A 68,050-nucleotide genomic window follows, 5' to 3' on the forward strand; every position below is an offset into this window, starting at 1 on the left:
GCATCGCAGGTCCCTGCGGGTCCCTGTGCAGCCTGGACCCATCCTCCTCCCCTTGCTCTGGGTGCGCTGGGCGGGATGCTGAGCTGGAGGGGAGAGGACGGTGGTGGCAGAGCACCAGAGCATCCCAGTGCCCTGGCTGGGGAGATGATGGAGGGCTGCGGGGCTGCTGCTAATGACTGGAGGTGCCCATCCTGCGGCATCGATCGCGGCAGCAGGATGGGGCACAGACCTACTTTCCCAGCAGGTTCGCTGGGTAATGAGCCAGGGCACTGGGGAAGCCACCTGTCCCGGCAGCCGAGGGGGTATTTGGGGCAGGGATGGCCACGGGGACATGGAGCCACCTCTGAAACACCCAGAGCTGGGCTGCTCACCCCCCTGCCCCAGCAAGGGGCACCCAGGCCCCGGGGGCGGGGGTGTGTTTTCTCCCACGGCCTTGTGTAGCCCATCCAGGGGAGGGGGTGGCCATATCCTGACCCCAGCCCCATGGGCTGAAGGGTGTGCGGGCTCACCCCAGGGGAGTCTGCGCAGAGGGATCTGCAGGGACCTGCCAGTGCCCCCCAAACCCCAACTCACCACCCCCCAGGAGTCCTCACCCCTCAGCCAGGAGCACCTAGCCCCATCAAGCCAGCTGGGGGCAGGGGGGTATCTCCAAAAACCCTCCAGCAGCAGCAGGGTCACAGCATATCCTGGGGCTCAGTGGGGTGCTGAGGGTTTGGGGTGATATTTCCCCCCCCCCCGCCCCACAGATCCGAGGGGATGGATAGGGGGAGGAGGAGGAGGATGGGGCTACCTGCGGCCCCTGCACCACAGAGGGAGGGTCCAGACCCCCGTGGTTGGATCCTGCCTTGTTCTGAGGTGCAAGAGGGATGCCCGCCCCCGGGGAGGAGGTGATGGAGAGGAGGGTGTGCCAGCGCCGCAGAAAGACCGAGTCTTGCTCCGGGGAGGGCAGCTCTGGCTCTGCCAAACCACCGGAGCCACCTGCCTGGTTTGGGGCAAAAGGTGCTGGGCTGGAGGGGACACACATAGTGTCCAGGGGCGTGACAGGGGACCTGGGGACCGTGCAGGGAGGGACCTCCATCCCCCATGGATCGCTGCAGCTCAGGGTGTCCCCAGCTGGAAGTATCACCCCAAAATGCCCCAAAGGTCCCATCCCCAGTGGCGGGAGCTCGGGGTGCAGCCCCCGATGTGGCCATGGGAAGGGTTAAGGGTGTTACACAAGCGAGTGGGGCCACGGGCAGAAAGTGTGTCAGTGGGACAGGATGGCTCCAGCCACAGGCAGCCACCGCACCGGGGGCCAACCGCCACCAGCACGGCCGAGCCCCGTGGCCGGACGGTGCCGCGGTGCCACTTACATAAGGGCCGGCGGGTGGCAGCGGGCCGGGAGTTGGGCAAGAAATATTTACAGTGGGAGGAGAGCAAATACCACGGCCGGGACATTTTAATTGCTGTCTGCAGATTATTATTTATTTTTTTTAACCCTTTTTTTTTTTTTTTTTTTTTTTCCTGGCCCCTGTTTTAGCCCCACTGGCCCAAGGGAGGAGTTTTGCTGCCCGCTCTCTCCCTGGTCAGGGGGAAGGGGTTTGCCTCCCCCTAAATAACCCCCTCTTTGCACAGCGTGGCTGCTACTTGCAGGGTTGTGGTGGGAGGAGGGGGAGCCCAGTGCTCTGGTGGGGAAACTGAGGCACAGCGCGGGGGGGCTCTACCGGGATGTTTCCCCCAGCTCACAGCGAGATTTGGGGGATGTGGGGTGCCACTGCAGCCACCCCAGCAGCACCTATGTCCCCACCTGTCCTGCTGGGTTTGCCCCAGGGGAATGTCCGGCCCCCCTGGGGGTCCTGGGGGAGTCGTGGTCGCGGCACAAGGGGACGCCGAGGGAGCCAGCGCGATGATTCAGCCGGGGCTTACAAACAGAGCAGCAATTAAACGCTGTTCTGGGCTGTAATTGCCATTGCACCGGCGTTACGGCCGTATCTTCACGTCAGTTATTTGGGGCGAACGTCTTACGAGTGGGTCAGGTGCCGGCGGTGGGCACGGCCGTGTAATTAGCAGGTTGCTAATTAGAGCCCCACGAGGCTGTGGGTGCACGGCGAGCGATCAGGGCTTCTCCTTCACAGCATCCAAGGGTGATGCTCGGCTCCGGAGGAGCCAGGACAGCACCATCCGCACGTACCCTTAGCTCTGCCCCCGCTGGCTACGGGGGTCTCTCCGGGGGGCTCCCCTCCGTCTGGGCGGGGGGGCAGGATTTGGCCATCGGCATCACACGAAGCCATCGCCACCGTTGCGAGGGGCTTTGGGACCCCGTGGGGCGAGCGGAGTGGCACCCGCCGGCTCCGCTGGGTGGGTGCGAGGGCCGTGCTCGGCCCGGCTGTTTTGCCGAGCGCGCGGTGCCGGTAATTGCGGGCGCCGGGAGTATCGGCCGCGGGCGTGAGGGCGCGGCACGTCGGCGATGCATCACCCCAGCGCTCCCGGCGGCTGCAATTACGTTGCATAACGAACCGACGCAGCTTCCTCCCGGGGGTGGCACCACCTCCCTGTGCCCCCCGCCGTGCCACCACCTCCGTCCCGTCCCCCCCCCGCAGCAATGGGGACAGGGCTTGGGGCAGGGTGTTGGGGCAGGGAGGGGATCCCCACGGTTTGCAGGTGGCACCCCGCTCCGGTGGCACGGGTGAAGGTGGCGCTGGGAGCCAGGGAATTGGGGGGTGTCATGGTTGTGGGAGCCCACGGGCGTGATGGGGGTGCTGGCACGTGCCCCTGCCAGTGCCTCCATCCCCTGCCAAAGGGGTGACCCTCGGGCCAGTGCGGAGTCAGGGCCGGGGCTGGGACTGGAGGATGGGAGGATGCCGTGGCCAACCCTGCCTGCTCCCTGCCGAAGCAGAGGCTTTGGGGAGGGGCAGGGGTGGGATGTGACCCCCTTGGGGTTGGGGGACGATGACACAGCCCTGGGAGAAGCCCAGCTTGGCAGCCCTGGCGGGGGGTGAACCCCAAAATCGCCTGGTGCATTTGGAGCAGGAGCTCAGCAGTGAGTCAATGGATGGAGGAGAGATCCGTCTTTCCGTTTGTGTCCGGATTTGGGGTGAGTCCTTCCCCTCTATGGCTGGGAGCAAGTCTGCTCTGAAGGGAGGACCGATGGCAGCCCCAGGGGACCGATGGCAGCCTGGCCGCCCCGCTGCACGGTGAGGCTCATGCTGACCCAGCCCAGCCTCCCCCAAAGCAGCGAGGGCCCCCGGGGCACCATGGGGTGCAGCTGGCGCTGGCTGAATATCGGGGCTGTCACCCGCAGAGGTGGCCCCCGCCGGCAGGAACCCACAAAACGTGTCACTCGACCAGAACCGATCGCTCCCAGGGGAGAAGAGAGGCAGAAGGGAATTACCCGAGCCGGGGATTTGCACAGGCCCAAGAGATTTGAAATAACCATAATCTGGCCGCGGGGGTTATTTTGGCGCGGCAGCGGCTGCCCAGCACCCTTGAGAGCGACGCCAGGCTGAGCCCGGCCGGGGGGCGCGGGGGCTGGAGCGGGGATTAGAGGGTGCAGAGATGCCGGGAGGCACGTACGAGTCCCGGGGGGTGCCCCGCATCCTCCCCCCCCGCCCCCGGCAAGCACGGGGTGGGCAGAGCCAGCCCAGATCTGGGGCAGCTGGAAAATGAGGAGGATGAAGCCTATTAGCAGCTCAGTGCCAGCGAAGCAGAAGCGGGGAGGGAAGCGGATTTGCGGGGGGAAGGGGGCCGGGACCTTGAGCTGGTGATGGCTATATTGGTCCTGGGCTTCCAAGTAGCTGCTGGAGGGGGCAGGGAGGCCCCCCAGAACCTCTGCTCGGGCCAGACCCCCGGCAGGAGAGCGTCCGTGGCCTCAGGGATGGGGATGGTCCCTGTGTCAAGGATGTCCCTGTCCTGGGTGCCCCCACGGTGTGCACACACCGGCTGAAAAATAAGGGGAGTGATTCCAAAACAGGGTCCCAGAAAGGCTGGTGCACAGATGTGCTGCGCTCTTGTAGCTCAAAGGGCTTTTCTACTTGTCTCTTGCTGCTGGAGAGGACGGGGGAGCAGTCGGGGGTACCACGTCGTACCCCTGCATGGGCCCTTTTGGGGTCCTCTCTGAGGCACAAGCATCTCTGCAGGATCTGCAGGAAGGGCTGAGCTGCCAGCGGGTCCAGCTGTTGTGCCTCAGTTTCCCCAGCTGCCGAGCAGCGCTGCGGCTGTCACGGAGGGAGGGCCATCCCCCTCGTTTGGTTCAGCGGCGGCCATCGTTAACCACCGTGGTTTTCCCCTTTTTTTCCCCTCTGCCCCAGCCCAAATCGAAGTGATCCCGTGCAAGATCTGCGGAGACAAATCCTCAGGGATCCACTACGGCGTTATCACCTGCGAAGGCTGCAAGGTGAGCCCAGGGATGTCCGGAGATGGGTGCTGGCGAGCGGCTGGCCACGGGGGCTGGCATCCCGCTGGGCACTTTCCCAACATCTCCCCGTCCCACGCAGGGTTTTTTTCGGAGGAGCCAGCAGAACAACGCCAGCTACTCCTGCTCCCGGCAGAGGAACTGCCTGATCGACCGCACCAACCGCAACCGCTGCCAGCACTGCCGCCTGCAGAAATGCCTGGCGCTGGGCATGTCCCGCGACGGTGAGTTGTGCCCGGGGTCCCCAGGGGCCTGTTCGCCCCTCCTCAGCGGGGCCAGCCCACTGCGAGGCGGTTTTGGGAAGCAAGAAATGCTTTTGCATTTTCCATGGGAAAATTGAAATTGATTCTGTCTGACTCAGGGTCGGGCTCGGGCAGGGGCTGCGTCCGATGGGGCCCCTGCCCCGCTCGGGGCTCGTACACCCCCAAACCACACGCTCCCCCGGGAGCCAGGACCCTTCCCAGGGCGGGCGGGTGGTCACGGCTGCTGCTCTGCGGGGGCGAAGCTGCCCTGACACGGCCGTCCTCTCCTCCCCGGGCAGCGGTGAAGTTCGGGCGCATGTCGAAGAAGCAGCGGGACAGCCTCTACGCCGAGGTGCAGAAGCACCAGCAGAGCCAGGAGCAGAGCGGCGGCCCCAAGGATGAGCCCGAGCCCCTGAGCCGCGTCTACACCACCAGCGTCAGCAGCGGGCTCTCGGACCTGGACGACATCTCCACGCTGTCGGACGGGCTCCTTTTCGACTTCCCCCTCACCCCCGACGGCAGCAGCACCTACTACAACCTCGACCTGCTCGCCTCAGCGCAGCCCTCGCCGGACCAGTCCAGCCTGGACGTGGCCGATGCCACGCTCATCAAGCAGGAGTCCATCTACGAGCTGATGCTGGAGCCAGCCCTGTTCGCACACGGCGCGCTGGAGGGCGGCCAGTTGGCTGCCGATATCTCCGTCCTCGAGATCGGTGAGCATCGGCGCGGTCCCGGCACGACGCAGCCCCCGGCGCCCTGCAGGATGCATCCAGCCCCGGGTGCCGACGCCGAGCCAGCTTGCTCGCAGCCCCAAGGCCTCCCCTCCTCCGGGCTGAGCACTGATGGAGCTCGGCGCATCCCCCCCCTCTGCCCTGGGGACAGCCCCCAACGCCCCATCTGTCCTCATAGCGCCGTGACACCACACGTGAGCCCCGCTCTGCCCCTCCAGCCCCCAGGACACCGGGAGAGGACGGCGTTGGGCTGTGGGGCCAGGGGAGCTGGCGGGGTCCCCGGGACTCACCACCCCCTGCCCTTGCCTTGCAGACCGGGTGGCCCAGAACGTGGTGAAGTCACACCTGGAGACGTGCCAGTACACGACGGAGGAGCTCAAGCGCCTGGCGTGGAGCCTCTACTCCCCCGAGGAGGTCCGCGCCTTGCAGGGCAAGGTGGGTGCCGCTGCTGGGACCCCCCCCCCCGGCTCCCCACCACGGCCAGAGCTGCGGCAGCCCTCAGCAAGGGCCGCTGCTGTCCCCCAGTGCTGCGCCGAGGCAGGGATGAAGGCGAGGAGGATGAGGGGGTGTCTTTTGGCGCTTTTGGAGCCGCAAAAGCCCAGTATTAGGAGGGTGGGTGGGTGGCGGTGGCAGGTCACATCCCAGGTGTCCTAGTGCCACCAGCCCTCGCGGGCGGCGTGGCACCTGGGTCCCTTCCCTGCCCCGTGCAATGGGGCAGGGGGGGACAGCGGAGCCAGGGTGGCAGCGGGAGGGGACAGCGAGCCCTAAGGGGCGTCCCCACTGTGCCGGCAGAGCTGCGAGGCCATGTGGCAGCAGTGCTCGCTGCAGATCTCCAACGCCATCCAGTACGTGGTGGAGTTCGCCAAGCGCATCGACGGCTTCATGGAGCTCTGCCAGAACGACCAAATCATCCTCCTGAAAGCCGGTAAGAGCGGGGGACCCTGCCGTCCCCCTCGCCTCCCTGCCCCCCTCGCGTCCCTGCCGTCCCCCTCGCGTCTCCAACACCTTTCCCGAGCGGCAGCCGTGCTGCCGAAGGCATATCCCAGCTTTTTCTCTTGGCTAGTGGTTTCCTCTTGGGATCTCCCCTCCCTCGCCACCCTGGTTGCCCCTGGGCTGGGCTTTGGTGCTGGGGGAGCAGGTACTGGGCTGGAAGGAGCTGAATGTCGTGTTTAAAGGCGGTGGTATAGAGAGGGACGTGGGGAGTGGCCACCCCGGGCAGAGGCTTTTCTCCATGGTCACCCTCAACCAAATGTCACCCAGAAACTGGGATGGAAGCAAGCACAGCAGGTTTTCCCCTGGGAAAAAGGGTGCCAAACCCAAAAGGGAGCAGGGAGGGAGAAGAGGAAAGGATTGGCCTCTTCTCCCAGCAAGAGACTGGGAAGAGGAGGACACAGCAGCACGCACCTGTGTCCCCCACCCGTCCGTCTGCTCGAGCCGGCAATGCCGTGCCCAGGCGAGGAAGCTGAATGTGCAAAGCCCCCAAAATGCCAAAAAAAGGTGGAAAAGCTTCCCTAAACTTCCAGGGCTGGGGAGCTGAGAGCCTCACCCAGCACAGGGAATGTGTGCCAGCGTCCCGGCAGGGTGCTGTGCCCCGAAGCCAGAGCTGGCTGTGCCCGACACGCTGGAGTTTAACTCATTCTTTCATTTCTTCCTTCCATTTTCTTTTTATTTATTTTGTTCTCACCCTCTCCTCTCTCGGGTGCTCCACCATGACCTCGATTGATCTCTGGGTCCGGCTGCGAATGCCTGGATAATATTTCCCTTTGGTGAAATATTGTGGTCACCACTGGAAACCTAAAAAAAAAAAAAACCCCACCCGAAACCCAAATTGGATTTATTGGAATAACCATTCTGCTCTTGGGAATGAACAATCTGGACTTCAAACTCGACCTGGGGGCTTTCCTCTTTCTTACATTTGGTCCTGGGATGATGGAAACCCCCTTGCCCTGCCCTGCCCTGCCCTCGCCTGCCCTGTCTCTGCCTACGTCAGGTTGCCTCGAGGTGCTCCTGATCCGCATGATCCGCGCGTTCAACCCCTTGAACAACACCGTCCTCTTCGAGGGGAAGTTCGGTGGCGTGCAGATGTTCAAGTCGCTCGGTAAGAGCCGCTTCGCTGCGTCCCTCTCGGGGCTCTCCCCTCCTTTCCCCGCCCGGAGGGGGTTGGGGTTGGTGTCCAGGTGAAAACCCAGCATCCCTGCGGCTGGGCTGAATCCCTGGGGGGCAGGAGGGGGGGGAGACTCCCCTGCGTGTGCTCCCACCCCCTTTGGGATCACGGTGATGGGCGCCGCGGTCACGACCCGCTTTCTACCTCATCCTGAAGCCCAGCGATGCCGGGCATCCTCTGCTGGGAACCCCCTTCATCCATCCCATCTCCCGAAAGTGGCACCTGAGGGCTGCTGGGGTCATCCGGTGGGTGGGGGTGCAGGGGTGCCACCGGGTAGCGTGGAGCCACGACGTCCCCCTCTTCCCCGCTGTCCCCCCCATCAGGCTGTGACGACCTCATTGGTGCCGTCTTCGAGCTGGGGAGGACCCTGTGCCGCCTGCAGCTGTCAGATGAGGAGCTCGCCCTCTTCACCGCCGCTGTCCTGCTCTCCCCGGGTACGGGGCGGGGGGCTGTGGGGGGGCTGCCACAGCCAGGACTGGCTGGGGAGGGGGGTGTCTCATGCCAAAGCTGGGGAGAGCTGACCTGTCAACCTCAGTGCTGCTTCCTTGGTGGGTGATTTAAGTTATTCCCAGGAAAGGAGGTTGGGGGGAAAAAATGCATCTGAAAACGTACAAAATGCATCTGCCGAAACTCCTCGGTGGGAGGAGGAGCTGCGTGCCCCACAGCGGGGTCGGGGTGTGGAGAGGCGCTGCCTGGCTGTGCCATCATCCCCAAAAACATCCAGAGAGCAGGAAGGGCTAAAAGAGCAAGAGGCCACTGCACCGTCCTGGGGGGAGACCCTCAGGGAGGTGGCACTGATGTGGCTGTATCTGGCAGATCGCCCGTGGCTGACGGAGTCCAAGAAGGTGCAGAAGCTCCAGGACAAGATCTACGTGGCCCTGCAGCACGAGATCCAGAAGAAACACTCCACCGAGGACAAGCTCTCGAAGGTATCGGTGCCAGGGCCTGGCACGTGTGCCACGGGGAGGTGTCTGACCTGGTGATGTGGCTGTGCCGGAGCTCGGTAGCCACGCACGGGTTTTTTTTTTTTTTGGGGGGGGGAGTCCTGGGACCTGTTGGAGGAGGAGGAGAACTTCTCTTTCCAAGGGCTGAGCATCTCTGTCGCGGCACAGGTGGAGGCAGCTGTGCCGTAGGCGGCCCCGTGCTGCTGAGCCCGATGCATTGGGCAGTTGGTGTTTGGGGCAAAAGGAGCCATTTCAGGAATGCTTTGGGCAGGACGGAGCTGGGACGGGGAGGGGGGGTTGTGGGGGACTCCTCGTGCCCTCTCGGGCACTGGGTTTCCTGTGGAAAGCCGTGGGTCTGGAGGCAAGGCCACGTTGCTGCCAAGCTGACCAAAGGTTGGGGTGTCTACTGGTGCCCCTGGTGCTGGGCAGAGCCAGTGGTCCCCAAACCCACGTGGTTGTCCCCGAGGGAGAGGGAACGGTGGCGTGAGGGATGCTAGCTGGGAACCCAGCGGTCACCAGCTCCTTCTTTCCCTGCAGATGGTTTCCAAGCTGCCGTTGATGAAGACCATTTGCAACCTGCACTTGGACAAGCTGGAATTTTTCCGTCTCCTGCACCCGGAGACTGCCATGAACTTCCCACCCCTCTATAAGGAGGTCTTCAACTCGGAGCTTCAGTACAGCGACCCACGGGAGAGCTAAGGCTGGGAGCTGCCGGCCCCCTTCGAGTTCCCCAAAATTTGAAGATGAACTAAACTTCAGAGGTTTGGGGCAGTTTATTTAAATCAAATAATCAAACTCAAGAGAACCTGGGGGGCTGGGGTATCTCCCCGGCCCCGTTTCCTCGCTGTGGATTGCAATAGCTCTTGAATGTAAAGCACCTTGAAGGAAAAAAGCAAACGGACTTTGCCATACCAGTGAAATGAATGTGAAACCTCCGCTCGGGAGAGGAGATGCTCCTGGCAGTGTAAGGGACCGACTCCTCCCCGCAGTGCACGGATCCAGGGGAGCGCACGCCACGCACACGCTGCCGCCCTCGCAGCATGGCCCTTCCCGCTGTCCTGGCTGCACTCGCCGTCTCTGATTTTTATTATTTTTTTTTTTAATTATTGTTGTTTGGTTGTTGTTTTTTTTTTTTTTTAACCCAAACACAAGGCATGGGATAAAGAAGGGGCAATGCAGACTTAGACGAATAGGGGTGAGCCAGGCTGGTTTTGGGCTCCTGGCTGGAGCTGAGGAGAGGGTGAAGGCAGAGCCTTGGCTTCCTCCCTTCTCCCATGGGTGCAGCGAGCCCACAGGGCACGGGGTGACCTCAGGAGCTTGGCTGAGAAAGAACTGCCTGTGGCCGGGGAGGGACTCAGCCCAGGATGGTCCCGTGGAGGAGACTGGTTCGAGGGAAAGGAAGCCCAGCGCGGTGCGGGGAAGAGCTTTGCGGCGTCTCCGTGCCCTCCGTCGCAGCATTTCCCCAGCTGCCCAGAGCTGATCCGGCAGGGCCGCCCGCCTCGGGCCACCTTTCCGCACCCCCAGCGCTTTTCGAAGAGGGGCTTTGCCCTGGCGACTGTGGCCAAATCCCAGCTCCTGGCTGCTCCCCTCCAGAGGCAGGCGTTGGTGCGGGTGCTGGGGCTCGGAGCCTGGCCCCACGTGTGTGCCGCAGGCAGTGGCTCTTTGGGTGCTGGCTGTTGTGTGTCGTTTTCTTATCGAGACTGTTAAAACTGGCCCGTGGCTCAGCACCCAGAGGGGGTTTTGTGGCCTTTCCTCCGCCCAGCCCACAACTGGTCCCGCTGCCAGGTCCCCCCTTCCCGTGCTGGGACCACCAGGAGCACGGCCGTGGCTGCTGTTGCAGGGCGAGTCGGACCCAGGCTTTTCCCCCGAAGGAGCGCTTCAGAACTGTTATTTTGGGGCTTGTGTTCTATTTAGCAGCACCTGGGAGCTTTTTAGGGAGAGAAACTGCCTGTTGGGGTCCAGGGGAAGGGAAGGGTCCTTATTCCTTCCCTGGGAAGTCGCAGAGTGGTCAGGACCTGCTGCTCCAAGCTTGGGAGGCTCCAAAGGCAAAGAAGGGATGGATTCGTGGGGCAATGCTGTGATAGCCTGCAGCCAGCGGGGCTGCTCGAGGGACTCCCCAGCCAGGCTCTGCAGATGGTTTTTCCGTCCCTATTCCTGCTCCTCCTGCCGCAAATGCCAAAAGCTACAAGGGAAAAACCTGCTCCGAGGCAGCCCCGGTTTCTGCCGACAAAGGGCTAAAATCCCAAGCCCCATCCCACTTCGTGTTGATTTCTCGTGCGTCCACCCCCATCCTCCGGCAGCTTGGATCGTCTCCAGCGTGAGCCGAAGACCTTCAGTCCCACAACCGCACCCCGCAGACCAAACAAGCAGCTTTCTTAGCGGTGGTAGGGGATATTCATGCTTTTCGGTTAAAAGACCTCCTAGGGAAGATCACGGACCAACCTCAACCAGGGAAGACTCACCGGGAAGCCGATGGGATTTCTGCTTCGGTACAAGGCAGAGGAAAACTCGGGACTGTGCTGCTCCCCGGCAGCTGCCGCCCGCCACGTAGAGCCGGGCGCGTTCCGGCTTTGCCAACCGCCGCCTGAACTGCGGCTCGGAGAGGACCGGAGCTCGGCAGCCTCGTTTCTCTCCCCGCTGGCGTCCGAGCCCAGGCTCCGGCGACGGCTCCCAGCGGCCCCACGCGATGTTGAGTGCCAATGCGTCGTCCTCCAGCGCAGCGTTCACCGGGGCGGGGATGCGCCGTGCTTGTTTCCTGCCCTCTCGGATCCTAAAGCTGGGGAGAAGCGAGTCCTGCCTTTTTCGTCTAGAGGGTTGTGCCTTTTTTTTTTTTTTTTTTTTTGAGGAATCATTTCCGACAGCACCATTCGCTTCCCGGCTCCTCTCTGCAGGGAAAAGCACGCGAGAGAATGAATGTGCTTGGCGGAGGGGGCTCTCGCCCTCCGGTCCTGCAGGACAGCAGCACTCCCTTTTGCGGAGGAAGCAGCCGCGGGTGTTTTGAAATGTTTGGGAGGGGGAAAAAAAAAGAAAGCACACACCCTTCTGTACGTCCTCGGAATTCGTCGGCCAACGTGCACCAAGGGTCACCGTCGCCGTTTTCATTTCGTCCGGCAAAGACACCAAGAAAGCACCTTAACTCGGGAAAGGACTGAGCCCTCGACCCCCGGTTGCATTTTTCCGGCTCGTGACACAGCGTCCGTCTCATGGGAGAGATTTTTGGATTCTGAGCAATAAAAGCCCCCGTGGGAATCTAGGGAAGACTGGGAGCATTAGACACGTGTAACTCAACCTGCCAAACTGCGGGAACCTGCACTTTTAAGTTCTCTTTAGAGGAACCGACGTGTTGATTAAACGATTTCTTGGGAGGGGATAAATGATTCAAGTCGATTAAATGATTTCTTGCCGGGCGGCGCGCAGCGAAAGGGGTGGCAAGGGCGCGCCGAACCCCCCGCGGCACCGCCGCTGGCTGCAGCCCCTGCTTTCGGCTCGCCCGAAGAGACGGGGCAGCGGCGGCTGTGCCAAGGTCCCTCCGTGCCCCCAAGAGACAGCGGCTCGGCAGAGCCAGGCGTCGAGCTCGTAGGGAAAGGGCGGATGAAAAAGCCCGGGTAGAAATGCCTGAAAAAGGGAGATTTCCGCTCTCTGCTGCGCTGGAGCTGCGTGTGGCCAGCGGAGATGACGCACGGGAGCCCCAAAACCCCCGACTCACTCCGATGCTCGGCCCTCGGCGTCCCGCAGATGTCCCCGTCCCGCCGGCCGTGAGGCGTTTGGCCGCTCTGGTTCCGAACAGACCTCAGCAGCGGTTCCCTCGAGCGGGGCAACCTCGGCCGCGAGGGATCGCTCTTTTCCAGATGAAGATTAATTTTGTGTTTGTTTGTTTGTTTGCTCTGGCAGTTTAGCTGAGTGTGCGTTTCCACCTCCAGAACCCTCACACTGTGTATAAAAATGGATAAAATATATATATAATATATATTCTTGTGAATGTTGGTGCAAAAGAGAAAAATATATAAAGTTTCCGTCGGTTTTATGTTATTTTTTATCTCTATGAATGAAAGGAAGAAATGGAAAACGTTTTTTTTTTTCCATTTGCCACCCTCCACACACACCTACCTGTAGATACCGACAGGTTTTATGGAAATGTTTTACTTTTTAGATTTAGGAACATGCTTCTGTTCTCATTGAATGTTCTGTCTTGTAAGATTGTAATTTCTATTTTTTTAAAGAAAAGAAAATAACTAAATAAGATTTCCTCTTTCGGACCAGTCAGCTAGGAAGGGAGGGGCAGGGGAGGGAGAAATGTTTATTTAAGGACAAAAGCGTTGTCTGAATTTTTCATGACATTAAATAAAAAGTAATATAACATACGGACAAACCCCTTTTTATTGAGGTGTATTCTATAGGTATATAGATGTATATTGCACAAAATTTACAGGGAGAAAAATAAAGTCTGTTTTGCAAGGTAAAAAAAAAAAAAATGTTGGAAATAGTGACTGTGATTCCTAATTTTAGCAAAGGGTGAGACTGGAAGCAAAGCCCCCAAAATCACGGGAAAGCCTCTTCAGTGAGCTCAGGACCAAGCCGTCCCAGGAGCCCTGACCCAGCGCAGGATTTGGACACGAGGGCAGGTTTTAGACGTTGGAGGGAATTTCTGGGTCGCTTAAAGCTAGGCACAGGCTGGGAAGGATCCCGAGGTCTGGGAAGGGGCTTCGTTGGGGAAACTCCTGTTCCAACACCACCAAGGTGAGGACAGTGACCGTGCCTGGCAGCACTGGGGACACATTTCGGGGTGAGGGGTACGTGGGTTCGTTGTCAAACAGCACCCAGTCCTAAGAGGGAAGGACGGACGATACACGCCCTGGATACACGGACACGGATGCAAGGACTCCTCTCCAGTAGGATGCAGCTGGCTCAGGGGTATCGCTGGGTTTCGAGCATCCAAGTCTTATCCTTCTTTCCCCTTTCTGCTCCCCCCAAAAAATCTCACCTGGGTGCTTGCTCCCCGCTCCCCATGCAAATCCAGAGCAGTTGTGTCCCTCGGCAGCAGCAGCTGAACTGTCCGGGAGCTGTGGAGCAGAGCAAGATCATGACAAGGGATCCTTGCAGCAGCAGGGTCAGGAAATCCCAGGGTCTCGCCTCGCTGGCTCCCCAGCCACTACCGCTCGGCCATTCTCAGGAGGCAAAACACGTCCCCCTTTGCGGTTCCCACCCGCAGAGTTTATATATTATGGGATAAAACCTGGCTGCTACCGAGAGCTGGGAACAGCCAGAAACACGGCACGGCTCGTGGAGGCATGGGGAAGGGTTATCGTCCCGTTTGGAGATGGAGGGAGCGGAGCTGGGGCAGCCGGGAGCAGGGGAACCGCTGCGTCCGGCGCGGGAGTATGCAGGGACCCTCCGGGGCTGCGGCAGCGATGGGGGTGTAATAGCCCATGGCCCCGCCACGCTGCCGCACGCCGACACTTTGATTTGGTCTTCAGTTTTGAAAAGATGTCTTTTTCCACAAAAGTCAAGTTTATTCTTTTTTTTTAAAAAAAAAAAAAACAAAAAAACAAAAAACAAGCATGGGAAATCCATTAAAAACTCCCTTGCAAAGAGCTACTCCTTAAACAAACCACGTTGATGAAAAACGGCCTTTCAGTTCCAGGGGAGGTGCTGGGAATTGCCCGGAGGAGCATTGGCACCTGCAGCCCGCGGGACCCCACGGAGAAGGGGCTCAAGGGGCCCCTGGAAGCCCGAACACCCTCAGCAAGAGGCTGCAGGACGGGACCGCCCGCTCGTCTGTCCCACACCAGGCACAGCGAGGACCGGAGCTGCCGCTCCGAGGGTGACCCAGATGCCCGCTGTCCCCATCCCTGGGCTCTGCCACCCCGCTGCCCATCGCGCCTTCTCCCAGTAAGCACTGCCTCTCTTACTGGTGGCCCAACGTCTCCGGTAGCACTGGATTTACTGAGGCGGAGTGACCTCTACTGGTTTATAGCTAAAATATTCCCTGCATGTCCATGATGCTTCCAAGATCGATTGAGGCAGAAGGTCAGATCTTTCCCTCCCAAAAAACGCCTGCCCAGCTGGCAAATAGCCGCTGTGGGAGCCACCCCCAGCAAAGCTGGCAGCCTGCCTACAGCAGGGGCCGAACACAAGCGATGAGCCCCCAAGGCCCGTATTTTCGGGAAACTTTGCAGACTGGGGGTGTGAAGGCCTCAGCATTTGCTCCACTAAGTGTTAGAGGGATGAGGCTGAATCACACAGCCTGGAGCTGGGAGTGCTGCGTTACAGAAGACAGTTCTGCATTTACAGAAGCCCCAGGGCTTGTAAATGTTTTAAAAGCAGAGTAGGGTTTATGTACGGCCAAATTAACGACATTTACATAGAGCTGGTACCTTGCAGACGGCGTGGTGCCTATGCTAGGGAGCCTGATGCAGTGTAAATAAGGAGTTAAGGAGCTATAGAGCCAAAAAAAAAGTGTCTAAATCGAGAAAGTGTGTAAGTCTGGCTGTCAGCGTGGCCGGGCAAGGCCTTCCCAGCACAGCACTGCCAGCCTGCATCAGCACAAAGATTTCAGAGTGATTTGTCTGTTCAACCATCCCCACCCTCCTTTCCTGAACTGCAGGAGGAGGGAAGTCACACAAGCACCAGGCACCAGCTCCATTGTCGCTGCTGCTGATTTACCTAATTCTGGAATGAAATCAGAGTTTAACGACAGCGGTTATTGACCTTAACGACCACACAGCCCCGAGTCCCAAATCCAGCCGTCACCTATCAACTGTCCTACCCAACCCCGGGAACTAAATCTTGGTGAGAGCCGCCAGCTGGATGCCATAACGGTTTGGAGGCAGAGCCCACGGGTGCCTCCGAAGCAGCTCCGGCCCCGGCGCCCCCTCTGCAGGGTCTGCCAGGAGGGATGCGGCACGAAGCCCCTGTCCCAAACCCGCTTGGGTTCCCTGAAATGAAAACCATGCCAACACCGAGGCGTGCGGCCTGCACTGTGCCCCCTCGCACTGAGGGGTGCCGGGGATTTTAACAGTTATTTCATAAGAACTGGGGTCACGGCCATGGGGGCGCGGGCCCGTGCGGGCCTCAGCCTTGCCGGCCGCAGCCCCCCCCGGCCTGTCGCGGCCTCTCCTCGGTCCTGTCGCCACCGCTGAGGCTCCCCCACCCCTCAGGGCCCGACCACGCACCCCTGCCCCGGCCCACGCACCCGTCTGGGGAACGGGCTGTGACAAAGCACCCGCAGCGGCGACGGGGCCGGGGCCGGGGCCGGGGCCCAGGTGAGGCGCGCAGGCCGCGCCCCCGCCCCTCCGCCCGCTGACAGTTCTGTCCCTCCCGGCCCCCCGTAGCGGAGCCAGCCGCGCCTCAGCCCACGCCCCGTAGCCGGCTGGCCCCTCACGTGACGAGCGGTGGGGGCGTGCCGCGGGGCACGCTGGGAAGTGTAGTCCCGGTGGCGAGGAGCGCCGCGGCGGCGGCCATTGGCGGGACTCTCTTTCCCAGCGCACCCCGCGGCAGGCTCGGGGGAGCGGGACTTCGGCCGCCGCGCCTCAGGGTGGGCACGGTGAGCGCCGGGGCAGGGGCCGCGGGGGGACAGGGCCGGGCCGGGCCGGGGACAGCCTCGGAGGAGGAACGGGGGGGAGCTGGGGGTCGGGAGGGAGCGGGGGTGGCCTCGGGGACTCGCGGTGTAGTGGGGCCGCCCCCGGAGGGTCGGGCAGGGGTGGGGGTGACGGGGCTACCTCGGCCCTGGGAGTGTAACGAGGCCTGCCCGGGGGCTGGCGGTGGGGCAGCGGGGAGTGTCCGGGGAGGGGGACGACAGAGGGGGGGTAACGGGGGCCGCCCTGGGGGCAACAGCGATGGGGGTAATGGGGGCAGCGGGAGCGGGGGGCGGGGTGTCGGGAGAGCATGTGCTTGGGGAAGTATTGGGGACAGGTCTGGGGGGATGGCGCCTGTGTGGGGAGGAATCGGGGACAGCCCCGGCGGGGGGAGGGAGGGATTGGGGTCAGCTCCGATGGGAGCAGCTATCGGGGGCAGCGAGTGCGGGAGGTGCTGGAGACAGCCCCGGCGGAGGGCGGCGAGGGGGGCCCGCGCCCCCCGTGGAGCTCCATGGCAGGTGTATCCAGGCTACTGCCGTGCCCTGGAAGACTGCGAGCGCCCCGGCTGCCCTCTCCATCCTCTCCCCGAGGGAATTTGCCTCTCACGGTGCTTTCTGCCCTGGCCGTGTGGGGCTAGCCGGGTGGGACTCGTCTGCCGGGGGCTCTCGGGGGAGGGCAGGGCAGGACAAGGGCGTGAGGTCGGTGCGCTCGGGGCAGGGTGAGCACAAGCCAGCTGCACGGCTCCTGCTGGGGAAATTCATGTTAAGTGTTCTCCAGGGACTGTGAGGAGCGAGGGTGAAGCTTTTTGACGTGCGTGGTTTGGGTACCAGCTCTTTCACATATTGCCCTTGATAGAGACCAAACGTGGATATTGTCGTTTTATTTCACCTCCCTGGTCTTAGCTTTTTTTGTGAGTATTAAGTAGCTCAAGAAACTCTTATCTGAACGTGTGATGAAGAGAGCAGTTAGAAATTAATCAGGTAATTAATGGATTAATTTGTCTCCTGCTTAGTGTTATTCTGGGACAACTAATTCTGTTGCTACTATCTGCAGCCCAGGTCTTCTGTGTGGGGCCAGTCCGAGTAGGTGACAAGTGGTGGAATAGGCTTGTGCCCTGAACATGCCTGTTTCGGTGCTTTCTGTCTTCCTCTTGAGCCTTCTGCGGTTCTGCTCCTGAGTAGCAGGGCTTTCCTTCTGGAATCGGTCGTACAGAAGTCAGTATTTGTCTGCTGTGGGTTCCGTAGTAGCTAAATGAAGGCTTCTGCCCATCTGCCGAGGCAGTAGGTTCGTCTCTGAAAACAGGCTGGGAGAGACCTGAGGGGAATTGCTTCCCATTGTGGTTTCTCACCAGCTCCAGGATGGGGAGAGAGGGGCAGCGAAATGCCCTGTACAGCCAGGGGTCCCCGCAAGGCTCCCGTGACGTGGAGCCGTCGGACTGACGTGGGGGGAGGCTGACCCTTGTGAACTTTACTGTTCCCTCTGCATTTTCTCGTGGTAGTGCTGCCATAAACAGTATCCCCATTCTCACTGGTCATGCTGGGCGGCTTTTGGAATTACTTTTTTGGCTGGGTTTGTCGTCTCGTGTAACTTGAAGCACGGCAAGCGTTGCAGGGGCGGTGTCCCGCCCTGCGAGGTTTAGCAGCACATGCTGGGGAGAGGAAATGCTGTCAAATACAAACTGTATCAGCAACACAAAGTCTGGGTTTATAAAGCTGAGCCAAGCGATTTTGTGCCCTGCGGTGACCTCTGCTGCCTTGGGCTCTCTGGGAAGTTCCTGCTAAGAGCTCTTGAGCATCTGAATGAGACTCAAACCCAGCCTTTTTTCTTAAAACCAGTACAGTGTCACCACTTCCTTTTTAAATGGAACTGGAGGGGCGTACGAGCAAGGCATTCGCTTGTCTTGGGGACACTGGAGGCTGCCAAGCCTGGTGGTTTCAAATCCACGTCTCCCAGATCCTCGTGGGGTGCCCTTGCTTTTAGGCCATTTGCTCTTCCGCAATGTCTGGGGTCTGCTGGCTTGCAGCGTGAAGTGACTTCCGAGAGCCTGGTCTCTGGGTTAGCCCTCCCCAGAGGGGGAAGCTTGAACCGCTTTCGGGAGATGTGGGTTGTGCCCGAATCTCCTCGTTCCGCTTGTGCTCTGAGCATTAAGTCGTTGCCTTACGAGGGAGCGTTGGCGAATTCTCCTGCCGCTGCTGTTACGTACGGATCCTGCCCCTGGATTTGCTTTCGGCAAAGTACTCCAGATTAAACCCTTGAGTACAGGTCTGCATAGAAGCTCGTAGCCTTGCTGCAGTCGTCATATTAGAATGAAAATGTAAAAGCAGCACAGAAAACATCCTAAAGCAAGACTTCAGAAGCTGGTGAATTTTGCTGGATGGAAAGCGTAGGATGATGGGTTCTTCTGAGTTTGGCTGGGACATCTGCAGATGGCACGGGAGGAGCTGGTGTCCTGTGAATCTTGTCTTAGGGGACTCGCACCAGGTCGCCAGGTGGGTTTATGGCAAAGCAGGAATGAGTTCAGCTCTCCCGCCTCCCTGTCAGCGCTCCTCTTTTGGCCCGTCCTTCCTTTATTTCCCTTATTGCCCTTCTCTCTTTCTGGAGAAAGAAATAGTGAGAAATAACTGAAACTTTTAAAGCCATTTACTGTCAGATAGGCAGGATAAACAAGGGGAGTAAATAGCAACATACATACAGTCAGATAATGTGCCTCAAGCAGATCGCCGCAGGTTTTCCTTCACAAAATTGTCCCTGACCTGAGCTGGTGAAGCACATCTCGCACTAAAGTCACATTCAAAGCGATCATGTTGTTGTCAGCCTAGAAAAAACAGCGCTGCCTGCGTGTGTCTTGGTTTAAAAGGAAAACGCTGTCTCTTAAAACGTCACAGGGTGTTTTTGTCTTGGAAACACTGGTGAAAAAAAGCTCCGGCTGCCTCCAGTGGGCTCTTGTGAGTCATGGGCGTTGGGCTGTAAACTTTGGAGTTATTCACTGACCGCAGAGGAGCGCAGCGGAAAAAGGAAGCTCGCTTCACACCGTGGTTTCCTTGGCCTGTGTGGGTTTTTTCCTCCCTCCGCAAATAGTGGCTTATATGTGAAGAAATCTCTGCAGTGGAGTGCAGGGTGTCGGGTTTTGTCTGTTCCCAACTAGACAGAAAATGTGCTGGTGACTAGAGAGCTTGTTTGTCTGTGGTGTTCTCTTGCACATGTGGTTGGTTGGCCCCTGTTTATGTACCTGATCATCTGTGGGTGCTGCAGCTCTGTTTCCTTATGCGAGGACCTCACACCTGCAGCTTGACTTGAGGGTGTTTAGGCTGCACAGTGAAATTTTCCCCTTAAAGGAGTTTTAGCCCCTGGCCATCCCAACTTACATCATCGCTTATTAGACATGAGATTTTTCCCTGACTACGTCTGAGACCTCTAATCCCGAGACTCCACAATTGGGATTTTGCAGAAATCCTGCCCAAATTAAGCGGTGAGGTATGAAAACAGCAACTCCCAAGCGAGTGTGTCTTGGAGCCAGGCTGGAGTCTTGGTGCAGCTGAACCATTCGAAGGTCAATGCGTTTCAGGAACTGGTTATTCAGTGTGAAGCTTGGTCATAGGCACTTGTCCTCGTAGAAAGAATATTCTTAAAGCCACTTTGCGGTTCCAAAACACATCCTTCTGTAGGGAAATGACAGTTGTTGTGTCAGGAACTTCCGTGAGGTTGCTCTTAAAAGCAAAGATTGTTAAAAAAGGAATATTTGGTAGTTTCGGTTGTAGCTTCTTTACATGATGATCATAGAATATCTTGAGTTGGAAGGGACCCATAAGGATCATCTCTGTCTTCGAAGCATTAAACCATGGCTGAGATTTATTAGGAAATGAGCAGGTAAGTGAGAACAGCTGGCTAAGAGGAGAAGGGAGTGGATCCCTGGAATGTTGTTTTCTCTGGGGGTTTTATTCATTTGTTTGAGTTCAAGCCACTCGACTGCACCACAGTTGTCTCCTTGAGAAGGCAGGGCACCCAAAAGCTACTGTTTGGCCACAATGTCCCCATCAAGCCAGGAATGTGTCCCTTGGTCTTTCCTTCTGGTCCCTGTTCCAGTGGACAGACTGATGCCTCCCACAGCTGTAAGACGCTGGCGCTGAAGTGCATGAACTAAATAATCCTCTTCTGAAGGTGGACCTTACTCATTTGCTCATCTTTCGGTGAAAGATTCTTTTCTGTTCGTGCTGTAGCATAGCTGGTGTTTGTGTGTCATTTATTCTTCCCCCAAAATTTATGGATATCAGCTGGGAGCCGCTGCACGTGGGTGGGGCGAAGAAGTTTTAATTGTATTCTTAACTGTCTTCAGGCTTTATTTTCTATTCCCACATTTAAAAAAGGCAAAGCAAAATGCTTCCATTTCTAACTCGTAAGTTATAAAATGCCTGTCAGACGCTGGGTGAAGTCTGTGTTGTGGGAAAGCCCAGAGGCTTCAGCTGCAACGGGACCCCGGGTGCGAGTCTTTGACCAGGGAGTCCCGGCCCTGAGCACCCACGAGTGACCGAGCTTTCCTGTCCACACTCTAGCGCTTTCTTTAGACTGGTACAGGCGAAATAGCCTGTTCTGCCCTACGTAGGTGTAGTTAAGCTTGTACATGACTGTATCTCTACGTACAGGCAGAACAGGCTGCCTGTACAGCTCCCACTTCTTACCAGAGTGCTGTTGTCTCCCCCAAGGACTGCGCTAGAGTAGCTCGATTAAAAAAGAAAAGTAAATGCAACCCCAGCAAAATAACGGGGCCAGTGTAAACTCGGCAGCCTCCAGCCCGTACACGGGAGGGGAGCACAGAGGTGCCGAAAAGGGAAACGAGCTGCTGTAAATTCCGAGGGCTTTGGGTCCAGCACGGCTCTTCCGACCTCGGTGCTGCGGTTGCTGCCGGTGCTGGCAGCGGCGTGGGGGACCTGTTGGGTTTTTGTAAGGGCAGTTTTTAGCCCAGGCTCCCTTCATTCTCGGTAACTCTTGTCAGACCCTGCAGTGTGGGTTTAGAGGGTGGTTTTGTGGTCCTCTGGGATTTGCAGGGAGGGGCACACGGTGTTTTTATCCTTAACAAAGAAGGGGTAGAACCGAATCTCAGCACGGACTTCTGTGTGGTTTTCATCTGTGTGGTGAGTTCTGCCAAAATCAGCAACGCGGCTGATGCAGAGTGAACTTTGCAGGGTTTGATTCTTCCAGAATTACGGTCATGTTCAGTGATGGTAACAGGAAGAATGAATCTGCATTTTAAGAAGTGCAGAATTATTAAAATGACGAGGGATGTTGGGTTTTGTGTACCAGCTGATTATTTTCAACGGCGGTTTACTTCCCAGCTAACAGTCATTATCTGTTTGTTTCAGCAGTTGGGAAGGTCCACAGAGAGCCAGGAGCCAGCAGATCATCTCAGCGCCTAAATGAGGCGTTAACTCCGGTGAGCTCGTACAAATTTCTGTTCCGATGTACGCGCTTTGCTGGGTCCCACCCAGACCTGTCTGTCTCGGCTTGTGGTCTGGCCGCAGCTGGAAGGTGCACGTGTTCTGGCAGCGGTGCTCCGTGCATCCTCTGCCTCTGCCAGGTACCACGAAGTCACATTTGTTTGCTTCTGAGCAGTACAAGCCTTAAAAGTGGTTGACAGTGGGGTTGTGCTGGATGAGGTGCTGCCAGGTGGAGCCTCAGATGAACAAGGAGAAACCATGATCCTTTCTGTAAGGTCCCAGCCTGCTGCTTGGGGCGCTTGGAGACGAGCAGTTTGTAGTGGGAACCCCGGGCGCGCAGTCTGTCGAACGCTGCCGGAGATACTCCTGATTCCAGGAGGTTCTTTGGGTGCTGGTTAGTGACATGTGCTCACCTGATTTTCTTTCTCCCCTAGCCCTGTTGCTAACTGTCTGAAACGTCACCAGGGAACGCTCCTGATAGAAATGGCAGGTAAGAGCACCTCAAAATACGGCCGTGTAGGGAGAGTGGCTTCAGAGGATGTTTTTCAGCGTGCTCTGACGGCTGTAACGCATCAGGTCTGTGACATGTGTCCCTTCCTGAGATCTTGCTGATCCCTAAAGCTCTTCAGCTACTTCTCTGTTCTTGCTATGGTCACATTCACTTACACGCTGTGTGCGCTGTAGATTTGTCAGCTGAGGTTACTGTTCTAGCGATAAAGGCTCGGGTGTGCCCTGTTTGAAAGTCCTGTGGGGGTGGAATTTGTTCACAAAAAAAGTACATGAAAATAATTCCTTCCTTACAGAGGCTAAACAGCTTTCCACAGTGTTCCTAGCTGTACCATTGATATTAATACATCTTGATTTTACTTGTAGTGAAATTAGTAACAAAATTCCTCCCAACTTTTTTGAGGTAAGAGCAAGTCCAGGACTTCCATACGGCTGCTGTTCATTGCTAATGCAGTTTGGGTTTTGGAAGCACGAGTAATGCTTGCTGATCTAATGTGTTGATCCTAGCCTTGCTGGGAGTGCTGTAGCACTCCAAGCTGTGCAGTCAGACATGAAAAGGGATATTTTCATTTGATTTCTTTTGTCTGTTCTTGGAAGTCACCCAGAACAGTTGAGAACTACAAGGTCTCTGGGTAGGAGAAAGCAGTCATCTGGCTGCTTGCACCTGGGCAGCAGCAGAGAAGAGGTGTAATCCCCATCCTTGTGTACCTAGCAATCAATTGTGGAAGTCTTGGGAGCATTTTGTGAGCTTGAAGAATGACAAACTGCAGTGACTGGTGCCCAGCAGGTTGGTCGGTTTTGACCCCACCATTTGGAGACTTCTGCACTAGAGGCTGGCAGCAGCTCTACTGCCCAGGACAGATCTGTACTGTAGGAGGGAGAAACTGGAAGAGCGCAGAACCACAGTAACTAGCTGCAGCTTCAGCTGTGGGAGAGGGACGGAATGAGATTTTCCTCTTCCCTCAAAAAAAACCCAAACAAACCTGTTAGAGAATCTGCTTTTACTGCGGTCGGTTAATCTTGGTCTTACTGACTTCCCTAGAGAGCTGTGTCTGTGGTTTTAAAAGCTGTGCCCCCTTCCTTTCCTTTGGTCCAGCGTTGTGATGTCCTTTTGTAGGCTGCTGAGACGGACTGCGCAGGAGGAAGCCCGTTAGGTGTTCATGGCAAACAAACAGTTAGTGCTAAGAAGTCCAAATTCCTATGGCCTGCGAAAGCAGCCGTGGGACAGCAGCACTGCACGGGATGGGGTCAGCAGTAGGCAGGTGTTAACCAGTAACGAATCCCAGCGTTAGGGGGCATCAGAATTAACGCAAAATGGCATTATGGGTGAGGAGGGGCATATGTTTTTATAAGGAAAAGTCTACTGAGAAGTGAAGATGAGCTGGTGACTTCAGACATTATTCCATACTTAGTTCTGATGTACTCACAGTGGGGCATTATCCTCACCGTATTTTCTGCGTGAAAATATGCCTTTCCTTCGCGTGAAGTAAAGCCTTTTTTTTTCCTAAAGCATGGCTTACAGCTTCAGGCTCTTTCCTGCCAACCTTCAAATGAAGCTAAGAAGCTGCTCCTGCAAAATGTCTTCTCACACGGAGATAATGGCAGGAGAAGGGGAACTCTTGTGCTGACAGTTCTTGTTCAGACATTTCCTCTCGTCTTCTGTGCCATTTGGAGGTTTTCCCAGGACATTCTTCATCTCTTCCTCTGGTTGTTTTTAATTCTGTTTACTGGGGCTGAAGTAGACTAGAGACAATTAGTCACAATGCCCTGGAATCAAACTTTAATCAGCACTGGAAGGCAAGAGCAAACATTCCCAAACATGTAGAAACACACGTCCAGGCACACGTATATACACAGACGAATCTGCGCATCTGTCTAGCAGCTGACAGCAGCTTAAATGCAGAAGATTTAGGCATTTAATTATGTGATTTCAAAACATGATTTCTTCCCAAGGTAATGTTTTCTTCACCATATCACTTCTGTCAGCATTTGCTGATTTATTGTATCTGAATGCAAAGCTTTTTTTTTTGTTTTTTTTTTTTTTTCCCCTGAGGCTTAACCCTACAGGGAAAACCTGACTTTTACAGAAGAAAGGGTACATTCAGGAGTCTCATCACAACAAAATCATCCCTGACATCTGACTTGCCTTCCCTGATACCTGAGCACTAAATTCCCATTTGAGAGTTGCTTTCCAAAGGCACCCTTCCTTACTGTCACAGAGATGTAGCTACTCCAGGTCCTAAGGCCTGATCCACGCGCCCACCTGCTCAGATTTTGTGTCTGAAGGTAAATTGACTGGTCTGGACAATCACCAGCCTTTCCTCTCGCTTGGTTTTTCTGAGAGGTGGTCACTAAAACCCTCTGTGCAGCCTGTTTCCCCCAGATGTTGCTGGCCCCTCCCCCCTTCCTGGGGAATCTCATCCTGGAGTTTATTTTAAGGCTTTTGTCTCGCGGCGCCTTTCCCCCAACTTCCCGCTGATGTGTAAAGGTATCGGTTCCACGTGTCGCTTAGTAGCTCGTCTCTGTTCCTGGCTCTCAGCCTTGCGTGGGCTGGTTTAAATGTCACGTCCGCTGCTGAGGAAGGGGAACAAGATAGTGTCCAGGGTGAGGATCAGCGGGCTGCCGCGAGTAACATGAATGCCAGAGCTGGTGATGGTTTTCTCTTGATTCTTGTGAGTCCCCTCGACCTCGGGGTCCATAGGTGTGTGTTGGGAAGGTGTGGAGGGTATTGCACTTACTCAGCCATATGAGAATGTTTCTGCATTCAGCTAATATCTGTGTTCTGTGTTATAGAAAAGGTGAATAACTTCCCACCGCTCCCCAAGTTTATCCCTCTGAAACCATGTTTCTACCAGAATTTTGCTGATGAAATTCCCATCGATTATCAGTCTCTGGTGAAGAGAATCTACCACGTATGGATCTGTAAGTTGAATAAGACATTTGTGCTGGGAAAACGTATCTGTGTAGTAAAAAACCATAGATTTCAATGACTTACGTGCTTTAAAGTTTTGACTGCAATTAGTTGATGAGAAACAACCCCTCTTAGAATACTGTAATACAACTTTATGCCCAAATTTTAAGCTGTCTTACCTTGAATCTTTGCTGCAGGGCTACTGTTGAAGAGAGTATCAGTGCTAGAAAAGTCTATGAGTGAATTTGAGGAGGAAAAAAGCAAACCACATTTGATACCTTTATTAATGTTAAGTGATGTTTTACTCCCCAAAATAGCCCTCTTCCCAATTCACCTAAAATAAGATGAATAGGAGACCTTTAGGCAAGAAAATAAACGTGGCTCGTTTGCTTGCTACCTATCTCCCCACCTAGCTATAGGAGGGCTAAAATTCCCCCTCGTTTGTGCCATCCACAGATTCCCCTCCCCAGTGGAAGCAGTGCCTTCCAGCCATACACTGGCTCTTCCTTAGCTGTCCGTAGCCCGCAGAGCGTTCCCCGTCCTGCTGGAGAAGGGCGCTGATCCTCTTGGTCACAGCTGGTGATTTGCTGATCCTCTGTGTGAACAGGCCTCCTGGCTCGGGGCTTGGGCTGGCTGGGCTTAGCCATTCAGAAGTCGGTAATGAAAATTGACCATTCTTCTCCAAGGAATGAAATCGGATGAAAAATGGTGTGGCAGGCCTAGAAAAACCACAGGGAACGCTTTGGAAGATTAAAAATCTTTTTGCCTTGCTTATCTTCTTTTCCCCAAATGCTTGTCATCCTATTTACCCTTCTCACTGAAGGAAAGCTTGTTTTCTGCCAGATATACATTTGGTGGCATGGCTTTTATTCCAGATGCATAGGATGTGTGTACGGGAGAGATTTGTGTGCATAAATAATAGCATAATCTATTACCCCATTGTTCTTTCGTTATTTAGAGATGCTGAAATGAGCTCTGTAATTTTCTTGCCTGAAGAAACTGCTTGTCCCTTCAGACTAACTGGTTAAATGTTGCGTGCTGTAAAGCTGCCTTTGTCTGCGACTCTCCCGAAACAAAGCGTCCCTCATTCGAGTTAATGGCAGGCTGGAGAGGTGCCAGCCATGTGGGCAACCGGCCTACGCGTGGCTGAGGAGACCTGGCGTTTTCACCACGCGTTTGAAACTGCCATCTGCAGCACACGCTCTCTTTTGGGGTCTCCCCGACTTTTTGGGATGGGGTGAAGGGACACACGCTGTGGAGGGAAGGCGGTGAACAAGAAAAGGCCGGTGATTTAAATAGAAACACAAAAGTCGTTGCTAGAAGGTTGAGTGCTCATTACTTTAATTGGATGTGAACGTTTTATTGAGGTGGATGGTGATTTGGGGAAACCTGTGCCAGAGCTCCCACTACTGGAGAACAAAATCCCACCTGCCCTGCAGGGAGAACCAGAAGTTCCTTACAACTTTATAGGTGCTCTTGGCTTGGCGGTTTGGGGTTTTTTTTTTTTCATGAAGTCATTTTTGGAGAATAAATGACTTCTGAAAATAAAAATTTAGAGAAGTACAGCTCATTACTGTACAAATGAAATTTCAATAATTAAAATTCTTTCTTCCCCCCCAATATTAAGATACATCCAAACCATTGTGTATAAAGCATTGTTGTTAGCTACTCAGAAGAAATTTTCTTTGTAGTAAAACAATGTTTTATTTTAACTGCCATGTAATTTGTGTGTCAGAAGCAGCAGCTGGGTTCGGATGCTTTCCACGCCGGATTCTCCTGACCGCGTTGTCAATACTATTTTATGACCACAAACCTCTGTAGTTGTTTAGCAGCCCCCGGGCGGCGTGAGGGCAGGTGGGGCTGTGCCAAGAGGAGGAAAGGGAAGAGTCAGGAGAGGCCAGGCTGGCCTCGGGTGTCAGAGGACAGGGCCCGTGGTGTGCAGACATGCTGCAGAGCCACCGCACGTAGCGAAGCAAGGAACGGGCAGAGGACGTTCTCTTTCTGCGGGTGAAGAGAAATTCAGGGATTTAATTTTGGCTGAATAAATGAGGGCAGAGGCCAGAGCGTTGCTGTGAGCTCATCACCAGGCGGTACTGAAGGGTCTTTTGTGTTTGGACTCTCTGCCTTCTCGTTTCTCTTTATCTGTGCTGAGGGATACAGGTTACCACAAAGATTTTTGGAGAGTTACCACCTGTTTTCCAAAATAGGAGCTTGTAATGGGGCTAAGCCTCTTCGGCACTGGCAGAGCCTGGGGGGTGCCAGGACAGCTACAGGGGGTCCCTGGACTGCTGGGGGGAGTGCATGGAGGAAAGCGGGGAGCCCCTGGCGTGGGGACTGAGTTCAGCCTGTGGAAGCTAGGAGGTGTGCAGCCCGCCCGCCTTCGCCGTGATGTTGGGCTTGTGGGAAAGGGGGGAGCAGCGTCACTTCACGCACGTCCACTGAGCGCAGCGCTGGTGCGCTCTGGGCGCCGTCGTCAACTGTTCCTTTTTATCCAAGTGGCAGGAACAGGGATCTGAAAAGGCCTTTAAGGCAGCCTGATGGTCCTGTGTTCTCAGCCTGATTGGAGTTTGCTTATCCCCTCGCTCAAGGCAGCACTGACAAGCCCTGAAGCTACCTTCCAGGCTGCCTCAGAGGCCCGGGGAAGCAGGGAGAGCGCCCGCAAGGCACTGTGCTGGCTCTGTAATACCTCCTGAGGCAGCCTCAGCCAGCACGGAGACCAAAGTCGTGCAGAGGCTGGGGGCAGAGCAGTGTTTTACACCCCTCTCATAAACGGGTTTTGCTACAAATGGGAATTGAACCTTGCTCATAATTCGTAATAACACTGGCCTGAGTCTTGTCTTGGTCGCAGCAATCGCTACGCAGCTCTCCATCCTTTGGCAGGTCCCAAAAGAGTTTCCTGCTCCCTCTGGAGCTGGCTGTGTCCGTGCTGCCGGCTCCTGGGGTCACGCAGGAACCTGCGACTCGCTTGGAGCGGCTGCGTTGTTGGGCTTGAGTTTCCCGCTGCAGCATGGACCTTTCCTGTTGCCAGGTGTCTGCGTCCTTTTTGGGTGAAGACGTGACACGGCACAACCTCATGTCCCTTCCTCTGTCCCTCTTTACAGTTTACTGCCTCACGCTCGTGGTGAATATCATTGCCTGCCTGGCGTGGTGGATAGGAGGAGGCTATGGGGTCAATTTTGGTTTGGCCATCCTCTGGCTTATCCTCTTCAGTCCCTGCGGCTACGTCTGCTGGTTCCGACCTGCGTACAAAGCCTTCCGGTAAGTAGAAGCCCATGAGGGGGTTTCTCTGGTAGAAGTTTCCTCTGGGAGAGAGAGGTGGTGTTACTGGGGAGTGCTGCTGCGGAGACCTCTCTGGGTGGGGTAAAGATTAAGGGCTTGACGTCTGATTGTCGTGTTTACTTTCGAAATGGAGTGTGGCTGCTTTTAAATGCTAGATGTAGGGCTGAGGGTCACTTGCCTAGGACTGGAGGTGAGCAGCAGCGAGTAGTTTGCCACTTCCATGGGGGTGAAATTCGTATTTTACTTAAATATCTCCAGCTTAGCAGCACCCTCGTATCAGTATGGCATTTAAGATAAATACTAGTTTGGTAAAGCTTCATTGAGACTTATTTTGATGGAAGACTACTAAGTTGTTAGTTTTTGAGAACACTTCTGGGTTTTGTCTCTAGATACTTGAGAGCTTGGCTGCTTTGCTTTTTAGATAAAAGCAGTTCCCTGGAGCGAGTCCTTCTGAAACTCCACAAATATTTAAAGCCATCCTACATTTTCACTTCAATTAATAATCATTTGCATTTGCTCATGCTTGCTGTGCATCACGAGACGTTATTCAGGCATTAATGCATAATGCTTGTCAGAGCCGTGAAGGTCCCGAGCAGTTTCCAGCCTGACGCGGGGAGAGGAGGCACAGAGGAAGGGAGGGACCTGCCCAGTGTCACCCTGTGGGTCACCAGCAGACCCCACACACCACTCAGGGATTTGGACTCTGAAGGCGAAGCTCTTTGTGGTTCCCTGTTACCAGAATACTCTGGATTTGATTATGCTGCAGATTCTGTGATGAGTTGGTTTAGGTAACAGCAAAAGCAGCTGATAGAAACGGGAGTTGGCAGGTGGGGTCCTGTCTACTTAGCACGTGCTAAATTAGTTGTTTACATGCTCTTCCCAATTGACTCTTTGTGTACCACTGGGTGGTTAATGCACTGGTAACGCTTAAAACATCAGTGACTCCATCATGGAGTACAGGGGAGGATTATTTCTGGTGGAAACAGAAAGCCACTTGGGTTGGATTCGTCTGAAAGTTTGAAGAGACATGAAAATACCAGCTCTGAACTCTCGCTCTCTACGGCTGGGGTTTTGTCCCCAGCCCTAGTTCAGAAGCCTGAGGGCCTCCAAGTGCTGTCTGGAGCTCTCTTCAAAGAGCTGTTTCCATTCTGAAGTCTGGGAAAAATTACTTCTCCCCATTGACCTCCTCTGGGCTTCACAAGGACCGTTTCTAATTATTTCTTTAATGTTGTTTATATGTGTTTATGCAACTGAATACTGAAAGGTCCCTGAGGTTACTCTGTGTAAAGGCTTCTACAGTTAAAAAAAGAATAAGCCCTGGGGACAGACTGGCAAGCCCAGAGATCATTGACTTTGACATCAGTTGTAGAAGAGCCTTGAAAAACACTGCTGTGGGGCAGCGCTGCTTCTTGGGGGATTGCAGCTAGTCGTGACTCAAGAAGGTGAGGTCAGACCCACTTGCTAGGCTTGTCCTGGGAAGAGGCAGCCCTTCAGGATTGGCATCATGTCCTGCGAGGGTGCTTTCGTCAAACCTTCGTCATACCTCCGCATCCAAAATTGAATTAGCTGCAGAGCTTTGGCGCTAGGGCAAAGCTGTTGCAAATCTGCACCAGAAAGCTGGATCAGAAATCACCTTTTCTGTGTATCCTCACTAATTCCTGCAGATCCTTTCAAATGAAGACTCCTCCAGCCCTTTCAGGTTGTAGTTGCAAGAGTCTGTTTGAAGGCTCAGCTTTGAGCCTAATCCTTGTTAATTGGATTATGATAGGCCCTACTGTGAACAGTCCATGTTTAAAGTATTTCTTTCACTTTGCTGTACTCTGAGGAGATATTTGAAGGGCGGGATCATGAGGATACTCAGGGATGGCAAACTTCTTACACAGCTTCTCTGTGGCCATCTTTGGAAAGGTAGAAGGTAACCGGACCCCAGCGCCCGTGGCTCAGAGTGGCAGGAGTCTGGCTGGAGGCGTTCCCACTTGTCTCAGAGTAGCCAGGGTCCACAGCATTGACCTCTCCAGAGCCTGGGGTCCTGCCTCCCTCATCTCCTCTTGAGGCATTAGGGGATAGAATTATAATACTAGTAAACATTAAAATAATAATTCTTCAAATAATAAACATTTAAATATGTTCAGGGTTTGAGCAGGAGCGGAGCTTTTTTATAAACTTCCCCCTTGCGCCAAGCTGCCTCATAAGCAACTGAAGTGGTTTTTGTGTTCTGTAAATCATGGGCCCTTTGAGCTCCTGAGGGAAGGGGAATAATTTGTATCATTAAAGTTGATACTTTGGGGAGTTTGAGATGTGCCTGGGCTCACAGTGAAAGGCTGTCTCCTCGACGTAGCTGGTTTAAAGGGATGGAGATGTTCTGCTGAGGTTCTGTGGCAGAGCCGAAACTCGGGCAAGCCAGTGCTGTGCCCCAGTGCACCCAGTGCTGGAGAGACCGTGACCGCGTCTGGTCAGCCGCCTCGGTCGGGGTGACGTTCATGCCGTCTGTTACACCTGCATAAATTAAAGGACCTCACGTATTCAGGACCCTTTCAGCCTATACGTCCCGAAGAGGTGGAGCCTGCCGAGGTGTGAAAGCGTGCTTCTGCATGTACCACCCGCTTCTCTTGCGGCTGTTTTTCCTCCTGTTCTGTCCCAGTGCTGGATTATTAACTGTGGACGTGCAAGTGTGATAACAAGCAGCCACTGAGATGTTCCCAGCTGGAATTCTTGTGCTCAATGACCACTTTTAGTGTATGGGCAAACTCGGGCTGCTGGTCTTGAGGCCCCTTGTGCTACTTGCCAGGTGTCGGCTGGTGCTGTCTTTGGATGTTTGGTCAGAGAAATGATTCAGGCACTCTCTGTTCTGCAGGAGAGCCTCTCCTCGTGTATCATCATAGATGCAATTAGTTTGGTAGAGCAATTGCAGGAGCCAGGCTTATTGGAAGAGATTAGGCGCTGATGATTCCTGGATCTGTGTGCTTTCACTGCCAGGGAAAGGGGAGCAGCCTTCAAAGTACAGGGCTGTAGAGGGACCTCTTCTGAGATACCCCGTTGGAGGGTTTGTACGTGACGGGGTCAAACATCGCTGTGAAGCCACGCGAGATGCCAGCCTCCCCCTGACCTCCTCTCTTCCTTCACAGGTCGGACAGCTCGTTCAATTTCATGGCCTTTTTCTTCATCTTCGGCGCCCAGTTTGTCCTGACGATCCTGCAGGCGATTGGTTTCTCCGGGTGGGGAGCTTGGTAAGCAGCTGAGCCCTCGGCTCCTGCGCCTGAGGGTTTCAGGCTGTGGGCTGTTTCCATGAACCTTGGAGAAGCTGATGGGAGTCTGTACAGGGTGGAGTGGGAGAAGCTTTTGGTTTTCCTCTGTGGCGTAACGACGGAGGACACAATTCTGTGTCTGTTGCTGGTTATTGCAAGAGTTCCTGGCTTGTTCTTTTTGGCACCTTCCTACAAAGTCCATTTCTTTTTACCGTTTAACCAGCCAGTTTCAAGATTCATCTGATCTTCTCTTAGCATTGCCCTCAAAGTATTCGCAGCACATGGTGAGCAGTGCGTGGTGAGTCACTGTTGGCCTATAAAGCAAGTATTGTGAGAGCTGTCCTAAAATAAATGGGAGCATTTTAGTGTCTGTCCCTTGTTATGTTATAATTGTTTGGCATTTTAACTTTCTGTCTCTAGAGACTTGAGAGCAATCCCTGCTGAAACTACAAATAATAGGAAGTCCTAACACTCTGTATAGCATTTTGTTCTCTTAACTGCTGACGCTTTCCAGTTGCCCTACCTGGTTATTGCCATGGAAGGAAAACAGACGCAGTGTCAATCATAGTACCCTCATGTTCCCTGTTCCCAGGTCTGGTCTCTAGATGCAGGACCTCTGCACAACCAAAAGCACCCTGGGAATAAATCTTCTCTTCCAAACGTCTGTGCAGCTGGCTGTGTCCCCTAAAGGACTGAGACTGGATTAGCGAGGGATGCTGGCAAGCGAGATTTGAGATCTTGTGGAAATACCTGCCTGTGATGCATTTAATTTTGTTCATTTTCTTCATCGTTATTTTCATTTTCAAGCTTTAAAGCTGCCTTGTAATTTCTGGGTACGAGTAAACAGTTTTTCTGATAATAAGGACACTTTAAAGAGAGCTGTAATGATATTGTTTCTTTCTCTCTGTTTCTTGCAGTGGATGGTTGGCAGCCATCACTTTCTTTAGCACCAACATTGCAGCTGCTGTGTTCATGCTGTTCCCTGCCATTATGTTTACAATGTCAGCGGTCGCAATGCTCATCTGCATTTTAAGGGTAGGTGCTTCAGATGTCTCCCTGACTTGGAGTATCCGCACCTTGTGTCACAATAACATGAACAAGCACCTTAGCAGCCGCCGTAAGCCACCCCTGCTTTTGAAGGTCTTACCGTGCGGTCCGTTGGTGTCTCTCAGAGCACCTAGAGGACAAATCCAGTTAACTCAAGACAGCTGGGGCTGGATGGTGTCACCATTCCATGTGGTGACGTTCCTTTATGTCGCTCAAAGCAAGCTCCGTGGCTCGTTGGGATGGTCATTGATGGTAAAAATGAAGCATCTCGAGATGGCCTGCGGTGGGGACTGGGTGGCAGGATGGGAAGTGGTCCTCAGTTCCCTGCAGAAAGAAGGATTTGGAGGTAGGACTGTCTGGAAAGCTTCGGTAGACTGGTGACAGAGGAGGAGAGAAGACGCTGCTGAAGCAGCAGTGTCAGTTTTACAGAGGTTTCAGCTCGCTGGCCTGGGTTGGCTGCCTTGCTGTGGGATCCCCAACCTGAACCCCAGACATGTGGCTGAGAAGGGTTCAAGTCGTGGGTTGATGTTATCTGTTTGCACCCCTGTTCACTGTATTATTACGGGTTTTGGTGCTTTTGTTCCTCAGAAATATAGCTCTCTACAGAGAGAGAAACAAATACACGATACAGCACCGAAGTGACTATAGCTCTTCTGAGGCAGGGGTGTGGGTACCTGTTGCTGACTTTCCTCTTCTTCTCTCTTTCATCCATTAGGTACATAAAATCTACCGAGGGGCCGGTGGAAGCTTTCAGAAAGCTCAGGACGAGTGGAACAGCGGCACATGGAGGAACCCCCCCAGCAGGGAGGCCCAGTACAGCAATTTTTCTGGGAACAGCCTGCCAGAGTATCCCACAGTGCCCAACTACCCCCCGGGAAACCAATGGCCTTAAGCAGCAACAGCTGCAAACTGCCTGGATTCTCTTCTTTTTTTGGTCTTTCTATTATTGTTATTTGAAAAGATCATTTGCATTCCCCACCCCAAGCACCCCAGTCATCTTGGGGACTTTTTTGGTTTTTTTGTCTCCTCATCACCGCAGAAGATACGTGCTCTCAGCCCTTGCCACCTCCGGAGCTCTGCACGGCCTTACCAGGATGGTTTTTTTCCTTTGCGTTGAGTTACCAGTATTTGCCTCGTTGCAGACTGAGGACCCAACCGTTCACTGCCCTTGCTTGAGGGAACCCTCTCGTGACCGTAAGTGAAAAAGGCCGACGTCCCCGCGATGGCAAACGCCACCGTTGCTCCTTCCTCTGCCTCCCTGCTCGGTTTTCACCACCTGCCCAGCACGCCACCGAGTCGTCCCTAACAAACACAATCAGAGCATTAGTGGCAACTGGTGTTTACTCTCCTGGATGAATAATCTGGAATTTTTCACTCTAAGGGAAATGCAACACCTAAATTACTCGGTACTAGTGATATTGAAGGTATTTGTAAAATCTACAACCTCATGTGCTTCGCGCTCTCTAGTGAAGAATCCTTTAGATAACGGTGCTTGCCGTGGGTGAGTGTTGTTTAGATGTGAAGTCCACAAGAGTCCTCATTTGCCTGCCTAGGATTATTGTTACGCTAGAAGTCTCGCTTTCCCCGCTGCCAAAAGTTTTTTGCCAGATCTGTGTGCTTCAAAGGTGCAGATTCATCTCACTTGGTTAATGATTGCTCGCTAAAAGCTTGATTCAAAGCCCGGTGGAAACTACTGAAAAGCTGGCTGACATTGGGCTTTGGACCTGGCTACCTGGGTGACGTTCACCCTGTTACAGGTAGGCAGCACGAGGTCTCTGTGCCATCTGAATTCCGCTTATGTGGCATCCAGGTTTTGTGCTGAGCCAAGAAATGCCCCACGGGACACTCCTTGCCCTGTTGGGACACCCTTTTTTCTGGGCTTGCAGCCAGCAGCTGGGTGCAAGATAACTCTTGATCTCAGTGCTGGGGCCCCAGTGTGGTTTGGGAGTCATTCTGTTGCAATGAATAGTTTTAATTCTGCCTTCTACCAATGTAGTTGAACCCCAAACGTTACGCAGTGGGGTCTGGTAGACCAAGGGAAGCTTGTTAGTCCTCCTACCTGATGTTAGCTGTGCAGAGCTGGACTGCGTAGCCAGCAGCACTTTCCTTCCATGTACAAGCAGGGAGAGATTCTTGCCTTTCTCCAAAAACTGGCTAAGGAGAGGCTAAAGCTGTTGGAGGGATTTTTCCTGAGAGCTAGCATCCGTCTCGTTCATCTCCGTTCTGTGCATGCACCTCAGGACTCCTGTAGCCTGAGCCATCCAATTCCCCCGTGACCTACAGCGATCCAGGCAGCAAAGGCTGCAGTTGTTTTTTTTTTTTCTTCTCCCTCAACAGCCTGCTGTGAATTTTTTCAAACCTGTCAAAACTGGGAGGTCAGTTCCCAATATTTTTATAGGGAGTGAATGTCCAGAAAGTCTTTGGCTCTGAAAGTTTCGGCCAATGAGCCTGTGAAGGACAGAGTGCTCCGCTGCGGAGACCTGGGAGGTGTTGGGCACCCTGTGGGTCTGACCCAGAGCCTGCCTGGCTTGGCAGGCTGTTGGAGATGTAAGTGGAGTCACTCCAAATTCACACTGAGTACCTGGAAAACAAAATTGGTTCCTGGAAAGGGACGGTGAGGTTGTCCTAGCTAGGTGGAACTGATTAGCAAGTGATCTTTTGAAAACTGTCTCTACATGTGCCTTATCTAATGAAATAATAGTTCACGAAGGAGAACACTTCCTTCCTTCCCCATCGCCCCTGCAGAATTCCCCATTTGCTCTATTAACTTCCCCTGTGTCACACTGTAAATACGAAGTGAAGGACAGCTTGGAGTCTGCACGACACCTTTGTTCCTAGGGCCAAAGCGAAAGCAAACATGAATCAGAGGGCAGAGCCTCCCTGAGTTTCCGTTTACAAGCAACACGGACGCCCTGCTGCAGAACCAGCCTTTTGCTGGGTCTGGGATATTTAACGTGCTCCGAACACGAGGGGTTTTTTTCTTGTGAGTGTGCAACGTGCTTGTAAGTACGAACGCTTGAAGCTTTCTTCACAGAACCCGACCTGGTTGCGTTTGTCAAGCTTTTAGGTGCCTTTGTCTTGTGTCCAGTGTAATTTTAAGTGTTCTTTGTCGCTTGCCATCAGAGTGATAAAAGAACTGCCTGTCGATTAACTCCCTGGAAATACGATTGCACTACGAGGGAGCGAGGGGAGGGTAACGGGGCCGAATGCGGAGTTTGCCATACTTGGAAGCCAGAACACGGTGCACCTCTGTACCACCCCCGCTCCGGCCCCACCCCTCGCCATCCTCAGCCTCTTGCCAAAATTTGTCAAAAGCGATGGGTGTCTGTCCTTTTTTAGCATGTCAGGTTGGAGATTTCAAAGGAACCGAGAGGAGAAGCATCGCCGGGGACTCCATGTCCTGCTTCTCTGGGGTTTTTTCGTTGGTTTTTTTTCCCCTTGGATAACCCGGGGGGCTGGTTTGAAGCACCCACCTTCAGTCCCCTTGAAAACGCTTGATGCAAAGAGACCAAGTCCTTTGAGCCTGCCCACCAAAATGGTTGGAGCCGGACACCAAAATCACACCCCATTAGCACACACTGCCTGACGTCTCTATGGAGCTTAAATGAACCTCTCTGGATGGGATCTGCCCTCTCTCATCCCCCCTCCATCCTCTTCGATGCCAGAAACCGTAATTCCAGAAAGTTGACACAACACGCTGCCTGAACTACCGTGGCTTTTTTTTTTTTTTTTTTTTGGACTCCTCTGTATGGTTTTAAATGTTTACATTAGATTTCTAAGACTTCTTAACACTATTAACCTGGACCTGGCTCCTGGTTTTGTTCGGCATCACGTGGTGTGTATGTTTGCGATGTTTCATGTCACTTGTGGAGCTCTGGTTTTTGTGTTTTTCTCTTGATCACAAGACAATAAATGCTCATCCTGTGCTTGATGAGAAGAACTGGCCGCATTAGAGGAGTGTGTCTGTTCCTAGGTAACCGGAGTTATCTGGCAGTGGGAAATGGCGAAATCTCTATTTTCCTCCAAAGTCTCCCACCACATGTTTTTTCCTTAAAAGAACAGCACGTTTATGGATGAAGCTCATCCTCTGTGCTGGAGAGCGGCAGGCCGTGGTTTGTGCTCTTGCAGGTGCCCCAGAAGCCTTTACCAAAGGTGCTGCCATTATTCTCATTTTCTAACCAAGGGAAGGGAGAGCAGAGGCGTGGGTGGTGGTGAGAAAGTCACATCTCCCGAGCGCCGGGGTCGAGCTTTTGTTGCCTGGCCGCTCCTTAGCAGTGCAGAGACTCACACCAACCCCTAACAGCGCTGGCTTCTGCCTTCTCCCGTTGATTGCCCAGAAGGAGATTGTTTTTCCTGGAGTAAACGAGTTGTTTGACAGCAAAGGTGAGTTGAACCGCTCTGGTTAGCACGTAGCTGAATTTATTGCCCCAAATTACCATATTGTGGCTTCCTACCCCTTCCATAGCAGATACTTAATCTTAAAAGAGCCGTTTTCATCACAGCTGCTCGATACGACATCCACTAATCTCAGCATCTTCCTTGTCTCCAAAAGCTTTGTGCCAGGTGTCCCTGCCCAGCCAGCAGCATCTCGCTCTCCCCGGCAGTGCTTTCCTACAGCTGCTCGCTCCTGGGCCGGGGATGTGCAGAGCATGAGGATGAAATGCCTTTTGCTCAAATTCTTGCTCCAGGCCCTCACAGTCTGAGCACGAGGCTTTAAGCTCCTGCTCCAGCTGATGCTTGGGCAGGTCCTTGGCAGTCGGGAGCGTTGAGTTGTTCACCTCCACCACGCTCCCTGTGCGGGAGTCGGGCTCCGTGGGAGGACAGCAAGATTCGTCAGGAATGAGCCTGAAACATGGGGGTTGTGCAGCTGAGCTCAGCCCCGAGGGGCTCCCCAAAAGGTTCAGCATCAGAGTGGGGGCTCTTCAGCCAGGGGTGCCTCGCAGGGGACGCTGCGAGCGGCCTGGCTTTTCCTTCCTTTTGTCTGGTTCTTGATGTGTTTCTGTCGCTCTTCAGTTCCCCAGGCCCTGAACACGAACGTTTCAAGGCAGGAAAGTTTCGTCCGCCCGCCCCCGAGCAGCTCCTTCTCCCGTGCCTGATTGCGAGGCGTTCGTTTTGTGTCGTCTGCTTGCGAATTAGCCCTAATTAACTCGTGCCCGCAGGAGGAGGGCAGGGTTCGTAGCTGGATGCTTTCCTGACAGAAATTCCACGGCTTTTCTCGCCAACTCGCTGGTGCTGAGCCGGTTCCGTAGCATCAGCTGTACATGCCTCTGCAGACCGCGCCTGGCGCACTGTCTTCACCGCTGGAGATTTGCCTTGAAATAAAATCAAACCGATTTGCTTTTCCCCTCGCCCGCTCCAGAGGATGGGTTAAATTCTCAAGCCAAATGTCTGAACAACTTGATGTTCTCGAAGTGCTTGAAGTCGCCTCTTTCTGAGGCGCAGGGTGGTGGGAGGGTACAGAAAGGAAAGGGGAGGACGGCTCTGCCGTGGGGTACTTTGGGGGTGACTATTCTCCCCAGCGGCAGGACGTGGGTCATGGCCCCTCACTGCCCTCCTGAGCCAGGAGCAGAAGCGCCGTGTCACAGCATGGGGAGGGGATCGCAACACCTGGGCTTTGCACAGAGCAGCTCATTTTGTTTTCCTAATTCTCTAAAATCAGTGTTTTCTTCTAGAAGCAAGCGCCTACCGGGGAGAAGCGCTTTTAGACAAATGCTGGGGGAAGAGGTTTCCCTGGAACTGGGAGAGAATCAGCTGAAGCAGCTGGAAATGCTGAAATGGGTATTTGGGGTGATGCTGGTGGCTGAAGACCTGATTCTCCCCCAAACCACACGAACTCATTTGCCCATTGTCTGAAAGTATTTTTTGGGGTGAATCTGTCCCATGATGTGAAGAAGACGAGAGCAGTGGGATTGTACTGGGGTGCCTCCTCCCTCCAGCATTACCTTGAAAGGCTCGAGCGGGGACGGCTCTTGTGCCACCGAGACAGACACGAGTCTCCTGGCTGTGCTCTCCTTCGCCAAGTGAGAGGATTTTTATGGCTGAACAATTGATCAGACTGACTCCAAGACTGAGAAAGCAAAAGGCTTCTGGAGCTGCCTGCCCACCCAGATCCCGTCCCGGCAGATCCCTCCAGCCTGTAGCCATGTCCCGTTGACCTCCCCTGCGAGGCAGCGGGGACAGCAGCGGCTTTGCTCAGGGCTGGTGCCCCCAAAAAGGCTTGAATGTCTGTAAAATGCTGGCCCGCAGCTTCCCTCTGCTCCCATGGGACAGGGTGGGGCGGGATGGAGGAGGCTGCGGGGCTTCACCCACCGGTACCACAGCTGCACCCCCCCGTGGGACCCCCCAGACCCAGTTCCCCTCCCCAGATATTGCCCCGCCAGGCCCTACAGCAGGGCTGTATGTTGTATTGGGGCTTAACAGGGGGCTCAGCCACAGCTCAGGGCCTGTCCCCTATAGCTGGGTCGATACCCCCATATAGGGCCTGTCCTCCATCGTGGGGCCATGCCCTATGCTGGGGCCTGTTCCCGCAGTGGGGCTGTACCTCACCCCCAGGTGCCCTCTACGGGATCCTGGTCGCTACAGCGGGGCTGTAACCCCTACCGGGGGCCACATCCTGCAGCGGGACCTGTCCCCTATAGGGGCTGTACCCTATAGCGGGGCCTGGCCCCTATGGGGGGAGCTGTGCCCTATTCCGGCGCCTGCGACGTACAGGGGGGGCTGTAGGCAACGTGGGGCCTGTCCCCACAGCGGAGCTGGGCCCCGCACCGAGCCCGCCAGGCCGTGCTCCCGCCCGCCGGGCTGCAGGGAGTTAAAAGGAGGCCCCGCCGGTAGCTGCCAAGCGCGGCGCTGCCGTAAAGCGCCCCCGCGTTGCCGCAAAGCCGCCCTCTCGTCATTCTCCTCAAGCCTCCTATTCTCGAACGCGCTTTACGCCAACGCCGTTGCGCCACCACCACCCTCCCGTCGGCTGCGCTTGCGCCGAGCTTCGCCGGGCCTCTCCGCTTCGGAGTTGGTATTCAGGAAGGGCGCTTGCGCCGGCGGCGTGGCGGGGGGCGCATGGGTGCGCGCGGAGCCTACGCCGGCGGCGTAGCGTTGTGGCTGGCTGGCCGCTGCCCGCCGAGTGGTGAGGGGAGGCGAGAGGCGGCGTGAGGAGAGCCGGGCCGGGGGCGCCGCCATGGGGAGGCGGCCGCGGGGCAGCGGCAGCGGGGCCCGCCGCTGAGGGCTCGCGGAGGTAACGGCCGCCGCGGGGCGCCGGGGCCGCGCCGGGGTGCCCTGTTGCTGCGCTTCGCCCCGGCCGGGACCGGGCAGTGCCGGGGACGGGGGTGGGCCGGGCCGGGCGGCGCCTCAGGCGGGGGCGGCGGGGGCCGGGCCTGGGGCGCTGGGGAGGCTGCGGGGGCCGGGCAGGGCCCGGAGGGCAGAAGGGGCCGTGGGGGGCCACGGGGCAAGGTAGGCGCCGGGGGGAGGCCCAGGCGTGGCCGGGGGGGCTGAGAAGGTCGGGGGAATGGTGGTGTTGAGGGCGGGGGGCGGGTCAGGTGGGGCTGAGGGGGGAGTGAGACTGGGCCCGGGGGGCTGTAGGGCTCAGGCTGGGGTAGGGTCGGGCCGGGGGCCTGAGGGCCCAGGGCCGCCTCGTTCCGTTTCTTCCCGGCGATGCCTGTTTTGTGGCCTGGGGAAGGGGTCCGGCTCCACTCGAAATTGGGGTCCCCGCCCCTCACCCCCCACCCCCAAGGCGCCTTTGAGACCGGGTCGGTGGCAGGCATGGGGTCGGGCCTTGCCCGGTTGTGTTCCCCTGGCCTGCCCGCCGGAGCCGGAGCCTTGCAGGATGTTGGCTCTTTTGTATGCGGCTTTCCTCTCTCCAGAGGGGTTGGGAAGTGTTTATCTGGGGAAAGGGACTGTGCTGAATCTGATCTTTAAAATAGCTTTTTTTTTTTTTTTTTTTCCTTTAGCAAAGTGGGTGAGGATGAATGCGAGAAACAGGAAAAATACCCTCCCCCTTCTGCCCCCACCAGACAGGAGCTGACTTTAGCTGTTCCCGAGGCAGCCACGAAGAGAGGTCTGCAGATGTCTGTGCAGCTGGGCCACCAGAGGCCTGTGGCTCCTGTTTGGTGCGGGCAGAGGGGAACCAAATGAGGCTCTTGGACCTAGGAGGGGCAAATAACATGAAGTTGTGGGTGTGTTCAGGAAGGTGACTCTTCTTTTGAGGAATGGCCTGTGGTCTGGGCAGCATGGGGACCTGCCATGTTAGGTGTATTTCTGAAGTTAAAAAACTTAAGTTTGTAAAACCTCGTTCAAGTTGACATGAAATTAGTCTGTTCTAAACAAGCTAGAGGTAACCAGGACCCAGGTCAGACCGTGTGTAGAATGACTGCAGGCACGCAAGTGGTTTGCACTGGTGTGCTTGGAAGTTGCCTCGTTAACTAATCCGTTTGTTTTCCTTTTGTACAACAAGTGGTTGGATATCTGGAAATGGATTCTGAGGAGTGTGTAAGTTCATCTGCCAGCTGGACTGTCCTATCAGCCTGCCACATGCAGCGTGCCCCCATCTCCCCACTGCCAGCACAGAGGTTTAAAAATTGGGCCTTATGTAACAGATTGGAGCAAACGTTTGGTGTTTGCCAGTGCGTCTGAGAAAGAATTGCTGTAAATTAGGGCAGGAGGCCTCCATGGGGATCCTGTGGAGAGGCCTTCTCTGTGGCACGGTAGGCTTGACTGCTGCGAGGAACTTGCCAAAGATTTGTTGGTTTGGTTTTAATTCGGTGTGTTACAGATAGGAGCGTTGTCCGGCAATGGTTTTATCAGTGCTTAGCACCTTTTGGCCTCGATGAGTGGGTTGTGGTGTTGTGGTGCAGATGAGGCTGGTCTAACCCCAATCTGCTGCCTGGCTGGTGGCAGCTTCTCTCGGGTCTGTAGTGGTATGCACGCTTGGGGAGCCCCTGGTTCCCCCTGGGGGGGGGATTGTCTCGTTGGCTTGCAGAGATGACTGCCTTCCCGTGTCAGTCTGCCTGGGGGTTTGATCTCCTCCTCGTTAGCTTACAAATCTGTAAGGCCTTAGAAATCAGTTCTGTAGTTTCTTTGCGAAAACAGCTGCTGCTCTGGTTTGCACTTGCATCAAAACGACTGGGGTGCAGTTGGTGGTGGTTTGCAGGGGAGACTGTTTTTCTGTCCGGCAGTTTCTCTGGGCGCGCTGAATGGAGCTCTGTGTTCCTGCCCTTGCAGCGTGGTTTGTGTTTGGTTTTCTTGTTGCAGCACTCTTCAGAAGAGCGACTGGAGAGGAGGAAGTTGGCACTTGCAGTTCAGCAGGTTTCTGGATTCTGCCCTGCGAGTGCTTCTCTCCGCTGGTGTCAGTACGTGGAGAGGCTTCGCATCCCTTGTTTTGTATTCTGTTTCCGAGCTCCTCTGCAGCCCGAGTGTTGTCAAAACTGTTAATACAGGAGTGACTCAGCGGATCAATGAGAATGACATGAGGGTTGTGCTCATGGACAATCAGTGGTTTTTTCCCCCCACCCCCTCCAGCCCCACTGGGCTGGAAGAGACGATGTCCGAGAGCAACTGCCAATAAACATCTTTACTGGACTCGGGCCTGATTGTGCTCTATAGCCTTCTCTCCCCCTGCCCTCCCCCCCCCGCCATGGTTTTCCTAGCCAGGAGGAGCTCTGATGAGCTGTGCTGGAACAACGATGCTTTGCCTAGGCTGGTCCATCCAGGTGTGTGCCTAGTCTCCAGTCTGGGGGCGTTACAGCCTGCTAGAAGGACTAGTCCTCACATGAGCCAGTCTGGGTAGGAAGCTGTTTATCTCTGCTTTTCAGATAGGGAAACTGCAGCATTACAGGCACTAAAGGCTTATCTGAGGTGGTAAGGAAGCCTCGGGTGAGCAGCAACCCCTGCTGTGCTTTGGCTCCTTCTTGGGGGTGTGCAGGAGAGGTACAGACGTCCGGGCTGTGGAAGAAACGCTCGCCTTTTGCTCAGCAGAGCTGGGTAATGCAGGGTTTGGTACCAGTGGCCTGGTTTGCCTTGCGCTACCCCTGTGACTTCCAGCTGCGTCAGGAGTCAAACCCTCTTCCCTCGTAGTGCTGCTGAGAGGGGAGAGACTCGGGTGCCAACGCAGGAGCTTCCTTTTGCTCAGAGCTTGTGGGAACAGCCCTGCCCGCAGCCCTGTAATTGGGCTTTGACTAGGCTGACTCGGCTTGTCCTGGGCACAGTGAGAAGCTGTGAAACTGAGCCTCCTTCCTCGGGCCCAGATGTGCGGCTTGGAGACTGCTTCGGTCCTGCTGTACCCCGTGAGCTGGGAGGGAAAGGGAGCAGATCTCTGAGCAACTCTGGGGTTCTGCTGGAGAACAAGTTATCTTCCCGTTAGAAAAGCCGTGTGCTTATAAACAGTTTTGGGGTTTTATTAGAGTGGATGTTTACAGTTTTTGCTGGCAGCCCGTGTCTCTGGTAGGTCCATCGCTGTAGAGAAGCAGCAGGACTTGGTTGTGAGGAAAGTGTAAAGGTGACTTTCTGCTGGAGCAGCACAACACAGAGTATTTGGGCTCTCCGTCTGGCTCCCAGATTGCCACTAGCTGCCCTCCATCTCATGGGGAGTTCTCCTAAATCCCTGCACAGGCTGCAGCCCTGCAGCCCTTCCTGTTGGACACCCCCCCCCCCGCATGGTGTGTTGATGCATTATTCCTACTAACTGGCTTAAAAAGAAGCTTACTGCAGAGCGTGCATCGAGCTGAGATGTTCCAGGATACCTCCTGCCTTGTCTGCACTACACCAGCAGCTGCCTGTGGTGCTCTGGGAGCCGGGGTGAAACATGGCTTTGCTCTTTTGAGACGTGTCTCGACCTGAGGTGCTCGGAGCTGTGATCCCCACCGCTCGTGGGTTCCACCGGCCCTGCTCTGGTGGGGAGGCAGAGGTGGTACGGCGCACGCCGGGCGCAAGTGCAGTGTGTGTAAAACCACAAAAAGTCTGTCTGTCTTCCGCTTGCTGCGGTGGTAACGTTGCAGCAGATTGGCACGCTCGATAAGCGCTGAGGTGATCCCACGCTGTGCGATTTAGGAAATGGTTGTTCAGGTAAACTGACACTTGTAGGTAGGAAATGCTACATGGAGCACGATGTTCGTGATTTCTTTCACAGTGCACAGTAGGGAGAGTTTGCTCCTGGAGGAGAGGAATTCAGTTCTTGAAAGACTTTAAATTGGCTTCTTCGGTTCCAGAAAGATGATGGACAGTTTACCGTGTGTCCAGGAGCGTTTCCCAGTGCTTGAGAAGTCTCTATTCTTCTGCTGGAAGGTTGGTGACAGTCGCATTTGCCAAGCAATACCCTGCTGACATCTGCCTTCACTGCAGACAGACCTGTGTCACTTAAAATGTTGCAGCGTAGACATTCTCACTTGCAGGAAATGAAGGTCTCAATGTCTTGAGGCTAGTTCACCTGTGACGGTAAAACAAAGTGCTCTCATCATCTCATCTGCTAAAAAGACTAAGATGGTGATGTGAGGGAAACCTGGGGTCCTATCCTGCAAGGTCCAGAGGAGCTGAACCTCAGGCCTGGGAAGGGTTCCCCGTGCCGCGGGCTGAGATCTTCGCTTCCTCTCCAGCATCAGACATTAGGCAACAGAATACAGCCCCACTGCTGTCTGGTGGGGACGGTGCCTTGAAAAAGAGCTGGGAAGTGCTGCGTTTTGGTTAGTGTCTGTGGGACAGAGGTGGCCGTAAGTTGAACACGAGGGCGGTGGTTGGGATGAGCCAAGACGCTGCTGCAGCCAGGTCTCGGAAGGAAGATGCTCATTGGGCTCCCAGGGTGTTTGAGACACTGAGAGTCTGGAGGAAGGAGCGTTAATTTTTTTAATCATTCATTTTTACATGTTCACCAACCAAAGAATGTCCTGTAGCCCTTTGTTATTTAACGTTATGTAATGTTTTTTAATGAGGGAGGCCTGGCTTTTGCTTTCCAAATGGTGAATTAGACAGTTGGCAGGTGACACGCAGGCTTTGTCAGCCTGAAAGGGATGTTCTTAAGTTAATAAATGGGGGTTAAGGTTGGTCTTGAACTTGGATTTTCTGAAGTTTTCCTTTGGAAGAGCTTTGCAGCCCCGTTGGTCTGCAGCTGAGCAGACCTGTGCAGGAGGAGCGGTGCTGGGAGGGATTCGTGGGTATCCTGGGAGCACAGCCACGTCTCTGGGGATTCATTCCCCTTCCCAGTCTGGAGGCTGGAAAGTCTTGCTAAGAGTGGCTATTGCCTGGGTGTGGGGGGCTGAACAATGGCTCTGAAAGGTCAGTGGTAATCCAATTTAAAACCAGAACAGAGGTGTAACGGTTTTGTATTACTCAGAAGCTCCATTCTTGTCATTGCCCAGTGTTCTCAGGTAGAAATTCTGCTGCTTTTTTTGCTTTTGAGATAGCACCGAGGTAATAAACAACAAAGCAAGAAACCCTTTTTCTTTTCCTTTTTTTTTTTTAGCATGAGCTGTTGGCAGTGATGAAGTTTACACTGTCTGCCTGGTTTCCCCAGTTTGATGCGGGGAGAGGATGGTGCTTTCCAGCACCTTCTGTGCCGTACGTGTGGGCGAGGGGCAGGCTAAGGCTGGAATCCCCCCACCCCCAACTGTGCCGATTCCTCTTATCCCGAAGGCGACACAGGTTTGAGTTGAAGCCTGGCTTTTGTATTCCCAAATACAGAGAATATTAAGGACGAGATTTAGAACAAGTGCTGGAAGCGGAGATACGGTCTGTGTGTTGGAGGGGACTGCTCGCAGCCGGTAGCTGAGGAGCAGCGGTCGCCTCTGGTGCGTGTGGGGTCAGCGTGCCACGGGACGAGGCACCGGAGGGGTTGGTGCTGACAGGTACAGGCTAGTCTCTGCCTTGAGCCTTGGGAATTCCTGCACTCGCTTGCTGGAGCTTGTCGTTCAGCGGGCTTCTGCGGCTGGGGAAGGCGCAGGAAGTGCTCGGAGGGATGGAGCTTTACCTTTCCCTCCAGGGTAACTTGCAGCTGATCTTAAACCCGTGCTGTTTTCATAGGGGCGTCTGCCCGATCGAGGGATCCCGAGAAGAGATTGTCAGAGTCCCCAGCAGATTCACCAGCTTGCAGTAGTAGGTGTTTCAGTGCAGGGAAGGGAGTAGAGAGAGGAATTGCAGCACAGCAGACCATCACGGCTCTCTGTCTGGTGCCATAGCAGGGGATGTTGCCAGGGAGCAGCTCTCCACCGCTCAGGCCCCTCTTCTCCCTCCCAGGCCCACTGCCTGGAGCAGGGGCAGCCGAGCAAGGCGCTCCTCGGGCTTGCCAGGTTGCAGGTACCAAGTTCAGGAGAGGGACAGGGAAGCTCGGTTACCACACCACGCTGAGTCCAAACACCATGAATGTGAGTTATTGTGCAGCACGCTGCTCAGGCCCACCTGCGCGGTGTTGCAGTAACCTTCCTAAAGCTCTCTGGGTAAATCCGTTGTGGCATTTGGCCGTGGAGAAGCAGTGGGCAGACCCCTCGTGCTGAAGCAAACTGGTTTCAGGTGAGTTTTGGCAAGGGCTCCTTTGCCTCAGCTTCAAGGCACAGACGCAGGCCTGCCTTCGGCGGGAGGCGAGTGAGCAGCACGGCGGTGGAGCAGCCCCGTCTGCCCATGGGCTTGGCTCGGCAGCGACGGGGCCTCGCAGGGCTGCTCTGGGGTGAGGCGAGGCCAGCTCTGCAGGGGGCTGGCTGCAGAGTCACAGCAGGAGCTCTGCTCCCCTGTTCTGGGTGGAAAATGCCCACGGTGTCCCAGAGCCCGGGTGCAGCCGTGCTTCAGGTGTACTGACCTCACTGCACGTATTTTTTCCTCCTCACCCTTTCCTCTCCCACTTATTGTGCTGACATCTCTCTGACTTCTTGGGCTCCTACCTTGCTGAGATATTTTCTTGCAAGAGCTAGCATGTCTGTCAGGGAGCTGGGCTGCCTGCATAGCAGGAACAGCCTAGAGCATCTTCTGCACTGGAGAGGTCGGTTTGCCAGGCATGGCTGGATGGAAAGGTGGGCACCTTTGAGAAGAATGGAGGTGGTGCAACCAGAGGGGGGAGGACAACATGTGCCAACACCCTCACTGCAGTCTGGATGGCACCCACGGTTCCCAGCAGGTCTTAAAGAGACATTAGAAAAGACTTGTCTGCACTACACCAGTATATAAGCACAGACCTGGAGATGAGACTCGAAATAATCCTGTGCACAGTGCAGAGGATGCACTGCAGCGGGCTTGGCTTGGTGACAGCAGACACCCGAGGTGTGATAATGCACAAGCAGGGGACAGTTCCCCCTCCTGGTTGTGGTCCTGGCAGGGGACGTGCACAGCCCGAAGTCTGACTTCTTGTGGGAGAAGAGTGTAACGCATGGTGCTTTGCTCCTATTTTCGTTCAGAGCCAGAAATCAAAGTCCAGAGCGGTGCTTCTCCAGCCAGAATCATTTAAAGGCACTTGCTGTTGTTTTAGGGCCAATATTTAACTTGTGCCTGTGGTGAGGAATGCCTGTTAGACTCTAAATATTTGCCTTAAGGAAGAAGTTTGAGGGGAGAACGTCCACTGCTGGGGAGGGAAGCAGGGGGGGGATTTCAAGAAAGGAGTTCAAGTCTCAGCCTTTACAGGTCTGTGTAAACCAGGCTGTTTCCCTTCTGGCGCGGCTCTGGCAGGTACTGAGGCTGCTCTGGCGGAGCCGCAGCGCAGGAGCGGTGGGGAGGAAATGTTTGTGTGCTCGGCGGCGGTGCAGGGTGTGTCTGCTCGCACAGCCCCAGTCCTGCGCTCCCGCTGCCAAGGGGGATTTAAAGGCACAGGTTTGGAGCTGCTTTCCAGCTGGGGCTGGTGCGGGCAGCCCGGCTGAAGCATGCGTAAACTTCCCAATGAAAGCAGCTTATCGGAAAAGAAACGCTGCGCTGCTTTTGCTTTCTCTGTGGTCTTCGGTGGTGAGAGTGCATTAGCTGTGAAATCCTCTGCAGTGGATCCTGCTAATGACAGGATTTCCCATTCCCTGGACCTGCTTGATGAGGTGCTTGTGGCTTCTCCTGTCCTCTTTCGCCTTTCTGTGTGATCCTTCTCGCAGTGTGCCACGAACACCGTCCCACAGCCTCCGGTAAGCCCCGAAGGGTGTTTGCTGCTGCTGGTCGGTGTCGAGCTTGTCCCACGTTTCTGGGCAGAGAGCGGCTGTGCGGAGCTGTGTGCTGGGATGCCGGTGATGCACGTCGAAATTCAGGTCAGGTTGTGCTGGCCTCTCTGCAGGCTGTATGGGCTGGTTGTGGTGCGTGAGGACGTGGCGATGGAGAGGAGCCCGGTCCTTTGTTCCCAAGCTTCTGAGGCAGGTCAGGCACCCCCTCCCTGCAGACAGGGCAAGTTAGTAATTCTGGGTCTGGATGTGAAGTTTGGGCTTCCGTAGCTACACGGTAACCCTTTGTCCCAACTTCTTGTGCTCCTGATTGGATGCTTTTGGCCGTGCTTGACTGTTTTATGCTTAGAAAGAACATGTTTTCTCTTGAAGCAAAATCAAAGGCACGCGGCTAGCCCAAGGGGAAGGCTTTGCCCAGGCTCCTGTGTGCCTGAAAGTTCTGAAAGGCTGAGAACTTCCTCCTTCCAGGGTAGCAAAGGGCTTGCAGGCAAGTCTTGATCCCAGCCTGAAGCCATGCTAAGGAGAGCTGAGTCCAGCCGGAGCATGGCTCTGGCTTTTAGTGATGGACTTGGCACTGGGGATGCAAAGGCTTTTGTCAGAGCGAGTCAGAGCCCCATCCAGCTCAGAGGGTGGTGTGCTGGGGATCGGAGGCTGTATAGGGAGATGGCAAACTGCCTTCCCCCCCTGTTTGCATGTTCTGCAGGCACCTGGTACCATCTGCGGTGGTGGTGATAACTGAGCTGTGTCCTTTCAACCCAAGGGCTCTGGCGGTGTCCACACCGCAGCCCAGAACCCCGCTGTGGTTGTGTTCCCAGTTTGAAAGGCTGAGGAGGGGCTCATGTTCCATGAGCCTGCACCCACGGTGCTGGCTGTGGGTGGGCACCCAACAGCACTGTGCAGCTGTGGGAAGTCTTGGCCCGTTTCCATAATGGGTATTGATGGGCTTAGGTCCACAAATTGGCTGCATGATGAATGAGGGAGTCTGGGGAGCTGTCGTGTCTGCAGGGACTGGAAGAGTTGACAGGAACTAGAAACATGAGTAATTAACTCAAAGGAAAAAAAAAAGTTTGGGTTTTGGATGGAAGTGTGTACTAGAGAAGAGTGAACGTGTGTTGGCTGGGGTTTCTGGGACAAATCGGACAAATGAGAGCCCAGAAATGAGGGAGAAGGGACAGTTTGTTCACGCAAATAATGTTCCAGGTATTAATAGCAGCAAGATGAAATGGGTCATCCTGGGGGGTGTATCCTGCATGTTCCTTTACGTGGGTGATCCCTCTGACTTTATAAATTAAGCCCTTTGTGTAGGGCCCAGAGAAGCAGGTCTTGACCAGGTAAAGGGAAGAACCAGCGAGGTCGCACTAGATCTGCCTGTTTGAGAGAGGAGTCTTTTGGATGAACCCCTTGAAAAGTTTCCTTTCCCGGTCCGCAGCACCTCTGTAGCCACCTTTTTGGCTGTAACCACTCCCGTGGTGTTCCTGTTTATGATCCTGTACGAAATACGCACAGGTAGGCAATGAGGGAAGATGAGAAACAACCTTTGGAACGTGCCTTTCTGATGCGGAGGTTGGTGGCAAACCCGACTGAGTCCTTAATCCACAAAGCTGTCGCAGTGCTTAATGAAGGTTGTGAGTCTGATCCTATATGGGAGGGATGGAGGAGTGAAAAGATCCTCACAGTTTGTGGTGTGACTAGGAATGGGATGTAGGTCTCTGACTCCTCTGCTCTGAAGCTTATCCCTCCCTGCAAGCCAGCAGACTGGGATATATGTGTGGGTCTTAGGAATTTGTCCCAGTTAGTCTCCGATTAGTTGGGAATTGCCCTTCTCTATCCCCCTTTTTCCTCTGTGCCATCGTGGATGCTTTGCTTCCCCATCTGTAAAATAAGCAGGTCGCTTCTGCACCTTCGAGAGGTTGCAAGGAGAAAGGTGTAATGGATTGAGCTGCTTGGACTTGTAGTAGAGGGGGTGGGAAGCGAAGTGCCTCATGGATTGCTCGTTGCTTCTCTGAAGATGCTGCTCATGCTTGCGTGTGAGCTGATGGATATTGCCGTGCCACGGAGCATCCCTCCGCCCCAGTTACTCTGCAGGAAAGACTAATTGCGTGGTGCTACTCTTTCCTCGTCACAATCTGGACTGTGGGTCCTGCTTGTGGTCCGGGGTGACTGTCCCTGCTGGGGTGACTGTCCCTGCTGGGGTGACTGTCCCTGCTGGGGTGACTGTCCCTGCTGGGGTGACTGTCCCTGCTGGGGTGACTGTCCCTGCTGGGGTGACGAGCAGGGAGCAGCATACATAAGCCGGGGCAGCAGTGAACCAGCTCCTGTGTGACTTTGCAGTAGGGAAGTGATTCTGGCATCTCAGTGCAAGGAGCTTGACAGCTCTTTGGGGAGAGGTTTCCCTGTGACCCCCCCCAGAAGCTTCCCCTTCTCTCCCCCTCTTCACCCCCCCAGTTCTTAAGGTTCGTCAGTTATTTGAGAGGGAAGGTGTGGGGCTTCGAGCAGCCTGGGGAAGAAAGCAGAGGGGGAAATGGTGTTTGCTTGAATGTGGGACAGCTCGGCTTGGCAGAGCTGCAGCTCTGCAACCCAGAAATGGAAACAGCCCTTGTCACCAGTGGGAATGACACTCCACCTCCGCCCACCCTGCTCCGGGGCGACGGGCCTGCTCTGGAGTGAAGTGACTGGGCTGGGACAGAGCAGAGCCAGCATTGTTCCCCCATTCCTTGCAACCCTGGGGGAGCTGGGGAAGTTGCAGTTAGCTGTAGTTTGGTGATGGAAGAGATAACTGGATCCAGGCACCCCTTTTTCCCCTGCCTTGTCTTACAAAAGGCTACCCCAGATCTGCCAGTGCAGCTGCTTCCTAACCTGGTTCTGTCAACAGGATATGGGTTAAGGAAAAAAATAAAATCCTACTATTAAAAGTGCTTATGCCAACCCAGATCCTGCTGACAGAAAAGGGTTTGGTAGCGGTACATATGACAGAAGGCCAAGCAGATCTCTGCAGAGTGACAGTCCCCAGATGGGCTGAGGAGCGAGGGAACCCTGCTGTCACATGCATCTCACCGTTGCGGTGTACAAGCCTTTGGCAGCCGGTCTGGATGCACGCTTTGAATCTGCTGAGTTGGAGTCCTTGTGGGTCTGTTTCCCCTTTTAAACTGTGGCTGGCATGCGAGTGGCTCGTTGGTAACCCCGTCTGGAAACCCCTTCTAGCTGGAGGCCTCAGAGTGCTCAACTTGCCCCCTTTCCCTGCGGGATGAGTAACTATCCCAAATCTTGGAGGTGGGAGGTGAAACAGGCTGTGGTTTTTGTTCCTCCTGTGCTGCTTGGCTTTCATCTCTGCTGCTTTGTCCCCTGCCCTGGTCCTCAGGCAGGGTTGGGAAGAAGCCCTGTTATTTGAGGTACCGGGCAAATCTGTATTACAGCGATTGCCCCTGAGAAGTGTTGATGAAGGTGACTGGAAAGAACTGTCTGTTTTTTCAAAGCCTCTCAGGTGGGCTTTGCCCTCTCCTGGCAGGAGCTGGTGGCTTTGCAGCACGGAGTTGCCGGCCCTGTCCCTCATGGGGGCTGCCCCAAGCTGCCTGGCTGATGGCCAGCATCTTCTGCTCCTGGCTTAGGCTGCACTGCTGAGCTGTTAGGTCCCCTGCGAGTGCTCCCAGCGCCTCCCTGGCTCTGATCCGAGTTTTCTGGGTGTACAGCACAGCTCACCTTCCCTCCCCAGTTGTCAGGGCTGGGAGCCCGTCCTTTCCCCCACCGCTGCCTGGCGAGAGCCCTGGAGAGGCAGAGCCGGGGAGGACCCACCAGTGTCCCTTGGTATCCCCTGAGAGAAGATCAGTGACTCTTCAGAGGTGGTGGCTGCCCAGGGTGGCACTAGCGAGGAGGAGGAGGGAGGTGCTGGCTGCAGGTGTCTGCTCCACCTACCTCCTGCAAATGCGAAGCAGGAGACCAATCTGGCAATCACCGCAGCCAGGTCTCTGGCCTGTTCCTTGTGCTGAGCAGGCAACACTGCACAGGGCTGGGTTACTGCTCTGGTCTGGAGAAGGTACCTGTGGTCAGGGCCACCTTCTGCACAGGTGACCTTAGAGGGCACAGCAGCTTCCAGGGACTGGGCTTTTTCTTCTACCACCGCTTTCTGTGCAGCCTTAGGCAGTTATGTGCCTCAGTTCAGTTACGTGCCTCAGTTCCCTTTCCTGTAATGACACTTCCTTGGTGAAGTACTTTGGTCCAGCTGCAGCAAAGAGGAGCGTAAGGGCCAGGGGGCATTTTATCTTTCGCATCAACCGTCTGGAAAGCCCCTGGAGCTTGTGACTAGGGACATCGGGAAGATAAGATGATGGCTAATGCTGCTGCTTGGCTTCTTGCCCAGCTTGCTGGGAGGGAAGGAGATGTATGTCCAGGCCCTGGAGCCATATGGCATGGATGTCAGCGCGGGGTGATGGATGGGGTCTCTTCTGGCATGTCCCACCTGGTGTGATGGATATGGGCAGGGGTGTCAAGTACAAACTTTGAAATGGCAGCATCCACATCAGCTAGAGCTCCGTGGTGGCCTGGACTCTGGTGGGACGGAGCAGGTAACAAAAGAGTGAGTTTTCTCATGCATGGCCACTTGGAAAGCTGTTATTCAGAGAAAAGAAGAAAGTCTGCTGTGGACTTGCAGTGTGACTCAAGTTTGGGCAGCAGGGATATCCTGCCCTCCAGACATGGTGGCTTCCTGGCGAAGAGCGAGCATCACCTGCTGTTGGAGCAGGCTTGTGCCCTGGCACATAAATTGTTGGGCCGGTGAAACATGTTGGTTATAGTCCTCAGGCTCCTTGTCTGCCCTGCTCTGGGGGAGCCTTTTCCCTGCTGGCTGCAGGGGCACAGCCTCTGGGGTGTGCTGGGAACCCCCTGCTCCCTGTGTCTTGGACATGAGGCGGCTGTGCAGATGGCGAGTGGAAGGAGTGCTTTTGCTCATTCTGTGGCTGCCCAGGGGCTGCAGGGAAAGAAAATGGAAGTGCTGAGAGCCAGTGCTGTACTAAACTTTGATCTGCTGCTCCCTGGAAGTTGAGAGTGAGTGGGGATACTCCGGGTTGTTCAGTGATGCTGAGCAAGCTCTGGCCACTTCCAAGCTGTTTGTGTTGTAGGGAGACCCATGGTGTGAGTGTCTGAGGGCAGCAGTCTGTTCCCAGTCTCCTGCTCCTGAGGTTATTTGGGAGCCTGTCTGAAGGCTGGGGGGTTGCAAAAACTGCTGAGTGTGTTGCTGTGGTGTCCCACTCCCTGGCAGGGAGGGTGCCCAGCTCAGCCGTGCTGGCGTTCAGTTGAGTTCACTGTGGGAAGGAAATCTGCTCCAGGTGGATGAAAGGTTTTGAGACCGTCACTGGGCTTGGGGAAGGAAAGGAAGGGAAGGGAGACATGCGCATCCAGGAATTTGCTTTTGTTATAGGAAAAGGATTGGGAAATGTTCCTTATCCTTTGGAGAACAGATGTTGAGCCCCATGTCCTAGCTACAGTTGTTCCCTCACGATGCTGGAAGGAAGCACACGTGGGAGTCAAGGCTGCGAGATCTCTGAGGACATCCTCGAAAGGGTCGCGTTCTTCCTCTGCTCTTGAATGTCTCCCACCACTGGACAGCACTCCCTCTGAGACAGTCCTTGGATGGCTGCGTCTTCCCATGTCCTCTGCTCCCCTTCTGCTGCTGCCTGGCCCGTGGAACGCAGCTGTGGTTTGTGCTCTGTAAGCAGAGCCACGAGAAGCTGTCCCACAGGATATAGGGGGAGGTCTCACCCCACTGTCTGGTCAGACCCTCTGACTCATGCTCACCAACTTACCTCTGCCTGGGCTTTCTTGGTAGCCTTGTCCTGCTGTGACGAGGCGTGGATCATCCCGTGGGCAGCGTCCTCCTCGAACGATGCCTGCGAGACCAGCGTGGTGGCTCCTGCAGACGAGGAGGGTAGGTGAGAGGCAGGGGCTGGCAGCGGGAGAGCAGTTCACCGCGGTTCTGAGGCAGCACGGGAAGGCACCTCTGCACTTTGCCAGGGAGCCCGTTTGTCTCCACCAGGCTGTGGTACTGAGCAGTCCATGACTCGGGGCTGCAGCAGTGCTCCTTTCCTCAGTGCCTGGTTGAGAGCTGCTCTTGACCTTCCCATCCGTGGGAACGGATAAAGGAGCTGTGTTACCAACAAGCGGGAAGCTGTTGTGTCGTCCACTGACTGCACAGATGGGTGTGGGTCCGGGACAGCCTGCCATGGGCTGGGGATTGCTCTGCAGCTTGTTGGCAAGGGGTGAAGGTGGCACAGCAGCCCCTCCTCGGTTGCATGGGGTTTTCACGTTGTGGTGAGGATTGATGCTGTTGTGTCCTGGCTCACTTTCTGTCCTCAGGGGCTTGTGGTTGCATAAACAGGAGGAAGTTTTTGCTGTAGGTCTGTCTTAGTGGGCTGTAGCAGAGGCTGTGGACCCCGCTCTGCCTTCAGTGGGGTGGGGAGAAGCGATGGTGCTGTGCACAGCATCATGTGCGTGATGAGGCTTGATTGATGGACTGGCCTCGTGGTGATGGTTGGGCTGTCCCAAGGCTGGGAGAGCAAGATGCCTTCCCACCTCCCTGCTTTGGTAGGAAGAACTGATTTCACTGATTGGGATTCAGATCTCCAGGAATCTGCTGTTTCAACCACCTGCATTCACACTAATGTTTAAATACCCATGCGTGCTCTTGTGCACAACTGCAAGAGAGGGAAAACCCCAAAGTTTATTAACAGCAAGCAGAGCAAAGCAGCCCTGATGCAGAGCTGGGAAATAAGCCCATCACGGTGGAGTGGGAAATGGACGGTTTCTTGCCAAAACATCTGCTCTCCTGCTCTGGTGTGGTGTGTTAACAGCACTGGCTGCTCTGTGGGTTGCTGTGGCCACTGGCTCCAGAAGGTGACGAGCAGGTGGGCTCCGGACCAGCTCTTGGGTGGGCACATCATAGCCTCACAGCTGCTGCAGTGTTTCCCCTCTTTGCTGGGCCGTTGGCATGCCCCTCTGAGGTTTCCTCTCCTGCTGCTGCCGGCTTTTGGACCCGCTGTTCCTCTGGGTTTGCTGTCAAAGTCCTCTTGCAGCAGGTTGTCCCTAAACCTTTTCCTTTCGCTCGGCAGGTTCTGCAGCCTCTGCCTGGTGGCCTGGCAGGAGGCAGGGCAGCTCTCTGCTGCCGTGGTTGTTGCTGCAAAGCAAAGGTGCAGCACATCTCTGGCTGCAGTGGAGGCGGGGAGAGAGCCTTCCTCTGCTCGCTCTGTCTGTGAAACCGATGGCAACTCTTCTTTCACATCCACTGCTGTGCACACTACCGGATGTGCACTAAGATCCCTTATCAAGAGAAAGGCGAGCAGCACTTTATCTTGTTTTTCTGAAAAGTGTTAGCTTTTGAGGGCATGGGAGTATTCAGGGACAGGGCTGGGGAAGTAAGGTCTTAACCTTATTTCAGGTTACAGCGGCACAGGAGGAGGTGTTCTAGCCTCAGATGCAAGATGCGAAATGGAAGCGGTTGTTCCAAGCTGCTGGTGAAAATTATCTGTTTGTCTAGAAGCTTTTTTTTTTTTTTTTGCCACTGCCTGGTGACTGCAAAGCAGGCTGCAAGCTCTGGAGATGGGAGAGAAGGAGGTGGAAGGGGAACTTACCTTACGTGAAAACCTGACATGTGAACGCAGTGCTTTCCTGCCTTGTTCTTGGAGCGTGGCCCAGCACAAGTACCATCACAACCAGGCTGATGATCTGGGTTGTGGTGGCAGTGAATTGGTGTGTTTGTGACAAATGTAGGATTGTCCCTTTCGCAGAAAGGCTCTGCAGGTGCCTTGGGTCCCACTGCTGCCATCAGCCTCTTGCTGCTGAACCAGTGTCGTTACCTGAAGTTAAACCTGCTCTTGAAACTTCTCTGGTGCTGGGGGAAGGATGGAGAGGGCATGGCGATGCCCGTAACAGACGTGCTTGTGCAGCTCCCGTTCTGCATCTGCAGGCGCTGCTCAGCTTTCGCGAGTCAGTCGCCCGTCGGCTGGATCCCCACGGTGCTGCAGGCCCAGCAGTTGCTTGGAGCACATCTGGATCTGTCCTTGCTCAGCCTCCCTTTCCCTATCGCGTGCCAGGGCAGTGAAAGGATGGCCGAGTTGTTAAGGTGTTTTTTTTCCTTTTGTGGTGCGGTCGATGTGCTGGAGGGAAGGGAGACCATCCAGAGGGACCTGGACAGGCTGGAGAGGCGGACCTGTGCAAACCTCGTGATGTTCAACAAGGGCAAGGTCCTGCACCTGGGTCGGCGCAATCCTAAGCACAAATACAGGCTGAGCAATGGGTGAATGGAGAGCAGCCCTGCGGAGAAGGACTTGGGGGTGTTGGTGGATGGAAGACTGAATCTGAGCCAGCAATGTGCGCTCACAGCCCACAAGGCCAGTTGCATCCTGGGCTGCATCACAAGCAGCACGGCCAGCAGTTCGAGGGAGATGATTCTCTGCCTCTACTCTGCTCTGGTGAGACCCCACCTGCAGTGCTGTGTCCAGCTCTGGGGCTCTCAGCATAGGAGAGACAGGGACCTGCTCGAGTGGGTCCAGAGGAGGCCACAAAGATGATCAGGGGGCTGGAGCAGCTCTCCTGTGAGGACAGGCTGAGAGAGTTGGGGTTGTTCAGCCTGGAGAAGAGAAGGCTCCGGGGGACCTTCTAGCGGCCTCCCAGTGCTTCAAGGGGGCCTACAGGAAAGGTGGGGAGGGACTCTTTAGGAGGGGGTATAGTGATAGGTCAAGGGGTAATGGTTTTAAGCTGAAAGAGAGTAGATTTGGATTAGATTAGGAAGAAACTCTTTACTGTGAGGGTGGTGAGACACTGGAACCAGGTTGCCTGGAGAGGCTGTGGCTGCCCCCTCCCTGGCAGTGCTCAAGGCCAGGCTGGATGGGGCTGGGAGCAACCTGGTCTAGTGGAAGGTATCCCTGCCCATGGCAGGGGGTTGGAACTGGATGATCTTTAAGGTCCTTTCCAACCCAAACCATTCGGTGATTCCCCACAGCTGAAGCAAAAATGGTTACAGAGGATCTGTGTCTGGTGACAGAGGCTGAAATATGGAAAAGACTGTTCACCTTGAAGGTGCCTTGGGCTCTGGCTCTGCAGTTTGTGCTCAGTAGCTGTTTGAGCAGTAGCTCTCCTTGGACTTCTCTATTTCAGGGTACAAATGCGATTCAGTGATTTAGGATACAGACAATCCTTTGGATCCCTGCTTGCAGATAGACCCTATTTTGTGAGGACTCGCCAGCCATGAAGGCAAACCTCAGATTTTGCAGTAGGTGTGTGTTGGGGACTTGGCCTTTCCCAGCATGTCAGTCAGATCTGGCTGGATTGTTCTGCTCCAGAGCTTCTTGGGGTCGATGTTGGCTGTACAGCTGAGTTTCAGACTTTATGCTCTGGTCGTGAGTGGAGTAAACAGCAATATTGGGTGTTGAATGTAGAAATGAAACCTTTGCAGGCTGTGTCCCAAGATGAGTGTGTTTGTGACAACAAAATCAGTGCAAGAAGTGGACAAGATGGGACTGATTGGAAAAAAAAAGCAGGTTCTGCTCTTACATCAACCTTGGTAAGTGCGTGGAGGGGAGAACAGGAGAAGGGGAAGGCATGGGACTGGTAAACAGGTTTTTGCTGGCCAACTGTTTTGGACTTTTGGAAGGCAGCTGGTTGCTTTGCAGCTCTGCACTGCAGCTCTTCTAGCAGCAGCATGGATTTAATTAGTATCCGGTGTCTAACTGGAGCTTGCTGCGTGGTGCACGTATTGTCTGGTTTAAATAGAAAACCCACTGTCAGAGATGCGAAACCCAGCGTATGTGAGGGGCTTGACGGCTGAGACCACTTGTTCGAGTAAGTGACTCTGTGTGTGAAATGCCGTATCGAATCCGGCTCTTGTGGTGCCGGTGGGGGCTTGAAAGGCTTCATCAGCATCTTGGCTGGGGTGTCTGCGGGTGTCCCGTGGAAACTGCTGGAGCATATGGGCTGTGGGGAGGGATGAAGAACCAGGAGTTGGACTCTGACTAATGCCCTTTTAAGGTCTCCCAGCCAGAGACTTGACTTGGTAATGAACTTCCTTTCTTCCAGTACTCCTAAGTCTGCGTTAGTAAAACCGAAACCACTTCAACATCCTAATTGCCTTTTCTTGTGCTGAACTGTTAAGATGTGATAGATTCTGCGGAATTACAGCCTTGGGTAACTTGCTTCACGCAGGGGCAGAAGGCGAGGCTGTGTCTTTTCCATTGTTGTTCAGAACCAGGTTCACTGCTCCGCTTACCCGTCTGTTGCCCACGGCGTCCCTCTTACAGTAATAGCGAAGCAGGTAGCAGTTTCTCAGGCAGAAATTGCTCCATCTGTGAGCAGGAACACCAAAGCGATGCTAGTCGAGCAGTGGGGCAGCGAGATGGAGCTGTAGTGGGTCATTTGCTGAACCTGCCACCTTCCAGCTGTGTAGTGGAACCTCTCCTGGCCCAGCAGCCACAAGGACAGCCGTTGCTGGCGTTGGAGGAGGGATAGTGGAGTGGAGAGCAGGTAGAAGATGCCGGTGACATCCCAGAGGCATGGCAGCAGGGCTGGATGGGAAGGTGGGCATGTATCTCTTGCTACCCAGCTCGCTCCTGCAGCCAGGGCTTTTGCATTGCCAAGACCCCACAGTGGTTTGTGTTGCTGCCGTTTCCATACGGTGTGGATCCGGCGTGGGGACCGCGGGAATGGCTCCCAACATGCACGTGGCTGAAGAACCAGGAGGTGTCTGCCCTGGGGCTTAATTGGGCACAATTGCATGTCACACAAGGGGTAAATCAAGGTGTATAGTTGCTTTTGTGGGGTCTGTGGAGTCAACCAAAAAGCGGCTTCCCTTCGAGTCTCTCTGATAAAGCTTCAGTGTATTTTCTGGTAGATGTTATGAATTCTGTAGTTGGAAGTTTGAATTTGTGGCTGATGAGCCCAAAACGGTGAATCGACTCTCTTAAGCACTTCATTCTTAGATGGGTTTGTCTAACTTGTGCTGTTTGATCTTTTCCAGTTAAGTTTTCAGATCTGGTCTTATTTTAGCATGTGTACGTTTATTATTATTATTTTTCCTAGAGAAGTATTTTTAGCTTTTTGCTTAGTTCCTGTGCTGCTGCTGAAATTTCCATCATGGTATTTCCGGCTCCTTGGTAAAGTGTAGTTAATATTTTCCATCCAGGTGTAACTGCTCTGGACAGGGATCCAGCAAAAAGAGTGAAATTCTGTGTTCGGCCGGGAGCAAATTGCGCCACAGCTCGCAGCAGTGGAGAGATGCTTCATGAAGTTTTCTTTGTGGCTGCTTTTACTGAGAGATTTAGGAGTTGCCCTAGAAGAGCTGTTGACTCTGCAAGCTTGTTTGTGTTCAAAAGCGTTGAGGATCTGGGTTGTTCTGAATTTGGACTGTCCAAAGCACATTGATTTCCATTTCTGCTTGTGCAAGCAGGGAGCAAACACGCATCAAAACGGTCCCAATCCCGTTGGTTAAAGAGGGGCCTGTTTCCTCATTAGATATTTTTGGGTGTAAAATCATTACTGCTGAACTGCTGCCAGAAAGCTTACTCTTGGTAAAGCTGACGCTGAACACACGCATCCTTGCCTGCCTGCCCACCCGCTGCTGGGCAGGGAGTTTGCCTCATCCACGCTGAGCTGGGTGCGAGTGGTTGAGACTTCAGGCTGAGGTTGTCCGGCTGCTGGCCATGGGGTGTTCTCCAGCATGTGGCTTGTACAGCTCTTCCACGCTTCCCTTGAAAAGGAGGCAATTGGTTTAAAATCACAACAGCAGATGGAATTCACACCTTCACGTTGAGTTCCTACCAGCTCTTCCGAGTGTTGCCTTCTGCTCTCCATTGGAAACTGGAGACACTACTGCTGGTGGTTTCCCCTCTTTTTTGCCACTTAATTTCATTCTGTTTAGAAAACAGGTTTCAGTTTTGCTCCCACTCTCTTTTGGGGCTGTTGTGATGCTGCAGTGGGATCGGGGGATGCTGTACACGCTCCGGTTTGTGAGCACGTACCGCTCCTGGGGCAGCAAGAGCCTGGGATGGTTGGGCCATCCAGCACTAACTGCACCGTCAATGAGGGGTGCTGGAGTTTGAGGAACAGCTGAGATTTTGCTTTTAAAGGAGAGTGATGGGTTTGAATATGTCAGCTGGTATCTGCTAAAGATCTCAATGAAATCACACGTGAGTCATTTCTGGGTTTGTGTTTGTGAGAACATGGTGTAGCCAAGCATTGGTGAGGCCTCTGAGCTGTGAAGCAGGACTCCCCTTCAGCAGAAGCAGTTTTTTGCTGTGATGTTGAAACTGTGCTCTTCTTGTCATTACGGCGGGAGCAATGTGGCACAAATCTTTTTTTCTTAAAAAAAAAAAAAAAAAAAAAACCAACACCAAAAAAACCCCCCAAAACAAACAAACAAACAAAAAACCCCCAAACAAAACAAAACACACCACATTGAAAATTCATAGTAATCCATTAAAAAGCCCTGTTTGTGCTTGGAAGCTGGAAGAAAATAACTTTGAAGAGATTTGGAGCTTGATTTCTTGTAGGTTAAGAGCTGACCAGTGTGCACAGTGTCTAAAAAATCTCCTGGAGAAGGGAATAGCCAGTAACAAGAGAACACTTCTAATTTAGAGAAAAGCTTAATAGACGTGATAGCTGGAAGAGGAAGCTGGAAAGAAAAACCCGTCTTACTCACGGCACAGCTCAACTCTGGGGAAAAAACAAATGCTTTATTATTATTTTTGTGAGTGTGTTTTTTTTTTTTTTAAATCCTGGTGGCTTTGTAGCTTGGACGGTTTTTTGGACGTGGCTGAGAGCCACAGATGGATACTGGAGTGAAACACCGAGGTGTTTGGGCTGGCTGATGGTCTGTGCTGGGAGCAGTACAGCTCCGCGTGGTAAATGCTTTAATCTCTACCAGAGGCTCAACGCGTTCCTGCTTCGTTTGCTAGATGTGATTTGTTTGTTTGTTCTCTGTTAACTGTACAGCTGGAGGTGGTGGAGGTGGTAGTGTGTCTGATCATTTGCTCTGTTAGTGGTTTGGGGTTGGGGTTTTTTTTTTGCAGTTATGGTGCTAAGAACAGCGTTAGCTGTGTCTGGGTGACCCCTCTGCTGCACAGGGAGGACAAGAGGCCGGCCATGGAGCGCAGCAAGCGGCAGAGGCAGGAGGGCTCTGGCGAGGCTGGAGGTGCCAGGAGCGCCCTGAGCCTGCTGCTCCGGGGGCTGAGCCTGGCTAAAGCGTGCGGGTGGAGTTCTGTCTCCTCACGGACACACCATGTTCTCAGTAAAGAGCTGGGAAGCCAGGAAGGGAGGAGGGGGGTTGGAACAAGGATGCTCAGGTCATGTTGGATTAAAAGCTTTGCTGTCACAGTTTGGGGTTTCTGTGGTTTGGGGTTGTTTTTTTTTTTTCCCCCCGAACACTGGAAGGAGTTCTGGTAGAAACATTATCCTCGGCTTTATTCGGTGGGGTGTTTTGGTGGTTTATTTTTTCCAAGAAGCAACCTGGATGGAAAAACCCTCATGTTTTGGACAAACTGCCCTGGCAAATTTCCTAATTGTAAACATTGTGGGGCCAAAAGTGAAACCACGCTGCAGTGTCTCTGTTCGCTGGAGGAGGAGACCAGCCACAACCGTTCCTGTGTTGAAGGGGAAACTGTGCTTCAAACGCTCCTGGTAGAGTGACCATGGTGACAGGACTGTGTCCGCTGGGTGATCGATGGCTCAGTCTGATGAACCGGTGCCCGTGTTTGTGCGATGGGGTGTGCAACGGCTTGGAAGGAAGCAGCTGGGGAGATGGGCTGTAGGGCTGCAGACGGGGGCCGCTCTTTGGGACGAGCAGGCTGGTGGGCTTGACATGAAGATCCAAAAAGTAGATTTGTGACCGTTGGATTCTCCCTGCCGGTGGCTGGTGACCGCACGCGTGGGCAGGAGGAGTGCAGGTACGGTGGGGTGGATTTCACGGGATGGTGTTCGGTGGGGGAGTTTCTTCAGTCGGTCACTGGGTTCTTGTCTTTTCCCTGAAGGATGCCTTGGAGGAGGCAGGGGCAAGGTTGCTGAGGTCTCACCACTGTTCAAAAGCTGAGAAAGAGTCAAACTTCTCCCTGGGGACCTCAGATGGCCAAGGCAGGTGCAGGGGAGTTGTTATCCCAGTGTAATGGCTGGGATGTGAAGGGCCAGGAAGTCAGTACCTGCCCAGATCACCAGGGAGGCGGTGGCAGAGCCCAGAGCTCTCAAACCCCAGCCCTGAACTTGAACTGCGAGGCTCCCCCACCTCTAGAACCGCGCTGCACGTTACGCCTGGGTTCCCCGGTGGCTCTGCATCAGCAGTTAAGTAACAAACTATTTAACAAGAGCTTCCTGTTGTGCTGACACCAACATGAACGCACAAAGGAGGAAACAGAGTAAACAGAGCTGTGCTGGCTCCCGCCTCGCTAGGCTGGGAAAAGCATTGGAGACTGTGAGGAGGCCCGGACGTGATCTCTGTTTAACCCGACCCTGATGGGGTTGGGGAATGATGTTCTCGTGGCTACCATCAGCAGAAACTGTGCGGGCGTTGTGCGTTGCAGGGAAAGCGGCTGCTTTCAGGACTTCCTGATTTTTAAGGGATCCCCCGGGACAGATAAAGGCCTTTTCACCCCTGCCCTGCTGTTCTGACTGCTCCGCAGGGGCTGTCCCCTGCAAGACACAGCCGGTTGTCCATCCTGACGGGGTTGGCACAGCTCTACTGCGCCATGGCAGGTGAGATGCTCACACCTAGACCTCCCTTCTCCGCTGGGTGCCTCAAGATCCTCAGTCAAAGTACTTGGTCTCCTCTTTTCTTGAGGGACTGGGAGGAAATTGGGCCAGAACAAGCCAATCTGCCTTTGTCGTAGGGAATATCCTGCTGCTTGGTTTTTCCTTGGGTTTCCCGTAACTGGAGCTGTAGCTGGTGGAGCTGCAGGGTGGAGGAAGCTCGGAGTGCTGCACAGCTCCACTGCTTCTCCAGCCCATGGGGGAAGCTTCCCAGGGTGGGGATCAGGATGAGTTTTCTCCGAACAGCAAGGTTTCCCTCTTCCTCTTGGGGAAGCAGCTGATGCAGCAAGGGACAGCCCACCCTGTGGACCTGCATCCAAGCCTCTTCAGCATGTCTGCTGTGGGAAGGAGCTGATGGCAAGCTGCTGTGTCCAGCTGAGAGGAGAGATGCATGTCCAGGGGTGGAGGAAGCTCAGGAGATCTCTCTGGAGCCCGTTGCATTGCTGGATCCTGGCAAAACAAGGCCGGGAGAGGAGCTTACGCTTCCAGCTTACGGCTTTCCTGTTGCCCAAGCAAAAGGCTGCTGTAAACTACCCACGTCTGTCTTGGAAGAACTCTTCATTTAAAAAAAAAAAAAAATGAAGCAAACAAAAAACCCCTCCTACCGATTGTCTCGTTTCCTCAAAAATCCACCCAGTGTGGATTTTTCTCAAAAAGGTTAAGGGTCGAGTCGCAGGGAGCTTGGCAGCACGCTCTGGAGCACGATGCCACCTCTCCAAGGCAGAAGCAGGAGTGGGCTTATTGCGATGTCTGATGCAGCCGTCTCAGACTGGGCTTTTTCCTGTGGCATCGGTGTGTGTGCGTTAGCAGAGAGAAAAGGGAAGGAAAGCGGAGTGGGGAGGGGGTTCCTGGTACTGCTGTGGGGCTGGGAGTGAGTCACCTCCAGCTTTACAGCTCTGTGTCGGTGGTAGAGGAGTTTTGAGCCTGTGAAGTTAAACTGGTGCCAAAGGTGTGTGAGTGCTCCCACCTCAGTGTAAAGGTGGCTCAGTTCCAGTTTGTTTGTATTTTGTTCTTAAACATCAGTGAAATAACAGTGGATCAAGCTGGGTCTTTGTGAATTTGTGTGTGCTTGCTGTCACTCCTGTACAGGTTGTCTGGTTGTACTGGTCACGTTGGCTGTCCCACAAGAGATGCTAGTGTTGGGCTTGGGCAAATACGGTTTGAACACGAAATCTCCAGAATTTGAGAAGTAGTTGCATTATTTTTACATCTTGGAAAATCCACTGGATTTCCCTTTTGTGGTAGCTGTATGGACAGGCTTTTCCTCGAAGCTTTCAGCTGTTGAAAGAGCAGAAGTGAGGAGCTTCAGCTGAGAGGGAGGACCTCAGCCAGCCCTGCAGAGCACAGGATGTTGCAGACCCAGTTGGACGGGTTTCTGCTGCACTGGACCATTCCAGAAGGTTTTTCCTCTCGGTCCCAAGCAAAGCTGGTGGAAGAAGGTGACTTCATGGCCAGTTCCCATCCTTTGGAGCAGCTGGAACAGCCTCTGTCCACAAGCCATCTTATTTCTCCAGCCTGCGCTGGCCTCTGCTCCCCACTGCCATGGGTGCGTGTGGGAACGGTGGGCATGTGGAGGGTGCAGATGTGGGCCCAAACCTCCATCTCAGGAGGACCTTTCATACCACTACAGTTCACAGGGTTAGGCTAGAATGAGGTTGGTTTGTTGGGGGTTTTTTTGCCCCCCCTTCAGCATCTGTTCCTCATTCTATAGCTGCTCATGCTCCAGATGAGTTGTTCTCCTCCTGAGCCTGCTGACCTGGAAGGCCCCTAGTCAGAGCCACTCGTGAGCACCAAGAGTTGTCCTGCTTGTCTTCGGTCTCTGGAGGCCTCATGTTGCTTGTGGGGTGGATGGAGAGGCCCCCAGCAGTGCTGTGGAGGTGCCTGGAGGCTGGTCTCCATGCACTCGGGTAGCACTCGCACGTCTGCAGGCTGCTCAGGAGCTGGAGGCTTCCAGCAGCCTGTGGCCTTTCTGCTCGCTGAGCCCCCGGGGGGTGCCTGCCTAGGGACGCCCTGGTTCTGCCCTCCTCTGGGAGGAGGGAGCTGCCCTGCATCCCTCCAGCGCCTCCATTCCCACCTCTGGCTTGAACGTGCCCATGACAGGGATCTCCCCTGGGAAGCCTGGCGAGGATTTCCGTGACCCCTCATTTTGGGAAACCTCTGTGTCATGGTACAGCTTTTCCCTGTTTTGTCACGAGCGGGCTTGGCTGCCGGCACCAAAGACTGGAATATATTTTAACTACAAACCCTTGCAGACCTCGTCTGGGACCGTCTGCAGCTTGCTTTAAAGATGTTGGATCTTGCCTTGTTTTAAGACTTTTTGATCTCCTTGTTAGCAAAGACTTCATCTGCCTTTTAAACTTTTAAAATATATTGGGGTTTGGTTTCAGCCGTGTAAGGCCACCGGTTGCTTTTTGGTCTGGATTTTTGTATTGGGAGCCAGCTGATGGGTCGCCCTTTGGGACATCAGGGTATTTATGATTATTTTTAGCTTTTAATTGGCAGTGATCTGTACTTGGAGCTGCGTAGTGTCAAGGGCTTTTCTTTTTTTGTGCTCTCAAGAAGCTTTTCTTTCTCTTCTGGATGCAGCTGTGTTTCTCTTTTGCTCGCAAAGTGTAGAGCACTTGGGGAAACCAGCTTCAAGGAACCGTCCCAAAGGCTTGTGGAGATCAGGGCTCGGTATGGTCAAGCCTCGGTGGCTGGTAGCAGCATCGCACCCACCCAGGGGTGCCAGCTGGTCCAGGACACCCGGACTCTGTTCTGAGAAGCACCACAGACCTGCTCCCTGACCTTCAGCAATCACTTCCCTGTTCTGGGCCGCTATTTTTCCCTCTTCTTCCTCTCTTTTGTCTCACCCTGTTTAATTGTAACCTCTTTCAGGCAGGAACACTGTGTATAAAGGGCCTAGAACAATGTGCCCCAGATGGTATTGTACAGGTCCTTTCTTGGCAGCCACGAGGTTTCACTATACAGGAAAGAAATTTTTAAAAATACAACTTTTCGGCATTTTGTACCTGCAAATGTGGCCAGGAACTTCCTGAGCCTTGATATTTCAGTCCAAGTTGCAGGTCTTAGAGACAAGGGCTAGCACTAGAATCACAGCTTTTCCTTTTTATTTAAAAAAAAAAAAAACCAAAACCAAAACACAACAACAAAAAAACACAACCACCACCAACCCCCCACCCTGAATCCCTTTTTCTCGCTAGCATGACTGCAGAGAAAAGCTTGTAAATGCAACTAGAGCAGGCCTGGCATGCTCAAAACCAGAGGCAAATAGAAAGAACACGATATTTCAACAAAAACAACATGAACCCCTTCTTTGGGTTTCAGATGATGGCTTGAGTGTGGTTTTGCCCCCTTTGTGGTACTTTCAGTGGTTTTGTTGTTCTGTTTTGGGGAGGTGCTGAAGTCACTGGCACTTGGCTGCAGTTTATTTCGCTTTCAGGTTCCCTGGCTTGGAGCACTTGCATTGCAAACACTGCAGGGCAGTGCTTATTTGTTTTAAGACCACAGCTTGCTTTGGAATTTCTTCTACCAAACTTCAGGCCAATATTTTTTTTTTTTCTTGTTCATCCTGCTCCCTCTCCTTCCCCCCCAAAGAGTGAAAGAAGTTTTCTTCATCTCGTCTTGCATCAGATTTGATACTAGGCCAACAAATCCAGCCTAGAAGGTGCTTTTTTTGAGACTGCTTGCCTTGGTGTGACCACCTGGGTGAGGATTCCTCTTCAATATGCAACGACGCGCCATCAGTTTTATCAGGGGCATCTCCCCCACGGTGCTGCTACCCTGGGGTGACAGGATAGTGCAGGTCTGGGTCCCTGTTGCCCATCCAGAGGCTGCTGTGTTTTAACAAACACAGGTTTTGCAGGGCTGTTCGCTCCGGAGTGGTGGGAGTCCTGGGATTTTACCAAAAGTTTCTGTTTCTAATTAGGTTGTTCTCAGTTCTAAAGGCCAGAGATCTCTTTATGGCGCAGGGTGGAAAACCTGACCAGTCACCGACACCGCACGGAGAGGTGGGTCCTGCTTTTGTACCGAGATGCGGAGAGACGTCACTTCTCCTTGGCGCTCTTCGGATGTGAAAATAGATTCCTCGCAGCCCTCAGCTCCCTGTGGCTCATCCGTGGGGGAGGCTGGTGGGCAGAGTTTGGAGGAGCATCACTTGCCCTGGCCTGACTCACACAGACGTGGTTCAGCAACTTCCTGCTGCTCTGACCACCCGGCTTTGGAAAAGGTGGAGTTGCAGCGCGGCTGACACGCAGCCCCAGCGCAGGGGTCGGTGCTGTGGCCTCGCCAGTCCTGGCCCAGCTGCCTGAAGTCGGGGTTTGGAGCTGGGCTCTTTCGGGAGGGCTGCTCCCGAGGCCAGGGCTTGCTGCACAGGCAGGGCTGGAGAGTTGTGCTACGCTGTTTGTCTGGGCCGGGGAAAGACAGCACCGTCTCCCAGTGCTCGCAGGAAACAGTATTTATTTTTTCCCTTCTGTTAGGGCTCTGTCTCGTTCTATTGTCTGAAATTCCCTTGCAGAGACTGGCCCATAACTCTTTAAAAAAAATAATCCCAAGCGTGGGGGCTGGAGCTCCCTCGGCTCTGCCTGTTGGCGGCCTGACTCTGTGCAAACAGTCTGAGCCTGAAATCCCTCAGGACTGAACATAAAGGTCTGATTCAAAACGAAAATGGAGTGTGAAGCAGCGTGGCCCACGCATCGCCGGCAGCCTCCCCTTCCCCGATGTGTGGCTGGAGCCTCGTCGGGGGAAGGTGCCTCCCGAAGTGCCTGGGGAGATCCGTGCCGCGCCGCCTGCTCTGGGAGCTGGGAGGTCGCGGGGGAAACGGCTCCTCGTCATCCTTGCGTGAGGCTGGCAGAGGTGGGAGAAGCACGAGGTGGGCGGGAGGGCACCGCCATGCACCGAACTTGGAGCGGAAATTATTGGGGGAGCAAAGAATGAGCAGGATATCACGTGTCGGCCGTGCGCGCTCGGGGCTGGGGGAGAACAAAGCGCAGGGAAGCCCTGCTCCGCTGCCGCTCCCACCCCGCTTCCTGCTGGCACGGGAGGGAGACCGCTGGCTGCTGGGGAAAGGGAGCAGGAGCCGGCTGGCGGCTGCCCGCCTTTGGGGAAGCTGGAAGGCTCTGCGTGCCTCAGTTTCCCTTGGCTGAGATGTGCTGGGTGCAGCAGGGTGGTCTTCAGGTGTTGGCCTGCTGGGGGTGGCCTTGGAGGGCCAGGCTGCTCTGGGGCTGCTGTGCTCCAGGGATGCTCCGGAGGTGTTGGCCTGGAGGACGGAGCTCCCATCCCACATGGAAGCCTCGTTCCTCAGTAGTTGAACAGGCAGGTCCTACGGTTGGGCTTTGTGCACCCACAGCAGCCTCGAGGAGCTGGGCCAGCACCCTGCACCTTTGGTGCCAGCAGCTCTGGTCCCTCCTGGAGAGCGGTGGCATTTTGCCAGGGTGCTGTGGACAGAGTGCGGTGGCCCTTGCCAAGGATTTGGTGTCAGGTGGGGCCTGGGAGCAGGGCAGCCCCAGGGAGCAGCTCCCCTGCCCACAGACCCTTACATGGCTGGTCCTTCCTGCTGGTGCTGAGCTCTGCCTTGGGTGTCTTTCTCCCTTCAGTTGCTCTTAGACCCTCCCCCACTTCCCCCCCATGCTTTAGGGGTTTTTTTTTTGTTATTAATAGCTATTGAGAGCCAATAAAAATTTTTACAGGGTTTGGCCAAGCATCAGGACTTGTAGTATGCT

The 68,050-nt window shown here is 54.6% G+C and overlaps 3 protein-coding genes across 4 annotated transcripts in view; all 3 read left to right on the forward strand.

Annotated features, from left to right (window-relative positions):
• The first annotated feature begins 2,928 nt into the window (after positions 1-2,928).
• Positions 2,929-9,170, forward strand: LOC147413767 (nuclear receptor ROR-beta-like). Its single transcript, XM_086477739.1, has 10 exons — positions 2,929-3,073; positions 4,287-4,372; positions 4,473-4,614; positions 4,932-5,345; positions 5,677-5,798; positions 6,156-6,288; positions 7,354-7,461; positions 7,851-7,961; positions 8,344-8,456; positions 9,009-9,170. Exons 1-10 carry the CDS (start codon positions 2,929-2,931, stop codon positions 9,168-9,170), a joined length of 1,536 nt encoding a protein of 511 aa, XP_086333865.1.
• A 9,263-nt stretch (positions 9,171-18,433) lies between these two features.
• Positions 18,434-33,805, forward strand: SCAMP4 (secretory carrier membrane protein 4). Its single transcript, XM_009950153.2, has 8 exons — positions 18,434-18,534; positions 21,912-21,967; positions 22,162-22,202; positions 24,753-24,906; positions 27,997-28,153; positions 31,300-31,401; positions 32,337-32,454; positions 33,182-33,805. The coding sequence occupies exons 1-8, from the start codon at positions 18,434-18,436 to the stop codon at positions 33,356-33,358; spliced, it is 906 nt and encodes a 301-aa protein (XP_009948455.2). The 3' UTR covers positions 33,359-33,805.
• Positions 33,806-39,663: 5,858 nt separating this feature from the next.
• The window catches only part of CSNK1G2 (casein kinase 1 gamma 2), a 46,374-nt gene continuing 17,987 nt past the window's right edge, over positions 39,664-68,050 (forward strand). For both annotated transcript variants that reach the window (XM_086477429.1, XM_086477430.1), the window contains exon 1: positions 39,664-39,694. The gene's annotated coding sequence lies outside the window, so the exon portion shown is untranslated. The remainder of the gene's footprint in view (positions 39,695-68,050) is intronic.

This window comes from Leptosomus discolor, chromosome 24 (assembly GCF_034619465.1).
Source record: "Leptosomus discolor isolate bLepDis1 chromosome 24, bLepDis1.hap2, whole genome shotgun sequence".
Taxonomy (NCBI): domain Eukaryota; kingdom Metazoa; phylum Chordata; class Aves; order Leptosomiformes; family Leptosomidae; genus Leptosomus; species Leptosomus discolor.

What these genes read in the sequence shown, in the direction of transcription:
- LOC147413767 (XM_086477739.1), top strand. Translation starts at nt 2,929, where the DNA reads ATGACACAGCCCTGGGAGAAGCCCAGCTTGGCAGCCCTGGCGGGGGGT. An exon ending in TATCTCCGTCCTCGAGATCG is followed by an intron (nt 5,346 to 5,676) that starts GTGAGCATCGGC and finishes CTTGCCTTGCAG; the next exon opens with ACCGGGTGGCCCAGAACGTG. An exon ending in CGCTGTCCTGCTCTCCCCGG is followed by an intron (nt 7,962 to 8,343) that starts GTACGGGGCGGG and finishes TGTATCTGGCAG; the next exon opens with ATCGCCCGTGGCTGACGGAG.
- SCAMP4 (XM_009950153.2), top strand. Translation starts at nt 18,434, where the DNA reads ATGATGGGTTCTTCTGAGTTTGGCTGGGACATCTGCAGATGGCACGGG. An exon ending in TTCTAGCGATAAAGGCTCGG is followed by an intron (nt 22,203 to 24,752) that starts GTGTGCCCTGTT and finishes TTCTGCATTCAG; the next exon opens with CTAATATCTGTGTTCTGTGT. An exon ending in CCTGCGTACAAAGCCTTCCG is followed by an intron (nt 28,154 to 31,299) that starts GTAAGTAGAAGC and finishes CTTCCTTCACAG; the next exon opens with GTCGGACAGCTCGTTCAATT.